Source organism: Elaeis guineensis, chromosome 5 (assembly GCF_000442705.2).
Source record: "Elaeis guineensis isolate ETL-2024a chromosome 5, EG11, whole genome shotgun sequence".
Lineage (NCBI taxonomy): Eukaryota > Viridiplantae > Streptophyta > Magnoliopsida > Arecales > Arecaceae > Elaeis > Elaeis guineensis.
Window position 1 is genome coordinate 118,116,110 of NC_025997.2, and position 72,089 is coordinate 118,188,198.

The 72,089-nt window shown below is 38.0% G+C and overlaps 2 protein-coding genes and 1 long non-coding RNA gene across 3 annotated transcripts; 2 read left to right on the forward strand and 1 right to left on the reverse strand.

Annotated features, from left to right (window-relative positions):
- Nucleotides 1–17,250: 17,250 nt before the first annotated feature.
- LOC105045469 (uncharacterized) lies at nucleotides 17,251–21,364 on the forward strand. Its single transcript, XR_832057.4, has 3 exons — nucleotides 17,251–17,430; nucleotides 17,687–20,145; nucleotides 21,066–21,364. It is a non-coding gene; the product is annotated as an uncharacterized lncRNA (long non-coding RNA).
- Nucleotides 21,365–22,011: 647 nt separating this feature from the next.
- LOC105045471 (Holliday junction resolvase MOC1, chloroplastic) lies at nucleotides 22,012–31,910 on the reverse strand. The gene is made up of 6 exons (XM_010923768.4): nucleotides 31,440–31,910; nucleotides 30,641–30,746; nucleotides 27,311–27,363; nucleotides 23,989–24,120; nucleotides 22,817–22,889; nucleotides 22,012–22,484 (listed from the first exon to the last, which is right to left on the reverse strand). Exons 1-6 carry the CDS (start codon nucleotides 31,812–31,814, stop codon nucleotides 22,414–22,416), a joined length of 810 nt encoding a protein of 269 aa, XP_010922070.1. The 5' UTR covers nucleotides 31,815–31,910; the 3' UTR covers nucleotides 22,012–22,413.
- A 5,078-nt stretch (nucleotides 31,911–36,988) lies between these two features.
- On the forward strand, nucleotides 36,989–46,614 carry LOC105045472 (CDPK-related kinase 1). The gene is made up of 11 exons (XM_010923770.4): nucleotides 36,989–37,827; nucleotides 40,177–40,307; nucleotides 43,910–43,951; nucleotides 44,065–44,173; nucleotides 44,456–44,534; nucleotides 44,639–44,935; nucleotides 45,018–45,130; nucleotides 45,514–45,621; nucleotides 45,690–45,752; nucleotides 45,844–46,011; nucleotides 46,166–46,614. Exons 1-11 carry the CDS (start codon nucleotides 37,345–37,347, stop codon nucleotides 46,301–46,303), a joined length of 1,731 nt encoding a protein of 576 aa, XP_010922072.1. The 5' UTR covers nucleotides 36,989–37,344; the 3' UTR covers nucleotides 46,304–46,614.
- Nucleotides 46,615–72,089: the final 25,475 nt, after the last annotated feature.

The following is a 72,089-nucleotide window of genomic DNA, read 5'->3' on the forward strand; positions in this document are numbered from 1 at the left end:
AAATCATGCTTTTGATATGTTTCTTGTAGGCTCCTGGCACATCTGGCACCCGTCGAGACAGCGGCACGTCATGTGGAGACAGCGACGACCATCCGCCTGCAGATTGATATTATTTTATTTTTATTATATTCTTATATTTATTTATATTACTCTTGATTGTAATGGACGATTAGTACTTTATTTTTATTTATATAAAATAATATCTTTTGGTTTGGTTAAATTTGCTATTGAAGTTTACTTTTGGTGTGAATGGTGGTGACTGTACAGGTTTATGTTTGAATAATTGATATAATTTTATACAGGAATGTATGTATTTTTTTTTTGTATATAAAATCTGTATATTTTTTTTTCTGTTACAAAACTTAACGACGCTTATAAGCAATGTTAATACACTGTTTAACGACGCTTATAAGCGTCGCTAATGACTTAATTGCCGACGCTTTGAAAAGCGTCTTGGTAGAGTAGAGGATGCGTTGTTGTTAACGACGCTAAAAAGCACTGTTAGAAGATAATTTTACGATGCTTTAAAGCATCGTGAAAAATTATTGTGATGCTTTTAAAAAGCGTCGGTGCTTTTTGTCTCCACTCTTACATAGACGACGCTTTTGCGATGCTTTTTGAAGCGTCGTAAAGCTTGTTAACGATGCTTATTAGCATCGTAAAATGTCTTTTATAGCATCGCCTTTCACCATTTTCACTGTAGTGTTATACGATTGCTCTTCAAACTCAAACTCGTTTCATTTCTAATGAAATGAATGATGGGCCATCAAACACCATGAGAGCCTTTGTGAATAGAATTGGAATGTCCACTAGGGTGTCGGCATGTGATGAACAACTTGCTGTCGGGGCCACCGGATGACATGGACTCCAGCAAGCTATCAGCACCAGGATGGTGGTTGTCTACCTTGAATTTGACTCTACACATGCAGAGTTGCATTGCATTTCTCATTAGATATGCATGTCTAAATGTCTGGCAATAGAACATGTGATGACCTACCCGGAATAGAATTAGGCTTAAACTATCCGACCGGCCTCCAAACTTAATTCAGGCCCAAAATGAAAAAAAAGGGTTGAAAAAGACTTCTGATGAGAGTTTTTTCTCTCCCGATTTTGTTAAAGGGAAGCCGGTATCGAAAGAAATTTGACCTGCCCTCCATTCTATTTAAGCACCTTCAACTCTCCTTTCGAATCCTGCATGGCAATAAGCCACCGTTTGCCGAGCTTCATCATGGGAATTTTTCACCATCAACATGGCCCAATCACTGATGAAAAGTCAAGGAAGAGATTGGAATTCTTTAACTTGCCCTACTATCCTTCTTTCTCGGCCTTTGCAGTCTTGATTTCGGTTCACTATCGTTGGATTTCATCATGCCATAGGACCCATGTTGGCTTTCAATTTTTCTTGTTTTTCACTTTTTTTTTTGATTTTTCTATAGTATCAACCGTCATTGCCGACTATTGATTTCAGGCTTATTGCACTGTCTAGCCATAGCCATGGTTGACAAGATCCCCTATGTTGTTCTAGGGGAAAAATGGGAAGCAAGAGCCTCTTATTTTGCCAAGAAAGAAAGAAAAGAAGAAGAAAAAAGAAAAAAGAAAAAAAAAAGAAAGAAAGAAAGGAAATGATTGTTTTTAGTTTCTTTCTCTATATTGTTTCTCTCTCTCTCTTCACTGTCTCTTTAGGATTGTTTGATCCAGCAAAGATCTTCCTTCATTAACCTTGGCGAACTCTACTAAAAGATTCTGACCGATAATTATCCAACAGCCTATGGCCCCCACTCTAGTTGGGCCAAGCACTATTATATTTCACCATCCCATCATTTTAGCATGACTCTTGATTTGTGTTTTGATCCATTGGATAAGCTAGGTCAACTAATCGAGATATTGGATGCTGCTGCTTGGCCAACCCTATAACGATTTTGAAACTAAAGATTTTTTATTCTTAAATACTCATGATGAAAATTTGATAAAATTCAATTTTTGAATATTAGGCATTAAGAGAGATTATTAGAATTAATTGGATCAGTCGGTTGGTTTTGATCATAAGGCAAGTAATGTATCTCTTTTTCTAGATGCAGTAGTAAGTTATATAGTAATTATATCATTAAATTTTGAGTCATATTATTTATGATTTATGAATATAAAGCATGATATTTATTTATTAAATTTATCTTATTGTAGAATATTAGTCGATGCATTATCAAAGATATTATTTCTATTATGGATTATGATCAATTGATTTCAATTCCGGATGGTTTGAATGTTGCTTGATTTAAAATATAAAACTAATTTTATGAAAAAAGAGCTTTGATTCGAGATATATTTTGACTCACAGTCTGATTATATATTGGATCCCGCTAGTGAGGGTTTTGTACTAGTACATCAATACCCCGTTAGTAGGAGTTGTGCTTTGGTACATCAATACCCCCTTAGTGAGAGTTATGCACTGGTATATTGATATCATGCCAGTGGAGCTTATGTGCTAGTACATTGATGCTTTGTCAGTGAAGGTTATATATTGGTATATCAATATTCTACTAATGAGGGTTATATATTGGGATATCGACACATTGCCAGCGGAAGTTATACACTGGCATATTAACATCCTACAAGTGGGATTATAAGTTGGCATATCCACACTCAGCTAGTAGAGGTTATATGTTGGCATATTGATATCTTACCAATACGGATTATATATTGATACTTTGACTATTTTAAGCTCATTATTTAACCTAATTATAGGGTATAAGGTGATCATAGTTCATAACTGTCGAGATAAAGTGGATGTTTTGAAAGAAATTAATTTATGAACAAAATTTGAATTTTGAAAAGGCTATATTGGCATGAATATTATTTTGATAGTACTTCATTTTTTGATTTAACTTTGAATTGATGTATTTTGTATACTTATTTTTAATATATTATTATTATTTAATTTATCTAGCTAAATTGTTTAATACTTACTAAGTTGTCGAGCTTATTATCTTTTATTTCAAATTCAGAGACTTAATTCTGAACATAGAGCTTTGGGAGTGAGTTTAAAGTCGAGATTCGACAATATCAATATAATTTAAATTTAAATTTATCACTGTATTTTATATAATTATTATTTAAGATTTAATTGATGTAAGACTCATAAATTCTACTTATCAATTAGAGTTAATTAAATTTTGGATTTTAGTTACTTAAAATTATCTCCGTTGTGATATGTTTGATACGATATGGAATGTCTTACATAGTTGTGGAGAGGGTTCTCCATGAGTATCTAATGATTGTTGTAGCTCCAGATTTGCAATCTTAGATTGTGTGCACATAACATAATAGATGGAGCTAAATGAAGTTCATGTATTGGAATTGTGGGGAGTGGGTGGGTTCAGAGGTATTTGGACTTTTACCACACCCTGTGTGGTTTATTGCCTATAATCCTCTTCCATCCTGGAAAAGGCATAGAGGTCTTGACAAGCACAAGCGTGTATTCGTTGAGTGTTGCATAATTTTGACAATTGGCCAAGTTCTCTAACACTCCACGCTACTCATCTCACAATTTTGCATGCAATGTCAGTTGGCTACTTGAATACTTAATTTTTTGCAAAGTTGCCCCATATGTTTTTAGTGTAGCGTATGCTATTAGCTATTACAAAAAGCAACACACACACAAAAAAAAAAAGCAGCAGTATTCTAAATAAAATATTTTTAACTAACATTAAAATCTTTAACTACATTAAAGGGAGAACTATTATGAATAATATTTTGTGTGCTAATCAAATTGTACAACACTCTAAGAGACATATGGATGATGGGGTAATTTGTAAATTTGATTTCTCTATAACCTTTGACAGAATTAGGCTGTGTTTGGCATGCAACTTTTGGGATAGCTTTAGCTTATTTAAGCTACAGCATAACAATATTAATATTTAGTGAGAATAGCTTACGGTCCATAAGCTAGCTTTTGTTGACGGCTCCTTCACCCATGGGTTCAAAATCAATAGCTAGCTGTGTACTTTTTTAGCTTGCTCCCCTCTCCTCTATTCTTCTCGCATTCACCTCTCCCCTATCCTCTATTCTTAATTCAAACCTAAAAAATATCACAAGATTTTTATTTTTATTATTTTATAATTTATTTATTTTATAATTTAATAAAATTAATTTTTATTATATCTATTATATTTAATTGAACTGAATATTTGAAGAGATGCTAAAAATAAATAAAATGAGGTTATGTCCTTTTGTGTCATATTATATATGACAGCTTACTGATACAGTTAATTTTTATCAAACACTTAGGCTAATATAGCTACAGCTATAGCTCACAGTTCAGACTACAACTATAGCTCAACATAGCTACAGCTGCATACCAAACACAGCCTTAACCTTACGTATCTGCTATACTTGCTCTCTCATAGGTATTTTCCTCAAAGATGGTGTTGGACTGCATTTTGTCTACCTGATGATGTAGTGATGCCCCGATGATGTGGCAATATATGGCAACATGACTTGATCGTCGAGACCGTGTGGCCCGAGCAACATTGCATGGCCCCTTTGGCAGCTCTAAAGACTTCAACTCCAATCTGACCACCCGGATGGGATCGACAGCTCGGTGATATCTATATCATCGAGCAACCGCCGACCCCACTCGATCTCCATCCTAATCCTCTACTAGGTTCGTTGAAGCTCTGAAAGATCCCTAGTGCGTGGGGTATCCCAACCTGACAGCCGACGGTGCCAGTAGCCTTTTCTCACTAGTGAAAGATTGATCCTGTCAGAACCGGTTGACATCCACTATCTCTGATCCTCTGATGGCCACTTCTCCGACGAGCGGCGACCTGCCACCTGACTGGCCTCTCCTCATAAAAGGAGGCCAAAACCAATATCATAGGGGATTTTAGCTCTCTCTCAGGCTCTCGTCACTCACCTCCTACTGTTCTTCCTTTCCGATTATGATTGACTTAAGCATCGAAAAATCTCCCTCGAAAAACCACCCATCGGTCTCTCCGACATATGAACTTTCCTTACAAGTATCCAGAGGCCGCCCCTGGTGTCCCTTGCTTCAGCCTGGCAGCTGCCTCATCGAGCCGCCCATGCCACCTCGCCCCGATCGGAGAGTAGTAGCAGACTGGTGCTAGAGGAACGGCTCACCCTATTTTCTAAAAGGAGATGATGAGAGTCTAGTGGCGGAACCACCTCACCATGTCTTGCCGATAGTTCTCGCCTCATAGTAGTCCCATTGAACAAACCATCGGCGGGCATACTCCCCGATAGATCACCATCATCCACCCAGACCCGGTTGCTACTCTAATGGAGCAAGTTCAAGCGCTTATGGTAGCTACACCCTCGAGACGTGGAAGGGATGCAATCACCATCGGTGACTTTATCCCGATGAAGCCACTGAACCCACGCAGAGCGGTCCAGACGAGGGCAAAGGCTACCGAATGCAGCCCAAGCTTCGTGCCAACGATCTTTGTCGGCTGAGCCGGCCTCGCATCGTGTACCCCGATGCCCTCGAAGCTCCAGGGGAGATGATCGATGAGATCGATCGTTGGAGTCCTCAAAGGGGGATCCCACTCCAATCCTCTCCCCATGACGATGTCACTCCTGACGCAAGAGCAGACCTAAGATGAAGATTCGAGAATTGGAGCATCGAATCAGCGAGTTTCAGGGGACCAACTGTCAATAGAAAGATGGCTTTGGCTTCACGACCCAACCTTTACTCTTCCAAGAAACTTTGAGTGAGCCAAACCACTCAATACATCCATCAACCTCTTGGGCAACCAGGAGGACCAGAGAAGGTAGAGTGGAATGTCGGTGGAAATAAGATAGGACTCTCAAGTGAGCAAGGGTGCACATAGAAGCAGGTGTGCACTACCCCCACCAAGGCGAAGTCCTCATGACTGCCACAGGCACCCAAGATCCAAAGCCTGCATCAGCACTCCAATGGCTGTGTCATGCTGACCACACCTCAAGTTTGATGTCCCTACTCATCCATAGACGAGTAAAGTGAGAGCATCATCGACTACAAGAATCATCTCTGACTTTAGTCTGATGCTTGTACTCACCCGTAGGTGAGTGAAGCAAGAGCATTATCGACTGTAAGGATCGTCTCTGATTTCGATCCGATGCCCCTACTTGCCCGCAGACGAGTGAAGCGAGAGCATTGTCAATCGTAAAGATCATCTCTGACTTTGGCCCGATACCCCTTCTTGCCCACAGGCGAGTAAAATGAGAACATCATCAACCACAAGGATCATCTCCGACTTTAGTCTGATGCCTTTGCTCGTCCAGAGGTGAGTTGAGAGAGAGCATCATCGACGACAAAGGTCATCTTCGATCTAAGTCCAATGCACCCCCCTCGTCAGTAGGCGAGCTAAGGGAGGGCATCACCGAAATGAAATAATGTCATCCTAGGCCTACACATGAGTAAGCTACCTATGGAAAAGCAAGTTGAGGACCTCCTAAACGTCGGGTAAGGCACAACGACGACAACTGCACGAGAATCAAAGGGAAGACATAGGACAAAGGAAAGAAGAGAAAAAAAATCTTCATTCCTTGCAAGCCAGTTACAAAAATAGCAATAAAAGGAAAACCATAAAGAGAAGCAACACCAACAACTTCACCGACAAGTCACATTGACTGGTCCGAGCCATGCCAATAGGCCACTGAGGGTCCCCATACGAGATGAAGGTCACAACCTCCTTGGAGGGCGTTTCAGCAGCCGGGTGGCCATCCTTCCTAGGAGCACGTATCTCCCGATTATGCTTCGGGAGAAGCTCGAAGAGATATGTCCAACCATCAGATGCCCCATAAGAGAATGTGAAAGAAGCCATCTCTATGAGGAGGGAGGAGTAGCCCCATAGAAAGGCTGAAGACCTCTGTTTCGAGTGCTGCATAAGTGTGGCCTCCAATGGCCATGGGTCCAAGTCCTCCAGTGCACTAGAGAATTTCCAATCCTTTCGAGCCAAGCTGCAGTCTGCATAATGACGCCCTTCTTTCAAATGACTGGCGGCAGTCTGACCAGAAGAACTGTCTCTCCCGACCAAGAAGGAGACATCGGCTACTCATCAACAGCAGGAGGAACTGCTCCATTGCACCATCGAGGACCACAAACAAATCTCAATCCCAGGACAGTGAAGTGTCCCCTATATGAAGGGTGCTAGCATCGAGCGCTCCCCAATGACTCTTGTGGACCAGCAATAAGTGTCAAGAAGACAGTGGTCACAGAGATTGCCTTGATCGTCGATTAAGAATTTGAATGGTACTCCCTTGCGGGACTATTATTTCTAAGGTGTGTGGCAATGAACGCCAGATGTTCTTGGGACTCTGCGAAAATAGCTTTTTAGAGATGATTTTTCGAGACTCTCAGGACACACCCAGGAAACTGGATAGATCGAGTCATCGATCACGACATGATCGATCTATACAGCACGACAGAATTCATAAAGCCTTAGCGGCACCATAGTCACGACACGTCCGACGGTCAGAGATCGAAGCCAAAGACTAGTGACAGCCCCCTTCTCTACATAATAGAGAGAAAGTAAGCCGTCAAGAGACCACGTGGTGCATCTTAACACCGCCACGTCTGAAATCCCAAACCTTGGCAAGTTCGTCACCATGGCGACAAAGCGACAAGGACTTGGAGATGAGTGCCTAGTTTCCTCCTCCAATAAGAACTTTTTGGAAGATCAAACCAACCTCTTAGCCCAAGCTCAAACGCACGCTTGGGTCGAAAAAGGTCAAACACATTGCAGGGAAGAGGAAGGGAGGAAGAACAGTGACAAAATTGGCTCCATGATCGTGATCGTGATGCTCTGGAAGAAGAAGGAGAAGATCGCCTCCAAACAAAGGAGGGGGAAGAATCCTCCATGTAGTTTCGACAAGCAAATTTCTTCTAGCTTCATGTGCCCGAACCCTCAAGAGATTCGAAGGCAAGGTTTCACATATCGAAGATGAGGGCATTCTCAAGTTGGGAGGACCAAAAAGTCCTATCATTTTCACTGTGATCATGGCCACAACATCAAAGGGTGTCACCTGTCGAAGGATGAAACAAAAGACTCCACCCGTCGAGAATGCCCCAAAAATATCGGACAACTATTGATGTGGAGTATGATAATCTTGGCAAAAATCCAATGCCTAAAGCCCAAGATGCAACCTCAGAACCTATCAGCAGCAGGAGAGTAGAAAGCGAGAACGCAAAGGATTTCATTCGGCAAGAGCAAGCATCCTCAACAGCATCGGCTTAGATGGGGCAGCCGATCTCGGTGACCAACCACACTGACAAACGGGTCGAAGCCGAACACCCATTATAAGTCATTGGAGTGCAAGCTCAGGATCGGATGGCAACGTGCAAATGGTGAGCAATTAAATGCTGCTGCGTGAGCACTGAAGCCGATGCCTCTGACTAGAAGAACCTGCTCCCGAATGTGCATGAACATCCGAATTCGAGCCGAAGGTAGGTCATCAAGATGAAGTCGAAGACCACCAGAAGTCCTATGCGGCTGTCCATCAAAGCGAATCAGGCGAGGAGCAGGGACAACATCAGATGAGTTTAGAAGACTTCCTAGAGTAAAAGTTCGCAAAAATATCAGAACATATGTGGGAGGCATATGTAGCAAAATGAGTATTTCATTAAAAGAAAAAGGTCTCATTACAAGATGACTCCGACCAAATGAAACCAATTACAATGGAAAAAAGATGAGTACAAGCCCAACTATCGAAGAGGCCCTCCATCAGGCCGACACCACGAAGATTGTAAGACTTGACGATGTTGACCTTATGGCCTGTCGCAGCATGCTTGCCTTCACGACATGCTTCCCCGGAGGGACAGAAAGCATGGCTGTTGAGGAAGGCTAGATGGCTTCTGGGGATGACCAGGAACCTCCGTAGAGTGACATCCTAGACTAGCCCTAGCGGTCACCACCACGGACCAATAAACACAACGGCGAGGAGAAAAATTGCAGAATCACTCGGGAGTCCTCCAAAAAAGAACCAGAGCCCTCTCAGGGAACAACACTAAGAGCGGCTCTAGCAGCCACCTCCATAGGTTCGCAAAAATTTTCAATACCTCCAAAGCCAAAGCAAGACACCACCTGGCGCATTCCCCTCCAGCATGCTCCTTCGAGGCGAACTCTGGTCATATGGAGGTACAAGAGACCTATGCTCAGAACAAGCAAGGGGTGGTGACATCCCGACACCCAAAAAGATGATATCCTATGAAAATACTAAACAGCCTCGACTACGAGTAGCAGAAGGCTCCATTTATGGAGAGGTCACCTCCTAGCGCCTTCAACTATCCCCTTTAACTCATGACACATGTTATCATGGGAGAGATCTCGAGAGTCGTGCCTTCAGGAGCTGGAGCATCAGTCGTCCCTTTCAACACATCACCATCATCAAGGAGACACCCGGCATCAAATGCCATGGGAGTACAACTCACCAACAAGTGGTCCTTGGGAGAAGGCCTAGTTCCAACATGAATCCCCAGGAAGAATCGGGAAAATTTCTCGAGACTACACCAAATATCGATGATTGGACCAGCATACAACCTTCAGATGCATCCTAATCCGGAATGCAAGTTGGCAAGGTGCCAAAGGCATGAGACTATTCGATCTTCTAGATGAAACTTCCCACAGGCAAAAGTCTCAGTGGCAACTTGAAGATAAGTGATGATTTCCTAGGGAGACCTAACTAGCCCATAGGTCTACCCGATGACAAAGATCAGGTGTATCTCGAAGACAGTGATCCAACGATTTTGTAATGGTGTTGTTTTGAAAACTTCTAAGAAGACTATGACTATAAAGGAGAACTCATCCACACGAGAGGTACATATAAAAGCCTTTTTTCCATTCATTCAATATTTATAAAAACGGCATCAGAAAGGTACTATGTAAAAAAAAAAAGAAAGAAGAAGAGAAAAGTGGGTAGAAACGAAGGATACGAGGAGGATGTCCTTGTCCTCATCCGAGGAAAATGCCCCGACCTCCTCACACTGCTCTCGGGGTGGAGATGGCACAGGTCCAGCTTCAACACCATATATTTCAGTCAGGCCTTACAATTCTCGAACCTCTAGCTAAAGCCGATGGTAAAGGCATCTAGAAGCTCCCTCTTGAAGGCCTCAGAGACCTTGTACTCCACAACACAATGGAGTCCGGCCTCATCGAAGGCCTCGATGGAGGATCCCCTGAAGGCCATCCCCTCCGAAGGTAGAGGACCCCTCACCAGGGGCCCTCAGAGGAAATGGCATCCTGTCGAAGTCGAGAGGCTCGGATGAGGCGATCTTTGGCTTCTTAGGCGGAGGCTTTTCTCTCACCACCTTCTTCTTCACAGCATCCTTTACAGATCTCGGCAACGGCTCCATCACTTCAAGTTATCAAAGAAGGACCAATGAAAGCTCTTTGACTGATGCATCTGCTGCAAAGAGGACAATCTATTTATACAAAATTCGAGCGGCTTGTGCTCGGCCAACCAGCAATTGGGTCGCACTGTGCATCCAGCCTCGAAACATCGATCATCACACCCATTGACTGCACATTTCCATCACCAAAAGAGTAGCTTTGAGACCCACTCTGATTCACCGCGTGGCAATCCGGGATTAACCTGGAATAAATCTCCAACTAATTCTCTCAGAAAATCTTGTTTGCCATTATGACGGATGAAGTTTTAAGGTGGCTTGCGAACTGACGCTTGGATCCCCGATGGGCAAACCCATGAGCCGACCTTGATCGAGATGACGCCGACTATCGGGACTCTTCAAACTTATCCTAAGGAGACCTCGGATTCGCCCACCGAAAGTCTTCAGATCAGATGGACCCTGTTAGGATTTGATGCCTTGAGATTCAGTCTATATTGAGCCCACAATGAGGTCCACGATAAAAAATAGAGTCCAACGAGATCAAGATCACCTCAAACGGAGCTCGGACGAAAGAGATACGCACGTTTGAAGTTGGCACGAAACTTGAGGTGGCGGAGGACCGCCGGTGGAGCGGTGGAGCGGCGGTGGTGCGGCCGCGCGCGGCAAGGCGTGGCCCAATGCACATGGGGCGCAGCCAGCGGGCGGGCCCGACCCAGGCCTGAGTGCATGGGGTGCGGCCCAAGCCCAGGCATGCGGGCGCAGGCCGGCCTAGGCCCACAAGCTCGCACGGTGGGCTCAGCAGCCCGTGTACCTCGGTCCACAGTGGATCGGGTGGTCCACGGTCGGGCGTGTGGACCGCGTGGATGTTTTCCACACATTTCATGTGGTCCACAATATTATTCCATAGACCGACCATGATCGGATGGCTCTGGGACATTGTGGTCTTGATCCAACGACTTGTGGAGGTTTCTGGGCTTTGTTTGGGCTTGATTAGGATTCCTAATCCTAATCAAAGTCCTGTTTAAGGCCTTTAAAAGGTCCTGATGCTCAACAGAAGGTGTGGTTCACCTGGTGGTCTCCTGGGTGCAGATGGCTTCATGCGAACCAGAGAAGAAGCCATGAGGAAGAGAGAGAGACACGTGACGTTGTGAGAGAAGGAGTAGGGAGGCTTCTGGACAGCGGTCACTTCAGGGGTTCAAAGGGGTCTTCCTAGAGAGAGAGCTTTTGTGAGCGAGAATTTTTTGTGAGGAAAAAATTGAGTGTACGAGGGTTGAGGGTGAGATCTCTTCTTGTACTATTTTTTTTCTCATAGTGAAGTTTGCATACCCCATGGAGGCGAGTCTTTTTTTGGCTAATCCACGTATTTTGATTATTTTCTGTTTTATTTTTTCTTTCTTCCTGCTACATCCTGCAGTACCGAAAAGGTCTTGAGAGGTGGTGTCCTGGTCAGACATTCACCCAACAAGTGATATCAGAGCGAGATGGTACAAAGATGCAGATTGCAGCGGTGTTGAGCAAGACTGAAGATGGAGAAGACAAGATCAATCAAGATGGAGATCAATAAGTTTGATGGAAAGAGTAATTTCTCCTTATGGCAGACAAGGGTGAAGGATGTGCTCATCCAACAAGGATTGATCGATGCTCTCTTATGCGAGCAGAAGCCGAGCACCATGGAGGTACAGAAATGATGATGGCTATAGATGCAGGTGGTGAGTACCATCTGCATGTACGTAGCGGATGAGTTGGTGATCCATGTGCTTAGCGAGACTTCTCCGACGGTGCTGTGGTCGAAGCTCGAGGAGTTGTACTTGGCGAAGTCCCTCACCAATACTCTTTTCCTCTGGAGGCGTTTTACCAGCTGCGGATGACTGAGGGACAGAACGTGCAGGAGCATCTCAGTCACTTCCAGAAGATCCTCACCGACCTCCTCAATATTGATGAGAATGTTGAGAAGAAGATCAGGATGCTGGTTTTGCTAGCGTCGCTTCTCCCTTCGTATGAGTCCTTGGTGACTGCACTTCTAGTGGAGAAGAGCACCATCAAGATGGACGAGGTCACCACGGCAATACTCCAAAATAAGGTTCTTAGGAGGGAGAATCCGGTTTCAAGCTCAGGTGGCAGTAGCTCAGCCTTGGTAGCTTTTGGAGGAGCAAGAGGCGATAGACGGAGCGACAGGAGATTGCAACGATGGCGATCTAAGTCCAAGAGGGACTTGAGCAAAACCAAATGTTACTAGTGTGACGAGTTGGGGCATCTAGCTAAGATTACTCTCAACTCAAAAATCAGACGATGGCTGCTATTGCGACGGTCAGTAGCATTTCAAAGGGAGATATCCTAGAGATATCTGACGAGATATCTACTTCTTCCCAACAGTGAATATTAGATTCTGCATGCACCCATCATGTATGTTGCAGAGAGGAGCAGTTTGACTTCTTGGAGAACAGTGAGGGTATTGTTTATCTGTCGGATGGATCGAGCTTTGCGATCAGAGGCATCGAGATGGTCAGCTGGAGGACACATGATAGTGCAGTGAGGAGATTGAGGAAGGTCCAATACATATCTGATTTCAGATGGAATCTTATCTCACTGAGCAGACTGGATTTGAGAGGCTACAGGATGATAGCTGGTGGAGGAATCCTGAAGGTGCTACGTGGTGATAGGATTGCTCTGGAGGGAAAGAAGGGGAGGAGAGGATATTATCACCTGGCAGGGAGTCCAGTGCGAGGTGGAGCTTCAAGAGCCAGTGGATTCCAGAGCGAGGTGGATCTTCAGGTGGAGGTGGATCGGGCATGAGATAGGAGACTTGGGAGGATGAGAGGCAAAATCACAAGGTGACATTCTTATTGCCGCAGGATGATACCCTGAGCAGGTCTCAAGTTAGGAGGAGGCCGAATATCAAGCCGAGGTGGAGATTGTTAGGATTTGATATCTTGAGATTCGATCCATATTGAGCCCACAGTGAGGCCTGCGATGAAAAATAGAGTTCAACGAGATCGAGATCACCACAAACGGAGCTCGAACGGAGGAGATACGCGCGTTTGAAGTTGGCACGAAATTCGAGATGGCGGAGGACCGTCGGCGGTCGGCGGTGGGGTGGCAGAGCGACTGCGGGGCATGGCCCAATGCACGGGCGCAGGCCGGCCCAGGCCCATGCGCACGCGCTGCGGGCTCAGCAGCCCATGTACCTAGTCCACAGTGGACCGGGTGGTCCATGGCCGGACCTGTGGACCACGTGGGTGTTTTCCATGCGTTTTGCACCATCCATGACACTATTCCATGAACTGATTGCGATCGGATGACTCTAGAATATTGCGGTCTTGATCCAACGGCTTAGAGAGGTTTCTGGACTTTGTTTGGGCTTGATTAGGATTCCTAATCATAATCAAAGTCCTGTTTAAGGCCTTTAAAAGGGCCTGATGCTCAACAGAAAGTGTGGTTCAGCTGGTGGTCTTCTGGGCACGGACGGCTTCATGCGAACTAGAGAACCCGTGAGGAAGAGAGAGAGATGTGTGACGTTGTGAGAGAAGGAGCAGGGAGGCTCCTGAACAGCGAACAACGGTCACTTCAAGGGTTCAAGGGAGTCTTCCTAGAGATGAGCTTTTATAAGGGAGAACTTCCTGTGAGGGAGAAATTGGGTGTACGAGGGTTGAGAGTGAGATCTCCTCTTGTAATATTTCTTTTCTCATAGTGAAGTTTGCATGCCCCATGGAGGCGAGCCCTTTTTTGGCTGATCTACGTATTTTGATTGTTTTCTGTTTTATTTCTTCTTTCTTCCTGCTGCATCGTGCAGTACCGAAAAAATCTTGGAAGGTGGTGTCCTGACCAGACATCCACCCAATATACCCCAATCAAGACAACAGCGATCCACATCGGAGGATCTTTGAAAGCTGACATCTCAAGGTTCGGGGAGTCATCCGACGACCAGATGTCACCCAAAAATCCTCGATGTGATCTGAGGTTGCTTCAACAAGATCTGGGGTGGAAGAAGCTAGCTTGGCACTGATGAAGATCTAGTCGTGATGAATTCCGTAGCCGCCCTCAAGATCACGATCAAACAGACAATCCAACCTTAATTCCACCTTGAGGGCACCACTGTAAGCAGCAAATGGTTGTTGGACCCAAGAGAGCCCGGCGACTGCAAGACTGACCAAAAGGCCATCCCAACGACTGCCCAGAGCTGATCGACAACTCTTTGATGCACCAGACGGGTTTAGCTATCCCAGCCATGTTGGTGAAGCTTCAGACGATAGGGAGATATGCTTTGGCATGCTACCTCAAGGTCCGACCAATGAACTACCTTCCAAAATGAATCCTTCGAACTAAAAAGTGAGGGGCAAGTGTTGGACCGTATTTTATCCACCTGATGATGTGGCTACCCCTCGATGATGTGGCAAGTACATGGAGATATGACCTGACTGCCAAGACCGTGCGGCCTGAGCGACATCATGTGGCCCCTTCTACAGCTCCACAAACTTCGGATTCGATCTAACCATCCAGATGAGTTCGGCAAATCGGCAATATCTACATCATCGGGCAACCACCAACCCTACTCGATCTCCGCCTCAATCCTATGCTAGGTTTGTTGAAGGCCCAAAGGATCCCTGGTGCGCGGGGCATCCCGACCTTATAGCCAATAGTGCTAGCAGTCTTTTCTCACTGGTCAAAGATCGATCCTGTTAGGATCGGTTGACATCCACTATCTCTGGCCCTCTGACGATCACTTCTCTAGCGAGTGGTGATCTGCCACCTGACAGACCTCCCCTCATGAAAGGGAGCCAAAGCCAACATTACAGGGAGGTTTCCACTCTCTCTTCATCTCTCACCACTCGCCTTCTACTATTATCCCTTTCCGATTGTGATTGATTTAAGCATAGGAAAGTCCCTTGTCGGAAAAATCTTCATTGGTCTCTCCGGCATGTGGACTTTCCTTGTAGGTATCCGAAGGCCGCCCCCAGCATCCTTCGCTTCATTCTGGCGGCCATCTCGTCACGCCACCTGCGCCACCTCATCTTGGCCGGAGAGGAGCAGCAACAGATGGATTGGATAGTTGAAAAATATTCTTGTGTCAAGCAACATTCCAGTCAATGTGAATGGAGAAATAAAAAATTTGATCTTACACAGAAGAGGTCTATGCAAGGGGACCCTCTCTGTATTCCTTTTCATTCTTGTAGTGCACCCACTCTGTAGAATATTAAATGTCGCAGCTCCGACAAATTTTTTGGAGTCCTTGGAAACCAGTGGATTTATGGTGGCACGAAGATGCCATAATATGCTGATTGCACCATGATCATCTTTGCCTGAGCATAAAAGGAGTATCGTGTAGTTTTGAAAATCAGCACATGCAGTTTTGAATTGATCTCAGGGCTGTCCATCAATTATCAAAAGAGCTCATTGTCATCCATTGGTGAAGTTCCTGTGGTTGGAGTGGAACATGCAAACTGCCTCAATTCATGTGCCTCTCCCAATTAAATATCTTAGCCTTCTACTACGTGGTGGCAAACCTACGAGAGCGGATTGGATGATAACGGTACAGAGGATTGAAAGCAAGTTGGCATCATGGAAGAGTAATTATCTTTCTTTCGGAGGCGGTTCATCCTAATCAACTCAATCCTCTTATCCATTCCCTGTCTACTTGCATATCCCTATGCAAGGTTCCAGCTTAGGTTATTAGGCAGATCGATGGCTACGGAAGGTCTTTTTTTTCTGTGGCAGTGTTTCCAAAGGGAGAAGGGGGACTTGGTGTGAAAGATCTCAGCCGGCTTAACCTTTCCCTATTGGTAGTGGGGGTGGAGGTCTGTCGAATGATCAGAGCTTGTGGTGGAAAAAGATATCGTTGAAGTTTATGGCATGATATCGTTGAAGTTCTACAGAGTTCATTATGAGATTAGTAATGGTCAAAGTATCCTCTTTTGGAAAGGCAGTTGGATTTATGATGTCCCTTTCCCAATCCATCTTCCCCTTACTTTTTATATCTAATAGAAGGAAAAATGGACCAGTAGTCGATACTCTTTTAACTCTAGATCTCATACTTGATCGATTAGATTGCCGGCTAGGCCCACATTGGGACTTCAGACCTAGTTTGATCGATTGCCAGCCCCACTGAATTCGGTGTCTCTAAATCAAGAGAGGGATAGCTATGCTAGAAATGAAGTGATATTGGCCATCTCTCACTCTGTTATTTGCCCCTGGAGTATGAAAAATTTTGGAGATGGTCAGAGATGGCTCAATTCTGAGCAGAGACAACTTGTCAGTGATGCTGTGGATGAGCAGCAATTCAACATTTGTGATGTATGGTTCCTGTTTTGGCATCTTTTTGGCAGCAACAGCTTCTGCTGCCTTGTGTACTCAGTGCTCTCTATCATGTTTCCTCTTGACAGCAATGCTTTGGTTGACACTTTCTGTGTACCTTGCGTTGTCTTTTTTGTCCCTCTTCCTAGTGTTGTTTTCTGATTCTCTCTTGATCTTTTGTAGATAGTCTATTCACATTATTAATAAACCAGGTGGTTCTGTGAAACATTATTTTACTCAAATGTGAAATAATGGTAACAATTTTACGAACACAGTAACAGCTGAGTAGAATACGTTGGCCTTTGGATGCGTCCAAAAAGTAGCCGAAAGCTTTGAAGACTATAACAAAAGCAGCCATCCATTTTAGACCTTATGCCGACAGCAAACACACACACAGAGAGAGAGAGAGAGAGAGAGAGAGAGAGAGACGTTAACTCCAAGATGCATGTCTTTATCCGTGGAGGAGTGGAACGTGGATGATTATCGTAAAGACAACAAAGTTCATGGAATCCTTATCAAATCCATCAAACGTTGAATTATTGTGCAACTTAGAACACATGCGACGAAAGTTTCTAAGATCTCATGACCAGGAAATCCCTGGTTTCATTGCTATAAATACCTCCACTACGAGCAAGTATGGAGGTCTCATCCACCACACTCCACCAAGCTAAGCCCAAAAATGGCTCCAAAGCCTCTACTCCTCTTCCTTGCCATCCACCTGCTTGCTACTGCCATGTTCTTCACTCCGGCAGCAGCCGTAGAGACCCAAGCAGAGGAGGCTAAAGAACAACTCACTGCGAGTCAGTAGCATATATTTCTCTACTTATTACTCTCTTTTCACTTCAGATAACTAGCTAACTAGAATTTAACACTTCTTCTTCTTGTTAGTTATTATCAAGGCTGAGTTTGTTGTTTCCAGAACAATAAGTTATAGATAAATAATTATGTGTCATGTATTTAAATGCTTTATTTATACTAAAATGGCATAGGAATCATTTTTAAGTTTATCATGTTTCCATCTGTTCTTATTAGTCATGTTTGACTCTTGCCTATCAGAGCAAATGGGCGAAACAGAGGGTGTTGGAGAGGAGAAAAAAGTGTGCTACTACATCAGAGGTCACAGAGTCTGCCACCCACCTACGGCTCAGGCAGAGACACACAGTGTTGAAGAAGATAAAAGAGTTTGCTATTATGTCAGGGGTCACAGAGTCTGCCACCCACCGGCTCCCTAAATGGCAGAGTGCATCACGTTGCTGTACATGGCCTCCCCCATGAGTATTGCTTGATGTAGTGAGGAGAAGTTTGGAAATAAAACCAAACCCTGAGTGTGTTTCTGTGCTACATGTAAGTAGCCTACCATATGTGCCTTATATCTATGTTAAATAATTGGGGAGGTGCCATAAAGTTGTTCTCAAAAAAGAACATGGAGAAAAAAGAGTTCCCTACATAAGATTGTGTCTTCTTCTTCCTTTTTCTTCACTGAGAACTGAGAGTAGGTAGTTTCCTTCTTTTATCATCTTCTTTGATGGTCTGGAACATGGAACTTGTGGTGCTGATGGCCAGAACTATCTAGCTCCAAAATTAAAACCTATGGATCCATTGCGCTGGCCTACTCTTGTGTAATTTAATATAAGAGAGTTTTTCTTATAAATCTGATAGTATTTTGTCTGACACAACTTTTGTGCTTCAGGAATTGGACAACAAATATCGTTATCTTATATTTGAACTAGTCCCGGCAGGTTGCTTGCCGAGACCAGAACTAATATAAAATCGTGCAGACTTCGGACCGACATAACATTTTGGGCTTGAAAATTCCAACCAAAAGCTGGAAGTCGCATGACCCATATCCAATTTGCCTTTGGGACTGCCATGGCCTCGTGTTAGACTAAATCGACATACTTCTTATCTACGGATGCATACTGTAGTTAGGAAATGTTTCCATTTACTGACAATTGCAGGCTGTAGCATGCAATAGAGGTGTCTGGGGTATGGCATGCGTTTCACACACACACACACACGCAAAAAAAATAAATAAATAAATAAATAAAATAAAATAAAATAAAATGATCATATGGTGAACTCCGTGTGTCTTGAAGGTGATCTATCTAAAAACAAGTTTGTCCTATCACCTTCTTCTCTTTGATGTCTTTGATTCAGTAGATTTTCTCCCGCACTTCCACGCATTTCATATCTAGATCAATGGGAAGGTAGTGGATTGGTTAGCCAATTCGTTTAATATTCTTGCACATATTTGGTTACCTATTTTCCCAAATGAAAAAAAAATATATATATATATATATATAGTATCTTGATCAATGAGTCCATTCTTGGTGACATGGTTATCCAAATATTTTCATAAAAAAAATAAAATAATAAAAATGGATATTCATTATCTTATTATGTCATGTCATTGAATTATTCAACTGGTTGAATGTGTAATACACGTATCGAGGCCCTTCTGCTCTGGTTTGACCATGCAAGCCACAATCCGTTCCATCTGAAGGTGAGTCCAAAATTTTGCACACCACTTGTCATAAAATTTTACTATCCAATAATTTCTAGCGGCCTTAATTTCTACTTCTTCATGGAGTTGTGCCACATTTTTCTCTTGACGAAAGTTTGCTAGTAGGTCCCATAACATTCAACAACAATAAAATAACAATATTTACTCTGAAAAAAACAGCTAAGATTAAATTTGAAACCTAGATATTTTAATAATTGACTAATATTGAGTTTGATATATATATACATATAGTGGTAGTTATTTATGATAGTTATATTACAATAGTAGATGATTAATAATAACATTTTTATATTATGATAGTAGCTAAATAGCAGTGCTTGCACACTTATTGTTTTTCATTTCCTCCTGCATATGGTTAGACTCAAAGGTGAAGCTAGGAATTTTCAACAAGAAGAGCCAAATATAGTATGTTATTGAAACAAAAAAATATTTAATCAAAAAGATGTAGAAATTTTTGTTGAGAAATAAATTTAAAAATATATAATGAATATTTTGAGCACGTGTTGACACTTCAAAAGAAATTATAAGTTAATCATTTTGACTCTAAAAGCTTTAACATTGATTTCAGATGCCAAATTATATATAATGAAGAAAAAAGAATCACCAATAATTAGGAAGAGATTTGAAGAAAAAATAATCAAACAAAAAAAAAAAAAAATGGAACCAAGAGCCCCTCTTTACCACAAAACCCAAGCTCCTTGTAGCTAATTATAGAAGTCTAAAATCCTTATGAGATGAAATTTATGAAGAGAAAAAAAGAGAGCATGCGAATTGTTTTGGAAGATGAACTTAGGGCTTGTTTAGGAAATCCATCAGGATTGTGAGATGGATCTTTTTTTTCCACAGGCTAAAATAGAGGCTAAGATTTAGGCAGATCCTTGAAAGACTGCAGACTATATGGACCAACAGCGAATAGACTATTCTTATGGGATATTGCTGCGGTATTCTGCCACGTCTATTTCATATGGCTCCTCCTGAGGCCCTCCCCGTGGTACGTTACGTGGTGGAATGCTTCTCATAACTATATCTGTTCTCACAGGCATTTATGTCTCTCTCTGCCTATGATTTTATTTGTCCACATATTTTAGTTTAAGCTGTCTTTTGTCCGCAAAGTCCATCAAAGTACAAGAGTGATGGTAAAATTTTCCATCAATAAGACCAGCTCACATACATGCATCCATCAACCAGTCTTCCATAACCATTACAAGGGCCGAAATTGTAGACCTTGATCATTAGAAGGAGAGGATAACCTTAATTGGACTCTGTGATTAACCAGGATTTGGAGATTTTCCAAGCTTTAGACATCTTGCAAGACTTCAAACCCCGGCCTGGCACAGCGTTCTTACGAAATCCTTCCAACCTTCATTTGCCGTGCAAGTTTCTCAAACCTCAAATGCCCGAGTCCTACTGCCCTATAAATTCACCAAGGGGAACCAGAGGTGGTCTCATCCCATCGAGCTCACCATGGCCCCAAAGAGTTTCTTCCTCCTCTTCCTTACCATCCACTTGCTTGCTACGGCCCTGCTCTTCCCTCCAGCGGTGGCCAGAGAGCTCCCACCAGGGGAGCTAAAAGAACAGCTGACTACTGGTCAGTGGCAAATAAATCTCTATTTTAACCTTTTTCTTTCCACTGTAGATAACTAGTTGATTTAGATTTTCAACTTTGTTTTCGCATAAGTTATTGCCTAATTTGATGTTGTTGTTTGCAGAATAATAGATTACTAATGGACTGTTATACCTTCTACTAACACTTTTGAATGTTTTATTGCATTGAAAGTTGTAACAATTCATTAGTGGTTTATTGTTTTGGAGACGAGAAGATCAGCTCTACCAATATCGCCAACTTTTCTTTATATATAGTTGAATTACACTAAGCGATTCTAGTTATTCATGTTGATCCTTTTTTCGCAGAGCAATCTAGAGACACATCAAGTGTTGAAGAAGAGAAAACAATCTGCTACTATATCCTGGGTGAAAGAATCTGCATCCCACCTGCAGCATCTCCCTGACTACCAGAGTGCATCACAGTGTTGTCTATGGGCTCTCCAAGTGGGTTCTCCTGATTATAAATTGCTTGGAGTATCAGGGAGAGTTAAAAAACCCGAACATGTATTTATATGGCAAACAAGGGCTGAGAGTAGTTTGTTTGTTCTTGTCATCTTTCTAATAAAGTTTGTCATCTTTCTAATAAAGTTGGAACTTGACGTGGATATGGTTTATGCTGTAGTAGGGTGGACAAGAGGCTTAAAATTATTAATTAAAATCTTGGTAGCAAAATATGATCTTCTTAATTACCCTAATCTAGGTACATGGAATGAAATATTGCAAGCAAAGGGCCTCTAAACTTGTACGAAAATATAAACTTGAATTGGCTGGGATTGCTCTGCTTGTGCCTAAATTGAGAACATGACCAACTGAAGTCAGGAAAGGAGTCCGATTATCCTACCTTAAACCCAATTGATTTTGATTCAAAACTTGGCCACGGTAGCTTGATCAATGGCAGTTGCTTGATTAGTTTAGCTCATGCATCCTGTCAGATGACAAAAGTACAAAACCAAAACTAAGCTATTTAAAATCCACGTAAGAAAATCGATGTAATGTCTGAGTTCACAAAAACTTTAGATAATTCTACAAGTAGAAAAATTTTGAATTTTAAGAATCTAAAATGATTAGCATGGAAGAAACAACAATAATAAAATAACAGCACCATCACCAAAAACAAGAGATGGCATCGTTCATTTGTGATTAGTAGGCCTGCTCATAGCCCCGAATGTTCTGCTAATTCAGGAAAAAAGGATATCCAAAGATAGTTAATATGAATAAATATTATGAAAGCAGACAGGTTTTCTACCGCACATAGGAAATTTGAATAAATATGACATTAATTTGCCAAAATAAATATTCAAGAATACATGGGTAGATATGACAATGAAGAATGTAATGTTTTCTTAATAAAAATGAAATCAATGCACATAAATGCAACGAGGCTCCAAACCGGAACGACATGAAGAAGCCACGTATATTCTACTATTAGAATCAAATTTCCAAGCAATGTGTGAAGCTCCACTCAGGGGTCTTCCACCTCCACCCAGCGTGCATTGCACATGTTAAGCTCCAGTATTACAAATGGATAAGAGTTAAAGATCTCAAATAAACCTGAGAGCATGTCAAACTTCTTTTAAACCACTGTCCAAAACCAAGTTGTTAGCCTCTTGGTCATAGAAGCTGCTTTGGAAAATGGGGCACTTCTGAGAATGCTTTATGTTCTTTTTTCAGGCTGATTTCCAAGGCCCTTACCATATGCAGCAATTAGAAGGGCCTCAGCTCGGCCTGCAGAAGTCACCAAAAAAAAGAAAAGAAAAGAAGCAAAAATTAAACTACAGAGATCTTAGGTCTTGATTAAGCATTGTGATAAAACTATTCAGCTTATGTGCTGTCTACACAGCTATCCAAAGGGTCAAAAGATTAAAAACAATTTTAAAAAAAAAAAAAAAGAGGTTAGAAGATGGATGGTTGGAAATAGCTAAATGATTGCAATGCCAAACCCAAAATTATTAAATATATATTCAAAGATAGGTCGGTCTATATTTCTGATGTAAATTTATCTAGTCAACACATCATGTAAATTCAAGACATCTGTACAAGTACTTTCAGAGAATTACCATGATCCTTCTTCCTCTTTAGAAGAGAACTCAAAGACGGAAATAAGGTGGATGCAGCTTCTCTGCTATCATCCTGTTATAAAGAAAAACAAAATGACATGTTTCAATGCTGTTTGGAAGGGAAATGGAAAGAAATAGAAATAAAACAAGCATGTTTAGATATTCAACAAAGTTCCATGGTGCAATTAATAGTGCAAGTGATCACCCAGCAAAATCTACGGAAACAAGATGGGAATTGACTTTCCAGGCAAGAGGATACTCTAAGTATCTCTAAATTAGACTAGTTCAAGATTCATCACTGAGTGACTGAGAAATATGTAGGTTCATCCGGCCACCACTTCACTGTAGAGCCAACACACATTTCCCGAACTGATGCAAGCAGGGTGTGATGCAAATGTTCCCAGTTAGAGGAGACCAAGTTGATGAGTTAATTGAACATCCTGAAGAAATGGTGGAGGAGTTGATATGATTATAGTAATTAGCTCACAGAAATATCTACAGCACAAATAGTGGTGTATGACAATAGATGTTTTCAGAATAAGGGTTAAGCACCATTCAGTCCCCATATCGTGGCAAATGTTGCATCACTTCAATAACAATCTGAATAAAAATGAAAGGAATTGTTGAACATAAACAATTGACCCAATGGGGCCAGCTTTGCCTTTATGTATCCTCATTTGCCAAGAAATTTAGGGCTACCATTGATGTGAATCATCAAAAAAGTAATTAAAACAATAGATTGAAAAATAATAGTTCTAGCAACTTAGAAAATATTAACTAATTTCCGTGATGGTTTCCATATCTCCATCCATCAACGGAATGCCCATTGAAGGGCAAACACTAAAAAGTTATACATAGAAATACCAAAACCTGAAAACAAAAATAATCCAAGAAGTTAAAACTCCTTGGTCATTGATCAGAAAAGAAAGATGATTTCAGCCAGAGGTCAGGACCTACATGGGAAATCAATAACTTAGATATATCAAAAATTGTAGTCAAATAACCATGAAATGAAAATAAATGTTATTTATCACACTCGAGAATCTAATAAAGATGGACAAGTTTTCTTAAAAAAATATTTGGATATATCAAAATGGAAAACCTCACTTACATTAAAGCAAATACAAGCATATGGATTCACCAAATGAAACTGCACATTAAGCCAGACTAACCTTATTAGAGGTAGACCCAGAGAGGTTAAACTGATCCTTCCAGAGACGAGATGACACAGGCACAACAGAAAATCCTGATGCCACTAAGACCCCAATCCACAAGCCATATGTAAATCCTCCACTCCACCAGCCCTTCATTACAAAAGAAACAGGTTTTGCACTCAGAACTGTGTCCAATGTCAAGCTTTTGACTGTCACCAGAAAAACAAATAGAATTGGTTTAACAAACTGCATTTCCTGGCTTGCAATGTACTCCCACTTGCAACGAGAGGAGCAAATGTACAAAAGAAGCTTCGACTCATGGATGATGGGTGCATGGGTTCTTCATATAGGAATAAATATGGTGTTATTTCTGGAGATCCAATGACTAGGTGGAACAATGGGTTTATCTTTCCTCCAGTGAAGGACCATCACTATAAGCTCCAGCATATGTTGTTTGTTCCAAAGTAAAGATAATTAATTGTTGTACTCAGACATCTTAATGTCCATACTGACCAGTTGTTTCCCTCCAGGCCCTTCCAAAAGAACTAAAGGTTTCAAGTCATGGAACCCCTTTTCCCCAGCCATATCACCATTGCATACGAGGTGACAAAACATCTGACACTGAGTAAAACGATTCAATTGGCTTAGGGGTGGTTGTGTAGAAAGTAGTACCTCGGATCTTGCATATTGAATCTTCTGATAAAACTTGACATATTTCAGTGCTCATAAACCAATTTACCAATGAAATCCTACTTGTGCTTTGCTTTTAATGATGGCCTCAGAGTATCCAAGATAACTATGCAATGAGCTTATTGATTGTAGGTCATGTAATATTATAGAAAAGTGGGGTTTCAGCCAAGTTCTTGAGCTGTTTTATTAGATCCATTTAGATAACTGGTACCTCAGAAAGGAGTTTCTTCCTTTTTCATTTAGCAAAGCTTCTTTCCAGAGAATAAAGGAATAACACTTGGTGACTCTGAAGGATGATGTTGTTTACCGGTTAGACAGAGATATTTGTTTTTTGGAAACCAGCCCATTAGCAAGGTAAATATCAATTGGAAGGTAGAAATATTAGGTGGATGAATTAATAACCTGCCTCTAATCTTGTATCTATGGAACATAAGCAGAATACAATTTATAATCCTACTAGACTCATAAGCCATATTCTTAGACACTTACATGACAGGATAACACATTAAATGAATGACAGTTTGATAATGATGCACTGGTGGATGTGGTGATAGTGGTGTTACACAAATACAATCCAAGCAAGACTAAAGGCATCTATTAAGAATGGATACAAATGCTGACTTGGGGTGTTCAGGGTGCTGCTCAGGCAGGAGCATAATTTCTACTTCTTCCAACTACCAGGGTTCAAAGGCAAGTTAGCTGATGGAGAATCTCTGGACTGGTAAAGCACCGTTCTTGCTACTGTAGACCCTTATATTAAAAGAGGCCAATTTGTTATAGTCTGAACTTCTTGCACTGAATTGCATGATTTTTCCTTTTTGGAATTCCACTTTATTTTATAAACATCATATTGCAGATCTTGAATATGACCACGTATGAGACTGGCTTTAAAGTTCTTGTACTTAGCCTATCTTTTCTCCCTACTTTTATTATTGTTTTCTAGTTGCTAGCTGATAACTGATAAAAGAGAAGGCGGTGACCAAACCAGTGCAAAATGTTTAAGTAATGGAATAGTTAGTTAAGATGCCTAGTTTTGTTTGGCTTCATACATTCTCTAATATTTTCAAAGGGAGACCATTCATTATCTTCTCTCCTTCACAACCACTTTGCTAGAGTACCAACCAAACATGCTGAATTGGCAAGAGATTATACAAATAAGCCTTCTGATAACTGCAATAATATCCTATATCTTCTTTAGCAGCTCTTATTTCCCTGAACAAGCTATATATCTCATATGTAAGCTAAAGGCAGGAGTTAGGTGATGTCTCATGTTGGCTACACAGCTTTTACTTTACACTGGGAAACTGCAGGACTTTTTGTATCGTACCAAGTCAGTGGTGCACAAGCGAGTGCAGTTCTTGCTTCTTAGCCTGTGCCTGGTTGCAAAGGCATGGAGACAAATGCAATGAAATTAAGAGGGGACTCAGTACCCATAGTTTGTGTGAGAAGATAAAAATGGAACAAAATAAGGAGAAAACATTCAGTCTTATATTCTGACAGGGGCCAAAGGATACTGTTTTTCAGAAAGACCACACAAAAGGAAAAGTGGAAAACTTTTCATGCTCCAAGTTTCACAACCTAACAAGACATCGGACTCATGGAAGGCCACAAACACCAACTCACTGTCATGAAAACCAACAGCAACACCACCATCACCAACCAACCACAATCATTATCATAGGCAACACCACTTCTACCACTATTGCATCATAATTGCAGCCACCAGGACAACTTTCACTGCCACCACTACCTTTGCCAGGCTCATCTCCCCTACCATGCCTGCCCCTCCTATTACTGTCAGTAATACTACGCGAACCATTGAAGCAAAGTCATCACCATTATCATTCCTTCACTGTAGCTTTCACCGCCATCATCACCATTACAAATATCACTCTCTTTATGTTTTTCCCAATGCAACCAAACAATTAAATTTCATAATTTTCCTTTCTTTGTTATTTTCTCTTCAAGTAATGTTCTCAACTTGCCATTTTCTTTGTTGTCACACTATAATCCCTTATAATTAGCCTACAAAGTAACTAGTGAATTTCACTAAGATAGCTTTTTGCACTTTAAGTATCTAGAAGAGGAAGCATTTGTTGATAAATCAATTCAGACAGGGCTTTTAGGATCCATATTAATGAATAAATATATAGAAACAGTTTATTCATGAGGTTTATGTATGTAAAAGTGGTTAAGGGCTAAGTATTAGTACATGTTAGGCACTATTAGGATTTAGCTTTGATTAGCATTAATTTAAATGGAGTTATCAGAATATCATTATCTTGGTAATAGCAAAATTGTTCTTGGAGACCCAGTTGTCTCTTTAAAGAAGTGGCAATTATGGCTTCACTAAAGAGAACAGATTTCAGCATGCTCCTAGGCTAGGCAATAGTCTTGCCACAACCATTCTAGAAGCAGGACTCAGAAGGTTATCTTCACAGACAGCAGCGTGCATCACCTTCCTAGTTTCCTATGTACTTGATCTTTCTTGTACTCTTCATTAAGCTAAATCTACTAATTTTAAATGAAAAATAATCAATTAGGTATCATATCCTTTATAGTTGACCTAACAAAAAAATGTCATTAAGTCCCTTTCATAAGAACTTGAGGGTGCAATTAGCATATGATAATAGATGAATTTAGTTCTAACCTGTTTTCCATCCTGCGGGAAAGGATTTGACCGTTCTATAAATGCAATAGTCCCTGGAATAAAGAGGTTTATTAGGAAAAAAAAAATTGAGAAAATGTATGACAAAAGTCTTAAAAATTTTCAACAAGAAACATCACCAGTAAATTACATCGCCACCACTAACTGGAGCAAGAGAAAGACTGAGATTCACTATATACCACATGAACCACCAACAACCCCTTATGTGGGACCTCCATCAACTACATGTAGGGGATGCAGATTAAGAAGGGTGTTCTATGGTTCACACTGCATGCAGGTGCTTATTGCATATACTTGCTTGCAGGTTTAGGAGATGGTCAAAACTTTCGACTCTTAACTTTGCATTTATAATAAATACTCGTAGTCAATAAATAGTGAATTGCTTCTATTGAAGGAATTCCATAATAGACAACCAAACTATATTCAAAATATTATAAACAGAGCACTCATTATTTGAAACCATAGAAAGGCAGGAACAATAGTCGTATACTGGTAAACCTTTTCTTAACACTAACATATTGTATCTAACATCTTAAGAACTAGGAAATTCAAAGCCATGCACTAAAACTGTGCCCCTATAACAATAGATGTAAAAAATTGAAGCTAAAAGCATAGGCCTCAATAACATGTGCTATTTACACGGGAATAATTTGTACATTATAAAGTGCATATATTAATTCTGAGCATGGGAGAAGTAGCTTCTCTAGTTTCCAACAAGAATCTTGCAAGCCAAAAATATTTGCTCGTGTAGCACTAAACTTTTCAACTTCAAATGGATAAATACCTTCATGTTCGTGCTTATTAATAGCCTTAGAAAGCAGAATAAGATGTCAGGTGTATCACAAATTTAATGTTTTAACAGATTAAGAAAATTCATATTCATAAAGCCTACAAAAAAGGTGCTCTGATGTCATATAGCAAGCTAGACACAAGAAGATGAATCTGAATATGCATGGACATCCCTAAAAAGGTCCCCAAGTTCCAATACAGCCCCAAGGTGTGAATTGAGCTTGAGACATAAAACCTACGGAGAAAAGCCAAGCGGAATGTATACTCTGCTGATACAAGCCTCATGTTGTCCAAGGCACTCCAAGCACTCTCCCAGGAACTCAAGTGAGGTGACTCAATTCTGAAGCACCTCAACAGTAACCAGGCGAGGCGAGTTTATTGATGCGATGCCAAGTGCCTAGGACAAAGCAAGAGGTGTTCGGTGAAGCATCTCTCCAATGTCCAGACTATATCGCATTCCTTTTACACCCATTTCTTGCGAGTCGTATGAGTTCTATTTTGATGTGCATTTTGGTCCATTGAATCTTGTATCAGTGAAGGATTAAATGAATAAAAAAGCTCCACTTTCTTTATTCTGCTGAAACCTAGGATCTTTAGTAAGCGTGGAGGTGGCTGCCGCCACTGCAGGAGCAATGGAGCACCAGCTGGAGAAGAAGGTGACAAGAACAAACTACAATCAAACAGATTTTGAAGAGCATGCTAATTTGAAGGAATAAGCAAGAAGAATAACCATTATTAATCAACAGAAGATGGAAGTGATTGGAATTAAGTGATAACTATGACTATAATACTTGAAGACTTGAAGCTACTCTAGGATGTCTAGTTATATACCTTTTTCTTTGTTTTGCTTAAAAATACATTTTAGGAAGTGATTTTGATGTCAAGTTTGAAATTGAAGCTACTTCAAGATGTCTAGTGGATTAATTTTGTTTCCTTTTGTTTAAAAAAATGTTATGGAAGGTGATATTTTAATCTAGGTTTTCAAAGAATGTGGAACATTATATCTAATGTTCGAGATCCTTATGATTTACAGTATGGAAACTTGATGATAAAATTTATGATGTTTGTCTTGTCCTCAGATGCAAATGACATTTATCTTTAGTGAATTTATTAATTTTTTTATAAACTAGAACTTTGCTTTCTTTAGGCAAGTGACTTTTTAGCACATACCACCTGAAGCAATATGGCGGTACTGATGCCTTAAGGCTGTCCTTTTCTTTTGACAAACCACAAAGTTATGACACATGAGAAAAATACATAAAGCTAAACTATGCATCCTTATAACTGCCACAAGTGTACGCTTGGCCTGAGGTGCTCAACTATAACCATGTACAAGCAACACTTCTACTCAAGACTTGTTCCACTCTAAACAAGGAAAATGATCCTCATTCAAGAAAATGTTGATATTTTGAAGTTCTCAATGATTATATCATATCGAAGACAACTTACAAAGAGCAAAACGTCCATTGATGAAATATCTTCATGTGATCCCTTCCTGTTTTATTATATCAACAGATATGGCATGGTATTGACATTTATTTGTTGAATTTCACATGAGATCACCAAGTTGATGATCAAAGTGAATAAAAATCAGCCAATAATACATGCTTGCCACAGGCATTTTCAATTAGCTGGCACTTTTGCGTTGGAAGAAAGGCTGAATCTAATGAATTACATATATATCATCCTCAAATTAGCTGATTAGTGATTAGAAATATCAAAAGAATTCCAAAAGCAGAACACACTTCTTATTTTGCTTGGGTTGTGGGGTTTTCAAAAAGCAAACATATTAGGTGTACTTCCATTAAATTAATGGTGTAACATACTCTACCACAACCCCAACATTGGGGGGGGGGGGGCGATACTCAAATCATTTTCTCTTCTCTTCTCTGTCACAGCAACTTCCATTTACATCATGCTATCTAACTAATGTTTCATAATGGATTTCAGGAAAGCTCATAAAACAAATACCTGTTCAAGGTATACATTCTAAACCCTTGGATGCATAACATCATGCACTGTGGTCAATTATAAGATAACTCTAGATACACATCCAACATTCCATCATCTTTCATTCTGAAAATGCTCAAGAACTTATACATCTTCAATCTTCAGCCAATATTATGACTTGTTGGAAGATATTCTTGTTGATTCTTAAAATATAAACAGCTAAATACTTTTGCAGATGTCAAAGGAGTCATCATTGTAAACAAAGCAAAGATTATCTCAACATGCATGTAACAGCAGCAGTGTTTGCTGAATGAATCTGACAGCTAACCATCTTGTTTATTTTGTATTTTCTATTTTTTCTAAAAAAGAATTGTATTGGCTATATTATTAGCAAAACTCTTTGCAGATTTCATAAGCATAAAGCATCTTCAACTAGTGAGATATGGAGTTGTCACTACCAAAAAAAACATGGGAACACTACAAGATTTAAACATTATAATGTACAATGCTGTTGCCTAAATGTAAGCGTATCACATAGTGCACAACAAAAGGAACCATAAAAGTAGCTCATACCAGGTGGTGCATCAAAACTGCGAAGCAACTGAATGATAGATCTTGCATCTAAACGTTTTCTAACTCTTTTACCAACCAAAACTTTCAAGCAGGGGGTATCAAACACCTACAATATCATAAGATACATTATGCTCTGAAATAATCAGATAATGACTATTCATTGGAGACAATAGTAATACGACTAAGCAAACAATGGCCTACAAAACCAATGCACAATTACCCAGTGATTTCACCTCACTAAGAAAAAGTTGATTCTTTTTCCATCAGAATGAATATTATTTTTTGTATTCCTGATTACAGCCATCCATGTTAACTTCTTTGAATAAAACATTTTACAAGGGTGGAGCTTGAGAAACAAATAGGTGCACACTCAGACTGCATGATAATTATACTAAACTAAGCCTTCATTCCCAACTAGTTCGGGATGGCTGCAAGAATCCTTTTCCTCCATTCCGTTCAGTTTAAGGTCACATTTTCTGAAAGATATCAAGATATGAAGTCCTTCCTTACTACTTCATCCCATGTGATTTTTGGCCTACCTCTACCCCTTTCGTTCTATATATCCTTCATACTATAAGATAATTATAAAGGCACTACATCATGTATGGTTACATGGTTACAACCATTCAATTCAAAAGCTATTTAAAGGTTATATCAACACAACTATAGCATGTAACAATTACAACAAACAAGATTCACGTCACAACCGAGTTAAAAAAAAAGAGTACAAAATTAAATCCAAAAAAAAAAAAGAGTACAAAATTAAATCCAAAAAAAAAAAAAAAATCCTACTCATTACCTGAGCGGCGCCGTCGGGTTTTAAAAGAGCCAGAGCTCCATGAACATCAGGATCGATCCCAACAACCCATTCCGAACCCGAATCTCTCCTCGACTCCTCTTCGGGGAAAGGGAAAGAGAGAGAGCTCAGCCAGTCCTCCTTAAGCTGGGAATCGGCGGCGGCAACTCTAGGCCTAACCCTAGAAGAGCCATCACAAGTAGACCTATTTGCGGTGGGAGCCAAACGATGGATATCTTTGGAATCGAGAGAAGGGGAGAAGCGACTGGTGAAAATGGCGGGAGAGAAGTGGAGTTTGGATCGGAAATTGGAAGAGATTGCGTGCATGGATAGGGCTGGGCGGGAGAGGCTTCGTGGTTGGGTTTGGAGGGATGCCATAAATTTGATTTCCCGGGGGGGAGATGTAAATGAGGACTCATAAGGATCTGGGCGGCACTCCAAGAGCCCATCTAACACGCTATAATGTGGCCCCCTTTTTTTTCGGTTAGGGGAGGGGGGCCGCGCAGGGATTGTCGGGGTAAGCATCATGATCTATTAATCAATAACCTCCGTTGTGTCCTTCCCAACAAATTATATTGTTCTGCCTATAGGATCACACCCCGCACAAATCTCCAAGCACTCTAAACACTTGTTGTGCTGATCGCAAAGGGATCATTGTGCAATCTAAGATGGATTTGTGAGAAGGGATGTGAATCCTTCTTTTGCATGAAAGATATCACCTCCCCATGAGAATATCATGCCCTTTGAACACCTACTCCATTTTCTAGAATAGCACGTGGTTCTCTTGATCTTTCCATGGTTATTAGGGTTGGAATTGGGCTCCAGTCGGACCGGACTTCGGGTTAGGCCTGAAATAGTTCAGATCGGACTTGGACTTAATTATAGAGCCTGTTTGTATTTTGGATTGAGTTCAAATATACGTTTGGCCTAGCTCGGGCTTAAGCCTGAATTCCTGCCTGATTATGAGTCGGGCTTAGGCCTGAAGTCTAATCTGATTATAAGCCAAATCCTATGGTGAATAACACGACATGTTACCTCTTGAATTTCACAAATTCTCGATTGCAAATTATCCATCGTGCATGTGCTCCGAGATTTGCTTTTGTTTACATGGACCTGGCTCCTTTTCTCACTGGTCACGATCTTTTAAGAGATTTCTTCTTCGAACTGTCTTCTCCTCCTCTTCCGCGGCCTTCCACATGGCAGCAGCGGTCTCCAACCAAGATTCCTTCTACTCCTCTAGCTCCAGACGCGCCTCCTCTTCCTCGTGCTTCTGGATCGCCTTCCCCTCCTTCGATGGTGCCACTACTTCCAACCAGGCTCCCTTGGATCATCTTCCCTTCCTCCAACAGTGCCGTTGTTTCAACCAGGCTCCTTTTTGCTCCTCTGATCCTCGTCATGCTATAGCCACTGTTGGCTTCCCCCACTGGCTCCAACAGTGCTCAATTGGCAGTCAAGTTTGCCATTGGGGATGGAACAATCAAAGACCCAGTAAGCCTGAACGAAGACTTGGTGTGGCCAGTGGTAGTTGTCGTCATCGTCTGAGACCCAATAGACTTGAGCGACCTCGTCGATCAGAAAGGAGCATCGGAGCAAGTGCTGGGGATTGGGTTTTTGGGCTTAGAAGTTTTTTTTGAAAAAAAATTAAGAGAGGGAAGAAGCTGATGTAGGCCATGTGGTTGAAAATCAGACTGGCCCAATTGGATTTGGATCGAGCTCAGGCTCGGACATAGATCGGGCTTGGGCCTAAGTTTTTTAAAAACTTTTGAGTCTAAGCCTGACCTACTTCCAGCCCCATCGATTATTGGTTATTTGTGTTTGCATTTATTAGTCACAAGATGAGAAAAAACTCTTATAAACCAAATTGGACAAAATAAATTATTTTCTCTATATTTTGATCCTGTGAGATTGCTCTCCAAGTCACGGTGTTCAAAATCAACAAGAGAATTCTACTTATATATCTATGAGTATAACTTTGTTCATGCTTACATTGCGAGATGTGCATGTATCAAACCCTATATCCAAATTGTTAGTCATGGAATGGTGTTTTGCAACTTCGTTTTCAAGTTGGCAGTTTGCAAAATGTGCAATAAAACATGCGGGAATAAATTAGGTGTTTTTATGGCCTCAAATAGATAGCAAATATTTAGACATAATGTTTGCTTGTGTCTAGCAGCTCTCACCCAAGCTTGACCTGTTAAACCAAGTTGATCTCAAGAACAAGACACATATATTATGGCTATGTCCCATATAGAATTTTTAAGATAGTTTTCCGAATTAGTGATTACAAAGCTTTAGTTACATGCCATATTGCTTTATAATCATACTTATCATATGAATAGCTTTTTAATGGTTCCATTCCATGAGCATGACCTGAACATGGCTTGATAAGAAATTGGACCTATATTATAAATATGATCTTGAACTTGTTGGGCTCAATTTAATTGCCAAAACTAATTATCCAACCCAAGATAGGGTAGCTGATCAACCTTCCCCTTAGACAAGTGACATGTAGTACAAGGATAGGCACACCTACACCTAGAACTGGAATTGGTAGGAATATATCAAAATGCTTCCTTGCCACATTACTCCACGTTTCTTCACTATTCTTATCCTTTCCACCAACCATGAGATGGATGCCGATATGGTCGTCTCTTCCGCGCTACACCCGTACTTCATGGGCTTCATTTCTTAGAAAAATGCCTCGTGCTACAGTTGCCTCCATTATTTGCCTTTCCCCAGCATCATACCTTTTAGTTAGGTGAACAATGACTCTTCTTTATTGTACCCAAAAAAAAAAGGACTCTTGTTGCCTTTTGTTTAATCCACCAAAGATCCACATTAAACTTTTTTAATCCACAGGAGGCTGTCACATATTCCATTCGTGAAACTGTCGTGGCTCCCAAGAACAAGAGAGGTTTGCTTTTGTCTCCAAGTAATTGGTGGTATATGCACTGTTTCCTCATTTCCTGAGTTATCCAACAAGTAACTTATTAGGGGTTCGGGTTATATCTTTTGCTCGAACCCATGATTGATCTTCTTTCACGATGTTGACCATCAGAACACACCCCACACAAATCTCAAAGCACTCCAGACTTTCATCCATCCACTTGCATAGATCTTGAAGCGACCATTACACATCGGATGGTGGATAGGTGTGAAGGAAGGTAAATCCATTCTTTCGTGTGAAAGACACAATCCCTGTCCTTCTCTCAGGGAGGGTGTTCGGTTCTAGCTCGAATTCCATTTACAATATTTAGGTAGATAGCTCCTATGGTGATGCTTGTCATGGCTTCACATACATGTCTATATTGTGCTGGAGGCTGGGGGCGAGTACCATGCCAGACTGCAAGTCCTACCAGGACCATTAAAAAACTTAGCTGTTTGTTTCTTCACTACTAGTTGCTAAGCCAGCTATGCATGGGAACTGTGTTTGGACCGAAATGGGGGATGTGGGGCTGCATCTATGGCCATGGAGTGTGGTTGGTCATTGGTTGCACGCTTTGGAAGGAAAAAAGCCTGAGTAAGTTGTCGTTGACGGGAAAGAGTGGAGCGAGAAAATTTTTATGTCATAACCTTGGGTGACATACATGTTACTAGGAGCAAGTTATCCATTTCCAAAGGAGATGATGTGTTAACACCGGTAATAGAAAAAATTGTCTAGGAGCAAGTTATCATCTCCTCTCAAACAAGAAGAAAGGAGATGATGTGCTAACACCGGTAATAGAAAAAATTGTGGGATTTGGAGGTCATGTCAACTTTGATTATGATATGAAACTTATATAGAGCTTAGAATGAACCAACGGGAATAGAAGCTAGCTAAGATTCTTGCAAATAAGGCTAAGGCATTGAGCTTAACCTTCCTTATGTAGAGCTTTCAATGGTTTAGATCGACCGAAAAGCTATGTCTGATCGAGTTCCCAATCGGATGAGGTGACATGCATCATGTTGTTACTGGCTGCAGCAATCGGGTGGATTGGCTATTATTCGATCCTTTCGAACCAAAAAGGCTATTTTCAGATAACAAGAGAAGGGGTGCCCACTACTTTGGCTAGGACTAGTTGTTGTTGCAATAATAATTAGGACATAGAGTTAAGATTTATAAGAATGTGAGCACTTTGAAGACCAATTTCTATTTTAGATAACAAGTTGCAACTTGCTTGTCACCTCTCCTCCATACTTGGTTTATTTGCTCCCAATGATCAAAAATGCAATGGCGTGATGGCTTGCAACATAGGCTTTGCAGATATCAAAGGAACGATAATTTACTGATAAATATGATGGACTCCATACCGATCGTGTACCACTTTTGGTATATACTTGTTGATGCAAGCTGCAAGTTGGTCCTGAATAAGATCATGCATGCAACCAAGATTTTAGTTCACATCATTTTGACACCATACATTCCAAATATGCATGGTTCCTTCCGATCTTCTGCACCTGTGGTGTTTTGATCAAATGGCATCTCCTGTAGAGCACAACAACTGGTGGCTATAACACCCTCCTTTCGATAAATAAAAAAAAAGAAATCCAGCTTGAATGATAAAATCCATATGTACTTGAATGTGAATAGAGGGGTCAGGTTCAAAACACCATCAAAGAGGATGATGCACAAAGAAAGGTGGATTGAAAGGGAGCTTGCAAGTTCACATCAAGAGCATGGCCATGGTTTGGTAAACCAGTGGCAATCAAGAACAAGAGGTGGTAACATGAGATGATGAGATTACAATTAGACGAGCACTTGGGCCACACTTGGGGTAAGACGAATCAATATTTTTGATATGATTGGCCTGAAGATTCTCTTCAGATAATATAAAATTTGGCATGTGAACTAGCTCTTGCACATCCCTAGTTATGACTCACAAGTTCAATGATCAATCAGCAGCAAAATTGACACCTGACTTAGAGCATAATTTGCCACCCATCTGACTGGCCAAAGAATGAAATATTGAAATATCATGAATCTCTTGTTGTCATAAACTTACAAGGGCTAAACTCAAACTCTAAAACCTAAGGTTTCCTCTAGATACCACATGGATTCATAACCTGGAGAGTAGACCATTCTTTGCAAGAAAATAACCCACATGAGTCCAGACCCACAGGGTCATGGTCCCTAGGCGAGGAAGATTGGATGGAGGGCAAATGGCATCTCACCCTCCTCCTAGAAGTAAAATTGATGGGCCAAAGCTCCAGCACTCACAGGCCCAGTCAACATCCATGCATGGGGAAAGCATGAGGGGGAGGGAATTTACAAGCAAGGAACAAGGCTTTTTTGTTTTATCTTCTGGGGCAATCAATAGCAGTGCCTCTCTCTCCTGTCTTGGGAGAGCAAGGACAGCCTGTGAGTTGAAGAGATCATCCAAAAGCTCACCCTCCATATCAAATGAGTTTTCTTTATAGTGATAGACAGAACAAATTCCCCCTCAACAATCCCCAAAGAAAAGCTGGAAAAGCTGGGCTAAAGTGTGTCTTTTCTTCCTTTCCTGCTTTCTTTCTCATCCAGCATCTTTCACCTTTGTAGCAGAATCCTCTTTTCCCTTTCCTATCCCCAATCCCTTAATTCATCCCTTTTCTTTTCAATTTGTTCATGGTATCAAACTTTTGTTGAAAAATTTCCAACCTTTCTTTGTCTAAGCTCTCAAAGTTGTGTTTTTGATTCCTTTTTGGTGCATTATGTAACTCAATGGCGCTTCCTCATTGAAGACTAGATGTTGATTCTTTTCTGACCACTTTGTTTTGCATGTTGTTTTCTTGCTTTTTTGGGATTATTAAGTCCATTTGGAGGTGTTTTTCTCTCTTATGTGTCCTTCTTCCGTCCTTTCTTTACTCTTGTCTCAAATTTTCTGAGCCCTTTCTTCTTGAGTTCTGAATTTTTCTTTGAATCCTTCTTCCAATTTGGGAGTTGGTTTCCATGGGACTCTGCCACGGAAAACCAATCCAAGACCCCCCAGTTCAAGAAGAAGGCCCTGAGATTCCCAGCGATGAGGGTCCCCTGACGAATGCCGCCACCCCGAAAGCCCCAAAGCTCCCGTTCCTGAGCCCAAGCCCTTTGCCGAGCTCTTACAAGAGCTCACCGGCCAATTCCAGCGTGAGCTCCACCCCTCTGCGGTTGTTCAAGCGAGCATTCCCTCCTCCGTCTCCGGCGAAGCACATCAAGGCTTTGCTTGCTCGCCGCCATGGTTCGGCGAAGCCGAACGAGGCAACGATCCCTGAGGGAAATGAAGCTGAATTGGGACTGGATAAGAGCTTTGGGTTTTCAAAGCAGTTCTGTTTGAAGTATGAGCTTGGTGAGGAGGTCGGGCGCGGGCATTTTGGGTATACTTGCTCGGCTGGGGTGAAGAAGGGGGAGTTGAAGGGCCAAGAGGTGGCAGTTAAGGTTATCCCAAAAGCAAAGGTCGTTTTTATTTATTTACCATATGATCTTTCTGCTCCATATGTGAATTTCTGTTGAAATCTATGCTGCCTGATTTGGTGCCAAAATTCTACAACTTGAGTTCAGACAAACCCCCTGGATCTGTGGCTTAATTAATCTCCAATTGTACAAATATATATGGAAGGAAATTTGATGAATATCGATAATTTTGTTTTTCCAAGTTTAAAGTAATCTATTTTGTAGATCTTATGTTTGTTAAAGTTGCATCAATGCAAACCAATCTTGTTCCATGTTTGAACCTGAAACTGATAATAATTGTCGAACTTCATGCGTGATTTAGATTTGTTCCTGACATAATGTGTGAATTTTGAAAATTTGCAATATTTTTCTTAGATGTGTTTCACTATCATCAATTTTATTTTCTTCTTTTCTACAAATTTGGATCTCCATCTTTTTTGCTTTTGTGTTATTGTTTAAGGGCTTGATCTGTTTCTGGTCTTGGTGTGCATAATGAAAATTTCTGCAATTCAACCAGTCCATATTGCTTACTAATATTGTGCTGGCAGTCGTTGGCAATTGGATCAGGGCAAATAATGAACCTTGCTCCTATTCTTCCTAATCTAAATTCTTTCCACTTTTTATGATGTACCTCCACAATTTTTGTTCATTTTTTTTTATCATCTTCTCATTTGTAATTTCTCTGAGGATGAATTTTCTAGTATTGTATTGGGGGGGCCATTTAGAATCTGACAGTTGGTATTAGATTTATTGCAGCATACATCCTTGCTAGAACTTAAATTTTGACCGCTGGCATCTATTTAAGCTGTCTGTTTGGTAATGGCATTATGTCCCACATATTTGTCTACTTTGTATATATTTTCTCTAACAGTACTTGGTGAAGTTTTTTATCCTACCATTTTTGGTTGATCCAGCAATGCACGATGGTTTAAGAAACAAGAATTAGAACTCAATATCTATTTTTCTTTTCTCATGATTACCAATCAAAAGTTATATTTTCCTGTTGCACTCATTTATAACTGAAATTAGCGATCTGTTTATCGAATTTGTCTACTCAAATTGAAACTGCCAGAAGGCTGTTGTACAATTGAAAGAAGCATATGGAAGAATGCAACTGTAGATTAGCTTTAAATATATCTTAAAGCTATTGCTTAGAAGCAAACATTTGTGCTTATTGGTTTTATTTCTTTTTTGCTTTTTTAATTCACATACTCTCTTTTTTTGTTGTGCCTTTTTTGAATCTCTAATAAGGAGTTACATGATGTAAAGAACAAAAAATGGCAAATCATACATGGTATCAGTCTATCAGCATTTGAAATCACATTCACATGCTTCTTGAGTAATTAGATTTTGCTTTATGTTAGTTTTTCATTTTTTTAAAAAATATTAGAATTGGGAGTGCCGCCTGCCATTTAATGAAATAACGCAACAATTACATGTCAACTAATTGTGGAAACACCTCCTGATGTTCAAACAGAACCTCCTCAATTTGGATGAAGGGTGCAACCACTTGGTCAGAGCCCAGTATTACCATTCTTATTATTCTCACAAGACCCCCTTTATTGGCATAGGCTTTTATCTATCTGTTTGTGGATTTTTAAATTTTTTTTTTTTTATAGCAATACCCAAGATTCGATCCCTGGACTATCGGTTTGGAGGCATACATGTTGCTTGTTGCAAACATATGCATCAATTCTTCTTCCTGCTTTTACATAATGTATGTTTCTTAAAGACTAATAATGAGCATATATGCTTATTATGATGCAATTCTTATTTACCGATGCTAAGTGGTTGAATGTTTCAGACCAAATCTCTAGGATGAAGTCCATATAGGAAATTAAGGATTAAGAGTACATCATAAAAATTAAGAAACAAACGTAAGGAGAGAAGTAAGGAGAATGAACTTTGATTTATTACCATAGTAATTTTATACAAAGCTCCAACTAATCAAGTCATCAATTCTCATTGCCTGCTTGAAATGTTACCAAGCTGACTTCTGATGCAGTTTGGTTTGGACTGAAGAACATATAGATTTGCCATTTTATGAGTCACTTAGATATCTAGTTTGTGATCTTGTCTTAGTTTTGTCATAGCATGGTAGGATGTGATGTGCTTTTTGTGGTCGCCTAAGTTCTTAAATTCCCTTAATAGATGGGAGACTTGGTCTTTGTCTAATTTGACTGTAGGTTGTACGATTTTCTGATTCGCAGTTGTTTCTTGGATGACTTTTGGCTTTTGAAATTCTAAAATCCTGATTTTACATGTTACATACCAAGGAGTTTGCTAATGTATGTTGGTTAGTAGAACAATCTGAAAACATACCGTTTAATCTCACAGACTTTATTATGGCAGATGACAACAGATATTGCCATTGAAGATGTAAGAAGAGAAGTGAGAATATTGAGATCTCTCACAGGACATCAGAATCTTGTGCAATTTTATGATGCTTATGAGGATGAGGACAACGTGTACGTAGTGATGGAGTAAGTGCTGATTATATATTTATGACTCATTTAGTCGTTCTTAGAATCCACACACCATTGCTACTTGGGAACTGAAAGAAAAATGCGAACATTCTGGGAGGAAAAAAGCTACATCTATGCACCAGATGAATGCAAGGTTGTGTGGTGCTTCTGAAAGTTCCGGTGCTGGATATATGGAGTTACAGATGTTGTAATTTTTCTGCATGTCCCTTCTTCAGTTCAGTTCATCTCTGCATAGTGTCTGATGCAGCATTCTATAATTAGTTATTACTAGACATTAAAACTGTGAGACAGTTGTATTTGATGCGTGCATATATATGCACAGACATAAATATAAAAACACATAACAAAAAGCAGGCGGAGCGGTTCGTCTGCTAATCACTCTTGATTATTAGGACAAGACCATAGTTTTTTCTTTTTCTTACTGGGTATGATATACATCCCATTTGAATATCTCAATAAAATTCCACCCTTTTGCTTTCAGAGGAGCCTGATTTCAGGATTGGTAAGAAACAGCAGCACAATCCTATTTTCAATTTTTTTAAGCATATGTTTCTTTCTTTAGTTCAATCATATGAGATCCATCATTATGTAATCAATTAACTTTTCATCTCAAAACTATCCTTTCCTAGAATTTGTCAGTGACATTTTCGATTGAAAAAGATTTTAGGCCATTTGGAAAGAAAATTAGTTGAGCATTGAAGATAGATTCCATACTTTTGTTAGTGAAAGATGGTGACAGGCTTGCATAAAATTTCAAACAAGTATATAGAAAAATGGAAAGTGGTTGCTTGTAAATGATAACAGTTTGAGGGCATTAGATGACTATTCTAGAGGGCAGTTTTTGCTGCTTTGAACCTGTGGAGCCAGCATCATTATGTTTTAACAAAGAAAATCTTTTAGTAACAGACTGAACTGTTGTGGACATCTTGATTGGTGTGGGTGTTTGAATTCTATCTGGATGACTGCTAGATTTGGCATGTTGAAATTGAATTGCTTCTTTTCCTTCTCCCTTTTACTGAAACCACTGTATTAATTTGAGCTCTATATGTGATGATAGGGAAGGAAAGGAATTCAAGAGTTTTCCTAAGAAAGAAAGCTAAGTACATACCTTTCACAAATACTACTTTAACTCTCTTGGATGACTGGTCCTTCTCCTCAGTAGCAAAGACAGACTGCACTTTCTTTCTACCTGGAAGAAGTGGTCATCTGTCTCCTCTTCACCTTGCTGGATCCTAGAATCCTTCATTTTCTCCTTTTCGCTCTCCTTTTCAATGGATTACTTCTCCCTCTTTATTTTCCTTCATTGCTTTCCTCTTTTTTCCCTTTCTCATGTTTGTTAACTCTTCTTTGAATTTTATTAAATAAATGGGTGGCTTCGCTCTCCCTTTCGCTCAGAAAAAAAAAGATAAGAAAAAGGAACTCCCCTGCTATTTGTTCTTCCTTATACTTTGCTTGGTTAAATCTCCTTGGATAAATTTTACTTGTGGTCTAGCAAATCTTGTTCCATAGATTTGGGATTGGGAAGAAGTTTCTCACATTCCTTTTATGCTATCATGTAGAACACTGTTGTTGTCTTGTTGGATTGTGGCCTGTATTTAGTGGAGAGGCTCCACATGCGCTGTGCCTAAGGTCTTATCATGGGCCAAAGACCCGAGTCTATCTAGGGGTTCAAGGGCAGAGTTTGTGACATGAATCTTGGAGGCCAGGTCCGCAAAATCAGAACCAGCACCCATGCCGGTAGGCTTGTGGTACAATACCATATGTACCGTTCTATGCCGTTCCGGCGTGAATCGATAGAGAAACCGGCAAGGGAGGAGTAAGAACGAGTGAGAGGAAGAGAGGGAGAGAGGGAGGAAAGGAGAAGGAGAGGGAGGAAGGGAAGGAGAGAGCGGGAGAGGGCGGTAGAGAGAGAGGGAGAGAGAGCGGGAGTGGCCGGTAGAGAGAGAGAGAGAGCCGGAGGGAGGGGAAGAGGGAGAAGGAAAGAGAGGAAAAGAGAGAGAGAGAGAGAGAGGGAGCGGGGAAGGAGGGAGAGGCCGGTGGAGTGCGAGAGAGGTAGAGGAGGGGGAAGAGGGGGCTTCGGAGTTATAGTATTTTAGAATATTTGTGAAGCATCAAGTGCAATTTAAACATGCAGCCAATATACTAAAATAATGATTTAAAACATCTGATGTTTTTCTATATTGGTCAATTAATGCTGGTTTTGAAGTTACAGTATGTTGACATGCACTGTTTTTTTCTTTTTTTTAGGTGGGGGAGGGGGTGGGTTCATATATGTAGAGCCTCATATCTATGTCTATCCTCATAATTTTGTATATTACTGTCTATTATGGTTCATTGACCCATAAAGTTAGGGCTGCAAATGGGTCAGGTCAAACCTATGAGCTGACTTGGTCCTGAACGAGTTACACCAGGTCTAACCTGGTACTTCAGACCCTTTGAGACTGCATCAGAAAAATGACCTGTTCGAAAAATTTGGTTGGGTAGGGGTCATCTGTTTTCTAGCTGATCCATACCCAGCTGGACCTACCGATGTACTAACTGGGAATAAAATGGGTTAAAGTCAAACATTATATGACCTGATTCAACTCGGCCCTGTTTGATCCAGCTTTACCTAAAACTGTAACTTCAAAGTTCATAAATCCTCTATCATTCACCTTGTTGTCATTTTTAGGTTGGTAGGTTGGGTATTAATGCAATTTTTTTGTAGCTTAAAGGCTTAACTAAGGCTGAATTGCACTCTTGCAAGTGGCATTAGTAGTAACAAACTACATACACCTTTTTTAATTATTTTACTTGTTACACATGCAATTATTAATTTCGTTCTAGATATATATTGTTTTTTTTTTTTTCCAAAAAATGCCTTGGAGGCATACCTAGACCATATCTGAATAGGATCTGAATGTATTGGGTTGGGCTTGGGTCACAACTCATGATTTTCCTGACTCTGCCCTAATGACCTGCTGCACTAAAATATTTTTTCATGGAGCTGACCTAACCTGACCTGATTAGTTAATAATTTGGGTTTGGATCCAAAATCATGACTTGAAAGAACTAGGTTGATTCATGGTCATGCTTAACTCCATCCCAACTTGGCATAGTTATGATATATCATGATAAGTGATTTATAATGCAATTGATCCAGCTGTTTTTTATGTGCACTTGACATATATTCATTCTCTACAAATGTTATATTAAATGCTAGCTTGTATTTTCTACTTGTCAATATGTTGTAATATTCTCGCTAAGAAAATGCTTGTAAATTACCTCTAATCCAATTCCATGAGACTTTGTTTTGCATAATATGAGAAAACCATATATGCTCTGAAAGTTTGAAAAATGCATATTCATCATTTCCCAAAGAAAAACAAGACTGTAAATAAGAAAATTTGAAAAAGAAAAAAAAAATATCCAAGACTCTGATGACATAGTTGGATGCATTCTAGCTGATATTTTCTGATCAGTACAGTCTGGTATGATTTTGGTACACCTCATTTGGAGCTGCCCTGGACAGATACAAAACCTGTAACTGAATTCCTGTCTAAACGAACAGCTGTTCTCTTGAATTTTATGAGCTTATAGTCATGTTTCATATTGATCAGGTTATGCAGAGGAGGTGAACTATTAGATAGGATACTTTCAAGGTACCCTTTGCATGAACTATTCCATTTCAAATTTCTGGCGAAAATGTTGATTTTTGATCTCTTAAAAGTTGCTAGCAAAAAGATCTTCTATCATTATCTTAATTTATTTATAGGGATGGCAAATACTCAGAACAAGATGCTAAGGTTGTCATGGTCCAGATTTTAAGTGCTGTTGCTTTCTGTCATCTCCAAGGTGTTGTACACCGTGATCTCAAGCCAGAGGTGATTGTTTAGTAGATTTAATGCACAAGCATACACATATGCCCATGCATGAGGGAACATGCATGGACAGGCACTGGCATGCAAATGTACTCATGCACTTGTACAGACATGCAGACACAACATGCATGCACAAACCACACACTTGTGTGCATGCACACACGCAAAGGTCATACACACGAATGCATATGCATAGGCATGTGCATGCAGAGACATTCCTATATCTAGACAATCCTCTATTTCTCTTGCACACAATTCAATCATTTTGCTTGCTTTATGGTACAGAACTTTCTTTTTGCTTCCAAGGATGAGAATTCTCCCCTGAAGGCTATAGACTTTGGTTTGTCAGACTTTGTGAAGCCAGGTTGGTTTTAAGTATAACATGATGTATCAGTGGATTTTAGCTTGTTAGGCTTTGTTTCCTCTTTTACTTGAAGCATAACATGTTACATCACTGGAAGCATGCAGATGAAAGGCTTAATGACATTGTTGGAAGTGCGTATTATGTTGCTCCTGAAGTTCTTCATAGATCTTATGGTACTGAGGCCGATATGTGGAGCATTGGTGTTATTGCCTATATTCTTCTATGTGGAAGTCGCCCATTCTGGGCCAGAACTGAATCAGGTATCTTTCGAGCTGTCCTGAAGGCCGAGCCAAATTTTGAGGAGGCTCCTTGGCCTTCGCTGTCTGCTGAGGCTAGAGACTTTGTCAAAATGTTGCTGAATAAAGATTATCGTAAGAGAATTACTGCTTCACAAGCTCTTGGTAAGTTCTTTTCCCCATTAATATTTTCAGTTTTTCATATTAAGTTATCAACCACTAAAATCTGGTTTCTGTGCATGCACAGGTCATCCTTGGCTTCGAGATTCACAGGTTATTAAACTTCCTATGGATATTATAGTTTATAGGCTTACAAAAGCTTATATATGTTCATCATCTTTGAGGAAATCCGCTTTGAGGGTATGTTGTCTCTTTTACATACAGAGTCTATTATTGTTTTACATTGTATATGTTGTAACTAACTATAAGCTTCTTAATCATTCTAGCACTAGTGCTAATCAATTTGTAGTTATGTGTTGCATCTTTGATTAAAAGGGCAGCCTAGTGCATGAGGCACCCACTATTGTGGGGTTTGGAGTGGGTTACATATATGTAGCCTTATCCCTGCGTGCAAAGAGGTTGTTTTCATATTTCGAACCCATGTCATAATGGAGCAACCTTATTGTTGTGCCAAGGCTCATCCTCTTGTTTCATCCTTGAAGTGATCTAAAAAACTTTGAGACATATATATACTGAATTAGCTTTTTTTTTTTTTTTGTGATGATATTTGGCATATACTGCAGGCCCTTGCCAAGACCTTGACAGTGGATCAGCTCTATTATCTGCATGAGCAATTCCAATGGTTAGGGCCAAACAAGAATGGCTATATCTCCTTACAAAACTTCAAGATGGTTAGTTTTCTGTATCAAATGCCTACATCCTTAATGGTATACTTCTAATTAATGCTGGGAACTGATAGGCCTTGGTGAAGAACTCGACTGATGCAATGAAGGACTCAAGGGTTCTTGATTTCGTGAACACGGTACTTTTTGTGTGAGCACTTCTTTTGTCTTAAGGATTTCTTTTTTACAGTTCCAAGTATTTACCTTTGTTGTGTCCTTTTCATGATATAGGTAAGTTCTCTTCAGTACCGAAAACTAGATTTTGAAGAATTCGTGGCTGCTGCCATAAGTGTGCATCAGCTGGAAGGACTAGAAAGTTGGGAGCAAGTTGCACGCCGAGCATATGAGTTCTTTGAGAAGGATGGGAACCGCTCCATAGTGATTGAGGAACTTGCATCGGTATGGTTGATTATATGTGAAAAAATAGTTCACGCAATTCATTAGCATATGTTTTTTCAATCATGGAATCTTATGCTCTTTCATTAGCTCGGAATTTCCCAGCTTATTTCCATTTTCCAACTGAAAGAGAAACTTAATGATCATGCTTGTACAGGAACTTGGGCTCAGCCCCTCAGTCCCGGTCCATGTTGTTCTCCAAGGCTGGATAAGGCATTCTGACGGGAAGCTTAGTTTAATGGGATTCATCAAACTTCTACATGGGGCATCCTCACGCTCAACTCCAAAGGCTTAGACAATGACTCAATCAAAGAATTCTACTTCTTATGGAGCAAGACTTCGAGAAGCATCTAGTTGAATTGTGAGTCAAGGAAGGCCAATCATACCAAACCATGCAGGTCCAGGACCAAGGCATGTAATGAAAAGGGTGAGTTCTTGCCAGGATCTTGAAGGCTGTCCTGGTCTTTGCGCCACATCATTTTTTTTTTGTTTCTCAGTACACATGGTTTGTGCAGTAAAGCCATGCAGAGGCATGTACAGATGCAAAAAACAGGGAGTCTAAAAGGCTCAAGGAAATTAAATCTACGTTTCTGGCTTTTCCACTCATATCAGTAGGATTCTAAATGTTTTGACGTAGCATGAGATTGCTCGGCCTAGACCTCTCTGTCAATCAACTAGGTTAATGTCAATCAAATCCAGATTGAGTAATTACACAGAGAAAAGAAAGGTTTTTTTTTTTTTTTTTGAGAGTGTGGGGGAGAGGGGGACGCATTCATTTCAATTATCTAGGTCCAAAATATTTAGATATGCAAGTCGAGGATCTTTAGGGTTGTTAAATTACCTTGTTGGAAATGCCCTGCCAGAAGAAACTCAACCTATCAAGGAATCCTAGCTGATTTATGCGTTTTCATTGTGGACTTCTTATTAGTCTTGTCTTTTCAATGAGAAGGATTATATATATGATCTATCTGTTCTGTTTTCTCAAAGATTTTCATGAAGTCACTCAGGGAAATAGTATATTCAGCATAGGTGCAGGGTTTTTCTTTTTAATACCCGAGGGAGTAAGGCTGAAAATAGGTTGGATTAAAATACCAGCTAATTCAGAACCTTCGTCTGAATCTGGTTAGACCTTGACAATCTTTGATCCTTACCGTATTCAGAAAATACTTTAAAAACTCTAGAATTTGAATCCATATTCAGGTTCTACTAGCGTTTAGGCATCACCCGGAGCAATGAAAACCAGAATATCAAATTGGAATAGGAGCCAAGGGTTAAAAAAGTTACTAAGCAAAAATAATTTAAGGAAATCTATGTTTCAGAAATATTCAAGAATCTTCAGACATCCCTTTACATTCTGACCAAGCTTCACATCTGGTCTCATCCATTGTCTCAGCAGCATCACGTCACTAAGCTGTTCACCAACACCAAACTAACAAAATGCTTCTCAACATCACTCCAAAGGCATATAAACCTGGAAAGAAGGCACTCAAATTTGGTTTACTTTATCGTCAGAGACTTAAATTATATTACTGTATTTAGAGGCAGGGAGGGTATCATTCTGCCGCCAGGGAGCCATTGGTGGTGGTCGCAACAAGACTTTAAAGCAATTATTTCAAACAATTCCACTCTGACACTTTTCATCATTATATTTCAAACTAAATAATTGCTAATTCTGATGCCATGAGATTGAGCTGATTATGATGCTGCTTTCATCTCCAGAACCTAATAGTGACAATCATGAATACCTCATTCTGCTCCATTTTCCTTGCCCAAACTCTCTCTCTAGTGTATTTGTTCCTCTTATTTTGCCTGCTATAGCTCAGAAACCTTCTTCATCAAGAAGACCATTCTACGTCAGTTTTAGTATCATAGCATTCGTCCATCTTCTTCAAGCCACATCTCCCTCCCTTGTCCCCTTTCCATTTCGTATAAACCAATCAATAGCCTTTGCCTTAAGCCATGCTGTTTGGCTGCAGATGCCACTCCATTATGCACTGCTAAAACTGGGGCCACGAGAGCATGCCATCCTCCAAGTAGGTCATCAGAGGTGCACCTTGGCATGCCTAAAAGATGTTCTTCATGTTAGCAATGTGTGACAAAGCCTCGTTTAACACTGGAGAGGAGGACACCTACTGCATCATCGCACCCATGGTCCACCAAAGCTGCCTCAAGGGTCTCCTTGGCTTCATTAACTCAGAGTGCACCACCTTATGGCCAGCCATTTTGCCTTGCCTCCGTTCCCACCTCAACCTCCTTGTTCACCCATACAGCTTTTTTTGTACATAAAATATGGGAGGTATGCTTCTTCCACAACCAACTTCGCAACTTCGAAAAGGATCTATTGCCAAGAAACCTTTCGAGCAGTATCTCCAGGTGGAATTCAAATTTGATCCCATATCACCTATCGAGAGATGAAAATGTAAAAAAAAAAAAAAAAAAAAAGGAAAAAAGAATGATAACTGAGTTTTGGCAAGCCTTACCAAAGGGTGATAAGAACTTAACTTTGCCATAAGAATATCTAGAGCTTGCATGCAGCATTACCTTTATGTTTGGTTAGGGTCATGAGAAGAAGGATGGATAAGATTGGAATGATGGATGGCCTTCATCTATCATTTGGTTTAAAAGATTTTAGAGAGTATGGATGAAAGGAGGAATTGCTCATCTACACTCAAAAAAAAATGGATAGAGTGAAAATTCTTTAGAAAACTTGAAGACCTCACTCATGGTGATGTAGGTCTATCTCTATTTATATACAATCATAGATACAATAAAGTATCTACATACAATGAATATCATAGATACAATTAAGTGTCTACATACAATGAATGTAAGATGCATATATCTCCATTATAGTTAAGTAGGTAAAGATTTGCTAGGATTATTATTATCTTTATCATGCCCCCTCAAATTCATGGGCCGGTCATGGATTTTCAGTTTGTCTTTCATGAGCAAAAATCAGAAAAAAGATAGACCTTTGATAAAAATATTAGCAACCTGATCCGTTGTATGCACATAACAAACATCTAGGTTTTTGCACGTGACTTTCTCCCAAATGAAGTGATAATCGACTTCAATATGTTTACTTCAGGCATGAAAAATAAGATTGCAGGCTAAAGAAATAGCACTAATATTATCCCACCAAATGATGGGTATGCGACAAAAAAAATGTGCAAGTTCTTTAACAAATGATGAATCCAATATAACTCGACAGCAGTAGTTGCAAGGGCATAATATTCAGCTTTAGTAGAAGAGTGTAAAATAGTAGGTTGTTTCTTGGCACTCCAAGATATAGGATTTCATCCAATTAAAATATAAAAATCACTAGTAGATCGACAATCATCAGGATTACCTGCCCAATCAGTGTCAAAAAAAGTATGTAGCTCAAGAGGGACTCGATCAATATGGATGCCATGAGTTATAGTACTTTTAAGATATCAGAGAAGTCGTTTGACAACAATCATGTGCCCAAAAGTTGGAGCATGCATAAACTAACATATTTGATTGACAGCGAAGACAATATCAGATCATGTGAAAGTAAGATATTGCAAGATACCAACTATATTTTGATAGAATGTCGGATGAGATAAAGGATCTCTCACAAGAGCAAAGAGCTTATGTGTAGTAAGAGTTGGTGAGGTACAAGGTTCAGCACCATCCATCAAAGCTCGCTTAAGAAGATCCACGGTATATTTTGTTTGAGAAAGTAAAAGATCAATAGTAGTCCGTTGAACTTCAACCCCAAGAAAATAATGAAAAGGGTCCAGATCTTTCATAGCAAATTGAAAACGAAGTTCAGTGATGAAACAAAATGAATATCAGGTTCTATTGCCAATTATCACAATATTGTCAACATAAATCAAAATAATAGTAAGAGAAGCATCTTGATAGCGAGAGGAATCTGCATGCGAACAGCGGAAGTTAAATTCTAAAATATAAATTGTCAAGCGATCATACTAAGCACGAGGGGCTTGTTTGAGATCATAGAGAGCTTTATGAAGATGACATATATGGAGAGGATATTGGGGATCAATAAATCCTGACGGTTGATGTATATAAACTTCCTCCAATAGAATACCATGTAAGAAGGCATTCTAGACATCAAGCTGTCGAATATACCAACCATAGTGAATTGCTAAGGATAAGACAAGATGAATCATCGAAGGTTTGACAACAGGACTGAAGGTCTTCGTATAGTCGATGTCCCATTGATAATGATAGCCTTTAGCAACAAGATAGACTTTATATCGTTCCAAAGATCCATCAGATCGCCATTTAAGATGGTAGACCCACTTGAAGCCTACCAAGTTTATATGAGAAGAGTATGGAACTAAGGACCAAGTTTCATTACGTTGAAGCACACTGAATTCATCAGCTATAGTAGCCCTCCAATCCAAATTTTTAAAGGTGGCAGTAGAGGAAGTAGGCTCAACAAGATCAGTGGTATTGATAAGTGCAGTAAATAGTGGATGTTTGGTAGTGAACTGACTACTTTTGATTTGCAGATCTTAGATTTGAAGTGAGTGACCATAGGATAGAAATTGGTAATTGATGTAGGTGAGGTAGGGGGATGAGACACAAGATGTGGTAGAGAGTGATGACTTGGAAGCTGAGTGGGTGGGGAACAAGTAGGCTAAGAGCATGTGGAAGGTTTTGTAAGAGGTGCACTAGGTGGCCGTAGTTTAGATATAGGCATATGTGGTGCAGGTCCAAGTATGGATGGTGATTGGCTAGTGCTGGGTGGCGATATAGAAGAGGATATAGGGATCCATGCAATTATCGGATCAAAAATCAAGGCATCCGTCATTCCACAAGTAATAGTGGTAGCGGGTTGTCAAAAATGGGACTGAAAAGGAAAGCAAGATTTATCAAAAACAATATGATGAGATACATAAATGCGACTAGTAGATAGATATAGACATCGATAATAAAAATTTATTGTTATTATTGTTGGAGACTATAGCAAATAAAAATGCAAAGATGAGATCGAAGCTCCAATTTATTGTTATTATATGGATGAAGCCATGGAAAATATGCACAACCAAAAACTCGTAAAAAGAAATAATTTGGAGCACAATGAAAAAGCAACTCTCGTAGAGATTTATATTGTAGAGTTTTGGAAGGTAGGTGATTAATAAGAAAAGTAGCAGTAGCGAAGGATTCTACCTAGAGGATGGCGGCATAGAGGAGTGCACTAAGAGAGCAAGCCCTGTCTCAACGATATGGCGATGCTTTTTCTTGATTGTACCATTTTGCTCAGGAGTATGTAGATATGAGAGTTGATGAGAAATTTCGGCATGAGCTAAAAAGGATGGAAACTGATGACTCATAAATTTATCCGCTACCATCAGAGCGTAGAATTTTAATTTTTTTTCCAACAAATTTTTTACTTTATTTTTAAACACGACAAAGGTTTGAAAAATGTCAGAATAATTATATAGTTGACAAAGCTATGAATACTTAAAAAAGTCATCAACAAAAATAAAATAATATGTATAACCATTTGAAGAAATAGGACTAGAACCCCACACATCAGTGTGAATTATTTATAAAGATTCATGTGAAACACTAGAAGACAAGAAAAATGGTAAACATTTACTTTTGGCTACTTGACATAAATGACACAAAGAAATGCTATTACTAGAGCCATAGAGCGGAAGATGTGACTGAGCTAACATGGACTTCAAAGTAGTAGCAAAGGGATGACCAAGCTGGAGATGCCAAAGTGAAGTAGAGACTTGTTCGCCAACAAAAGCTGTCGGACAAATTTTATTTGAAGACTAACAGGAGACTCTGAAAAGATAAAGTCCATTTTCACTTTGCCTGCGGAAAAGCATCTTCCCTAATATTTTATCTTGTATGATGAATCCAAAAGAATCAAATATAAAAGCACAATTATTATCTTTTGTAAATTGATGAACAGAAAGTAGGTTAGTGGAAATCTTTGGGACATGCAAAATATTATGGGGATTAAAGGTGTGATTGTTATGACGAAAGAAAGAAAAATCTGTATTTAGGATAGGCAAACCTTGTTCATTACCCCAGTGTTAGTATATCAAGCATTGTCAGCATCAACATTGGAGGTAGCCACCATAGTTTGTAACTTTTGTGGAAGAATTCATCCTTGATAAGAAAAATCCATTCTATGATAACAATCAAGTGCAATAAGATCCACCCGATTGCAAATTTGGCACGTTGGTCGAGAAGATGAATTAGAAGATGGTGGAGATGAAGATGTTTCACTTCTATGACCAAAACTGCTACGGCCACATCCCTTGCCGCGGCCATTGTTGGTACCATTAGATCGACCACCATCACATCCTTGCGGTGACTGGTTATGAGTATGGGAGGCAGCAAAAGTAGTGGTGCTATGTTATGTAATAGGATCTTTGGAAGAAGCATTTATTTCTAACTCTTCAACAATACAAAGAACATGCAATTCTTCAAGAGAGATTGGAGGATTATGAGTATGAATGAAAGTTTTGAATGAGTTATATTCATACGGTAAATCATTCAAAACATGCAAGATCATATCAATATCATCAACAGATTTGCCGACTACAACTAAACTATCAGATAAAATTTTAATTTTCTGAAGATAATCAGACATGCTAAATCATCCTTTCTTAATATTCTATAGTTGAGATTTTAACTGAAAAATGTGAGAGCTCGAGAGAGAGGAGTACCTTTTCTCAAGTGCAAGATAAACTACACGAGAAGTTGGAAGGTCGACAACAAAGGCCAAGATGCCCTCTGTAAGTATAGCATTAATCCATGATAAAAGATGTTGATCTTGCTCATGCCATTCATTGTACTTTAGATTGACCAAAGTGGTGAGTTTTCCATCAATATCCCGAAGAAACATTTTTGGGCATTCATGAGTCCCATCAACAAAGCTCAACAGCTTATGAGAATGAAGAATAGATAAAAATTGAGATCTTCATAATAGATAATTATGATAATCTAGTTTTACAGAAATAAGATGAGAGATATTAGAGATAACAAATGTGGGGGTAGTGGGAGAGGTTAAGGAGGAAGCCATGTATTGGAGGAGATTGGAAGAAAGGAAGAGAATGTTGGTCCTTATAGCTCTGGTACCATGAAAAATCTTTAGAAAGCTTGAAGACCTCACTAATGGTGATGTGGGTCTATCTCTATTTATACACAATCATAGGTACAATAAAATGTTTACATATAATGAATATCATAGGTGCAATAAAGTGGCTACATATAATAAATGTAAGATGCATATATCTCCATTATAGTTAGGTGAGTGAAGATTTGCTAGGATTGTTGTTATCCTTATCATAGAGCATGTTTATGTATTGACAATATTATCCCTCACTAATTTTTTGATAAAACTATAACATTTCTTTACTTTTTTATTCATTTTATTTATATACATATATATTTTTTATTAAATTTTATTATCAATTACTTTAATTTTAGTACGTAATTTTCATTAGTATAAGTAAATAATTAGAATTATCTTCTATTTTTTTATTTATATTTACTACTTTCAGTTAACTATTTGTATAAAGTTAATTAACTATTTAAATTAAATTATAAATTAAATATTATTTATATAATTAATATATAAGTAAATTAATTCATATATAATTAATTTATAAAATTATTTATTATAAATTAAATTAAAATTAAATATTTATATAAATCTTTTTATATAATTACAATTATAAAGATTATAAGTTTATATATTGCTACTTCTTTAGTACAAAAAAATTTTATAAAATAATAATAATAATAATAATAATATTTTTATCAAAAAATAGTTAGTAAAAATATCATTCAAATATGATCTATTATCTCTTTTATTCCTCCTATACCAAATAGAGGAGAGAATCATTTTCATTTATCCTTTCATATTTTTTTTTGACGTATTAGAGAGTAGTGGGAACAATTGACTACTCACCAAAAAATTTATTAAGAAAAAGTCAAATATTTACATAGAGATGGGACAAAGAAAAATATCTTAGAAAATTACACAGCTTACTTTAGAGGATTACAGAGAGTAAACAATGATAGCAGGAATGATCCAAAATATAGGATAGTAGGTAAAAGAGACTCAGAGAGTAGTATCCGAACTTCAATAAAGCAGTAGTGGATTATTCAAAAATCATCAACTACAAGAACTCCATCATCATCTCCAAAATAAAAAGTAATAACCGCACAAAAAAGCAAAGTAGTGTGAATCAACGAGGAGCTGGTCCCATAGCATCAATCATAGAAAACGAAGGCACAAAAATTTTAATTGCATCCCACAAAGAGCAAAAATCAGAAAGATTTTTGTGCCGACAAAGCAGACCAATCATTAAGAGTCCGCACAATTTTAAGGGCAACTGACTCCACTTCAAAAGAAGTGCGAAGAAAAACTCTTCTATTCCTTTCGAGCCAGCAGCATCAAGTGATTGCTGATCAATATAAAACCAGTCTGCCTTTGATTCTTAGCAAAAGAGTTTTGCCTCCAAGATGTACGGAGATTCCAATAGATACCATCTGGAGGTTGAATCGAAAAAAGATTACAAAATAGAGTCCAGATGGATGCTGTGTAAGAGTAAGAGACAAAAAGATGATCAAAATACTCAACTGAATGATCGCATAAGGCACAGCCACCCAAATGACAGCTAGTTTTCCTTTGCAACAACTCTCTGGTGTTAAGTCTATTGTGAAGACTCAACCAAATGCAGCATTTAACTTTTGATGAGACATAGCTTTTCCAGAGAGTATTCACCACCTTCCATTTGATTCCCCTAGAATTGATGAAGCCATAAATCTATCCATCATGTTTCACCAAATAAATGAGATGTAGAAGATCTATCCATCATTTCCTTCATCCTTCTCTCCTCCATCCTTCATCCTCTGTCATTCCTCTAATTCATCCTTCATACCAAACAGAGGGTAAGGTTGCAACCTTTGATAGGAGACACAGATGAAAGAGTATGATATAAGACTAACCCTAGAAACTTGCAAACTTTATTCTGAGCAAATAGGAGGCTACATGGTTCTAAAGGTGAGCAGCAATTTAATACGCATGAACCAAAAAAAAATCTCAGTTGATTACACTAGATGATTTCACACTTGGAAATATCTAGGGATCTGTATCCATCAACATTTTGGAACTTTTAATCACTGTAGACTGCTCAAGGTGCATGAACATGTAGAATGTTGGATGTAGTTGATGATAATTATTCATGAATTATTCTGCCGTGAATCTCCAATGCTTGGATGTATTAGTGAGAAACTGTAAATATGCATCAGCATTGGCTATAAATGGTACTAGACATTCATGAGCAAACTTCTTGTGAACCGATGAATGCATAAAACTTTACAGAATTCCATTGATCCCCTGATTTTAAAACTTTGATCCTTGTAGACAGCTCCAATTATGTGAACCTGTAGAAGTTTGGGCAGATGAATGGAATTCAAGGTTGGATCCATCCTGTGTCTCAAATAAGTATGTGAGAGAAAAACTATTGATACTTATCATTCTTGCCACAATAGAAATGAACATTTGGTAAGCGTAACTCAGGCGAGCTACAAGTGTGTGATCTTTACAAAATTTAGTAGTGGCTAGGATACACTGTGAAATCTCTGAAACAGAATGTTGAATAGCATACATTCCCATAATGCTCTCTTCTTCTGTCAATCCTTTCTTAAAGTAGTGTAATTGCTAGAACTAAGTCCATGTTAGAAAGACAGCCACAAAGCCATGGTAAACAAGAGCCTCCATTAACAAGAACTTCAGCTGATCTGTGGCTCAAACAAAAGACACAACTGCCAGTAGCTGCCTAACCTTATCACCAAAATTCTCCCAAACTCAGACAAGAGCTTGTCATTGAACAAGGAAGCCAATCATGGAAGAAAATGACCTTGGTAAGCAATAACAACGATGGAGGATTGCTTATTGAGGAATATCCTTGCATTCATATCTTTCCACAATACCCAAGCCATATGGCCACAAGCAATATAAGGATGATTGGTCGTGCAGCTTTGGTAAAGTTTCTTCTCCTCCAATCAATAGAAAGGTTCTCAAAAGTAGCCTGCAGATGGAGTACTCTTAACAAAGCACATATCGTCTTCCAGATTATAGAGAAAAAACAATAGGTTGAAAACCAATGATCAACCGTCTTTGATTTTTTATTACAAAAAATACTTCTACGAAGATTTTTTTCGAAGTTTTCTTACAAGGATGTCTCTTGTATTTATTTATTTTTTCTTCTAACATAACCACCAAAAAAAAGGAAAAAAAAAAAAAGAGAAAAGTGGGGGGCGGGGTGCAATCATACTAGCACTAATGCACCCATATCCTATTAGAACTCCATAGTCAAGCATATCCGGGCAATAGTACCAGGGTCGCTGACCCCTTGGGAAGTCCTCATGTTGCACTTTTTTTCAATTTAGTACTATATATATAAAATGCTCCAGAATTGAGCTAATAACGGAGGGTATACGTTTCGACTGTTGGATTTTAAATTCTGCATTTTATTATGACCTGAGATTTGTCATGGTGATGTGAAATGTTGAATAGTCCAAGTTTTCTTTTTTGGATTTGGTGACAGCATGGCCGAGTAAAACTCTTTAAAACGAGATTAATTTAAAAGGCATAAAAATGAACAAGTTTTCATTAGTTGTCTTATGTTTTAATATAGATAAACAAGTTTTTGATTCAGAAAGATCTTGCTTCTCCAGTATATGAGCAAAAACCAGCTATTACCACTGCCTATCATTGGAAAAAAATGAAATAAAAGAATTCACACACCTTGCAAGCAAAATCTACATTGTTCATGTAACTGATTGATTTTTGAACAACTTGGTAAAACATCAGATACAACTTGATTTTTTTCTTGGTTTCTAACAAACATCTTAACATCATTTTGTTAAAATATGATATACATCTTGATTTTTTTTTAACATCCAAACTTCCTAGGTTTTTTCTCATTAAATATTCTTTAATTTGGTAAAATAAAATTATAGAGATATCTATTCTTTAGCTTTTAAGAAAAATAAAATTATACATACCAACAACTATGAGCAGTTTTTTCTTTGTGAAATAAGCAAGCTTCTATATTAGAAGTAGAACCAGCTTGAATCAAGTTGAATAGAAGTAATATTACTCTGTGTCAACAAAGGGTTTGGCTGGTGGCAGGTGTACCTACTCTGAAAAGTATGAAAGTTTACTTTGAAGTGCATTATGCTTTCTTTGTAGGCAGAATGAATATGTTGAGTTAAAAAAAGGTGCAGTATGTGGATATAGAGCAAAGGCCAAGCAATTGTTGTATAGCAAGCCATTAGCCAGACATGGTAGGAAAGTGCAACCATCCATCATGTAGCTCACTTTTAGTCCAAATAGAGCCATTAGTTGGTGGGCAGACACTTCCTCAAAGAGCAAAATTTAAATGAAACATTCTCTTTTATGATATCTATGTTTCTTGCCTTTAACTTTCTTCCTTTATTTATTTTTAATGACTATGGTATATTTTTTTTGTTTTTGTTTTTTTAAAGATTTCTTGGAAAGAGTTATGACTAATGGTTTCATTTAACTAGGTCGTTCGTTAGAAATCTATCAGGAACTTCGTTCGCTTCATTTTTTCAATGTAGGAGATGTCTACAAATCCATTGATCAAAACCCACAAGAACTGTGATTGTTTTTTCCCATGAACTTCTTTAATTTGTGTTTTTTTCCAAAAAAATCATATCTGACCATATTTATGCATGTTGTGCTTTAGTAATCAAACAGCAAATGATCAGGTCCAACCACATCTTTTATTTATCTGGGCGTGCCCTATAATCCGATCGAAACCACGATCAAAACCCACAAGAACTGTGATTGTTTTTTCCCATGAACTTCTTTAATTTGTGTTTTTTTTCCAAAAAAATCATATCTGATCATATTTATTTTGTGCTTTAGTAATCAAACAGCAAATGATCAGGTCAAACCACATCTTTTATTTATCTAGACGTGCCCTATAATTCGATCAAAAGCAAAATCCTCCAGTATCCTTCATTTTTATGCCTTTTAAATCTTGTTTTAAACAATTCTAGTCAGCCATGCCGTCACCAAATCCAAAGAAGAAAACTTGGACTATTCAACATTTCACTTAACAATGACAATTCTCTGGTCATAATAAGCAGAATTTAAAATCCCACAGGCAAAACGTATACCCTCAGTTGTTAATTCAATCCTTTAAAGAGCCACGAAACACCCAAGTATCCCCCACCAAAACCTCATATATATAGATCATTCCCTTGGTTACGGTGGAAGCAGAAAAGAATATAAAGTCCACAGTTCTATCAGACATCTTTTCAAGCTACTCCTCTCTATCAATGGAAGCTTTCTCATTTCGAAGCCCAAGGCGTTCCAAGCCTAATTCTAATGCTCTTTCGAGCCCCATAAGCCATATCTATAGTTCATCTTTAGATTCCTTCTACAGTGCACCAACCAGCCCTTGCACTACACCAGTAGCTAGCTCAGAGACAAATTCAGATACTGATGAATTTGAGTTCAAGAGTACCCCATATTCCATGAATTCTTCGCATTACTCCAAACACCAACCCCCAGTCATGGCCTTCGCCGACGAGCTCTTTCACGACAACCAGCTTCTCCCTCTTAAGCTGCCACCCCGCCTTCAATGTCCCTCTCCTCCTCCTCCTCCTCCACAAAAGCCACGAGGTACTCCAATATGGAAGATAACTCTATCAGCACTTGGCTTCAATAACAAAGAGTTTGATCCTTTCATGGCAGCAATGAAGCGCATTCGAAAGGAGGGTAAGCGAGGTCATTCAAGAACCCATGAAGGAAGTAAGAAGAAGGTAAGGAAGGATAATATCATCCCATTCCTTGGTGCACTAAAAGGTAAGGGAGGAGTCAAGTATAAGGTGAATGATCACACGGGTGGGGTGAGAGGGCTGAAGGATGGGTCGGAACAGCATGGAGATGATTTCAATGCAAGGATGGTTGATATTAAGGAGATGAGGAACAGATCGTTAACACGTTACAAACGAAGTCATGCGACGTTCTTGTCTTGTTTCGGGTTTGGTCCGAGATAATAAGCCAACGCAAAGAATTAAGTTATTAGATAGCCCAAGGTGAGTTATAATATTTGTTTGAATACGTGGTTGTAAAAATAAGTATGTGCTTGTCCTCGCAGTCATTCGGACAAAAAAAATATATATGTGGTTGTCGACCTCCTTGTTTATTGCAAAAGAAGAAGAAGGAAAGAAAGAACGGAGCCAGGTTTTGGCTGGACTCTAGTTCATCTTCTTGTATGATCAAAATGAACTCTTAATTTATTAATACATGCAATCTCTTTTGTGACTGCCAGAAAGTGTCCAAACTGCCCTTGGCTAACAACTGTTGAACTCTCCTCTCTCTGTCCTTATTGACAAATGGTGATGGGATCATCACCACCATCCCATTTTCTATGAAATGACAGGAGAGTAGAGACAATAAAAGAGCCAGGGAGCGCACCGCTTTCCATCCCTTGTCCTAACCAATAGGATCACGAAAGAACAAGTTTTTGGTTAGGAAAACGACTATCATTTTGGTTTTAGTTTTGATCCGAAGGGATATTTTAGAAAAAAATAAAATAATATTATTTTTTATTCCATAAAAAATATTAAAATCAATCTCTTTCGTACATGAATTTTTACTTCTTATAAAATATGAGAAGTGACTTCTCATGAGAAGAACTTTTTCTACTTTCTCTTCTCTTAAACTCCAACCAAATGAGAGATCCTCTGTCCACTTTTCAGGAAGTGCCTTATTATGATATTTCAAATTTTAAATTTTAAATATTAAATCTTGTCTATTTATGATATTTTATATATATGACTGTAACTTATTAAGATTGATTGAGTCAATAATTTGTTTATGAAAATTAGATTAGTTTTCTTATTCAATTACTTGATTTTAGGATTGATGTGGCTTGTATCCTATGCATATATATTAAATACCTTATGCATATTTTTCAATATGAATGAACAAGTTCTTATATGGTATCAGAGCTATTATGAAACTTGAATCTAATTCATCATCTCACCCAAAATATGGATTTAGCCTCTCCCTATTACCTCACCAATTCCAAAAACCCAGGTACTATTTTGGTTTTTTGTTTACTCATTGGAGAGAATTATCCCACTTGAGTTCGTGCCATGACTAATGCACTTCGTGCAAAGAATAAACTATGTTTTGTTGATGAGAGTTTGCCGAAGTCGAAGGCATTTTCATCAGATACTTCGATGTGGGTAAAGTGCAACTCTATGGTTATATCTTTGCTATTCAATTTTTTAGCCAAAGAATTACATGACACTAGTGTTGCATATGCAGACACTACCATGGATATGTGGACCAATTTTGCTGATTAATTTTCTTAAGAGAATGCTCTCAAGATTCATCATCTCCATCGGGTACTCAATTTATTATGTTAGGAAGGTCTCCTTTGTTTCTTCTTATTTTACAAAGTTGAAATCTTTGTGGGATGAATTGACTACATATGTCTTTGTCCTAAAGTGTTCATGTGGTCCAGCAAAGGAGTTTATGCATGAACGTGAAAAAGAAAATATATACCAATTTTTGATGGGACCTAGTAACTTCTTTAGTTCCATTCGATCACAAATCCTCAGTCAGAAGCCTTTGCCTGATATGAGTCAAGTTTATGCCTTAATTTATCAGGATGAGAAACAGCAGGCCCTTCATGCTACTCATCCAACAAATATTGAAGCCGCTGCTCTATATGTGCAAGGCAACAAATCTTTAGCCTCTTCTAATGTGATTCCTTCTACACAAAGTAAGGATAAAAAGTGAATCATTTGTGAGCATTGTCAAAAGTTAGGGCATAATATATCTCATTGTTATAAACTTATTGGCTTCTCATCTCATTGGCAAGTTAACAAGTTCTAGCAGAAAAAAGTTAGCATGTCTTCATCGAACCGTAGTTCCGGAGCTTCTACTGCTCATCATGCCTAGGCCGTAAGGGGTTCTTCTCCACTTTTTGGCTTATCTGCAGATTAATACACTATAAGAAAAGAGAGTTTTTACAATAAAATTATTTGCGATGAAAATATTTTCATCGTAAATAATTAGTATTTACGACGTAAAGTAAAATTTACCACAAATAATAAAATATTTACGATGAAAATAATTTTTCATCACAAATATTTTTATATTAGCGATGAAAAAAAAATTTCATCATAAATAATTATTATTTATGATGATTATTTTCATCATAAATAATAAAATATTTATTTTAATTTTAAATTTTTAAATATTTATGATAAAAATATTTTCATCATAAATAATTTAATTATTTACGATAGAAAATATTTTTTCATCAAAAATAATATTATTCCCAATGAAAATATTTCGTTACTAATATTTGAAAAAAATAAAAAAATTTAAAAATTATAGATTATTTATGATAAAAATTTTTCATCATAAATAATCAAGTATTTATGATAAAAAATACTTTTCATCATAAATACATAATTATTTATGATGAAAAATATTTATCACTAATATTTTAAAAAATAAAAAATTTTAAAAATTCAAAAATTATAGATTATTTATGATAAAAATATTATATCATAAATAATTGAGTATTTACAATGAAAATATATTTTTATCATAAATACTCTATTAGTTATGATGAAAATTTTTGATCGCTAATATTTAAAAAAAAATAAAAAAATTTTAAAAATTTAAAAATTACAGATTATTTATGATGAAAATATTACATCGTAAGTATTTAAATATTTATAATAAAAATATATTTTCATCATAAATACTCTATTAGTTACGATAAAAACTTTTCATCGTTAATATTTAAAAAAAATTTAAAAATTTAAAAATTTAAAAATTATAGATTATTTATGATAAAAATATTACATCATAAATAATTTAATATTTATGATGAAAAAAAATTTTATAGCAAATATCAGTTATTTATGATAAAAAATTTTCATCACTAATATTTGAAAAAAAATTAAAAATTTAAAAAATATAGATTATTTATGATAAAAATAGATATTTACGATAAAAATCTATTTCTATCATAAATACTCAATTATTTATAATAAAAAATTTTCATCACTAATATTTAATAAAAAATAAAAAATTTAAAAAATTTAAAAATTATAGATTATTTGCGATGAAAAATTATTTTTCTATCATAAATATTTAATTAGTTACGATGAAAATATTTTCATCATGAATATTTTAAAAAAAAATTAAAAAAATAAAAAAAATTATAGATTATTTATGATAAAAATATTACATCAAAAATAACCTAGTGTTTACGATGCAAATTTATTTTTCATCATAAATAATTGACTATTTATGATGGAAAATAATTTTCATCGTAAATACTTCATTATTTATGATGAAATAATTTCATCGTTAATAATTAAAAATTTAAAAATTTTAAAAAAAACTTTCGATACTCAAAAAGAATTATTCTCTCAGTATCCAAATTTTGTTGGATGATCCAACAAAATTTTTCACCCACAATCGAATTAATCGTCTTTAAGATCTAAGAGCAAACCACCTCAAAAAATTAAATGCATGAAATTTGATTCAAGAAAAATATCAACTTTCAACTGTATAAAGAATAAAACTTTATCAACTGTTCGATGGACTAAATTATGTCATTTACTTCTAAATCATTCCAAAAAAATTTGACCAATAATCTCTTATGACAACAAAATCCTATAACATCTTTAAGAGAAAAACATAACTTTTTGAATGCTGTTCTTAATCTGTAGTAAATGATGCACCATAGCAGTTTGATCTCTGAAACTACCAATTAATGTCGATCTTTCATCAAAAAGACCAGATTCTATATAGAAACTAAGACCAACAGATCACCTAAAGATTCTCCTTTTGTGTCGGATCTCAAGGATCTTAGCTGCTCGCAGATTAAATTTAAGTTTGGGTGTCCATTCAAATCTTTCGATCAACTCATGACAGTGTTGCCACCAAAAAAGTAAATATAATTAGTTAATTTTTTTAATTATAAATTATATTTGATTGGAGCAAAATATCAGAGAATTTACTTTATTTTTGTAATCAGGGAGAATCAAATTGATCTGTATCATGATTGCATCAAATCCATCTCATTCTTCTACGTAGATCTACAATCTTCATAAATCTTGATTGGCATGAACATATCCCAAGGCTGCTACAATTCGTGAATATACCTGAGAAGGTACTTTTAGTGGAGAAATATTTTTTTACAAAAATTATTTACAATAAAATTTAAATTTACGTTGCTAATAAGATTATTAACGATAAAATTATTTAATTATTTATGATAAAAAATATTTTTTATCAAAAATAGCATTATTTTCAATGAAAAATTTTTTTCACTAATATTTGAAAAAAATTAAAAAATTTAAAAATTATAGATTATTTATGATAAAAATTTTACATCGTAAATAATTTAGTATTTGCTATGTAAAATCATTTCCATTATAAATACTTATTTTTTTATGATGAAAAATTTTTGATGCTAATATTTGAAAAAAATTTAAAAATTATAAATTATTTATGATGAAAATATTATGTTAAAAATAATTAGATATTTACGATAAAAATATTTTTTCATCGTAAATACTCAACTATTTATGATAAAAAAAATTTATCACTAATATTTAAAAAAATAAAAAACTTTAAAAATTTTAAAATTATAGATTATTTGTGATGCAAAATTATTTTTCTGTCATAAATAGTCAATCATTTATGATAAAAATATTTGTATCATCAATATTTAATAAAAATAAAAAATATAAAAATTATAGATTATTTACAATAAAAATATTTCATCATAAATAATTTAGTATTTACGATGAAAATACTTTTTCATCACAAATACTGGTTATTTATAATAAAAATTTATGTCACTAACATTTAAAAAAAAATTTAAAAATTATAGATTATTTATGATAAAAATATTATGTCATAAATAATTAGGTATTTACGATGAAAACTATCTTCCATCATAAATACTCAATTATTTATGATAAAAAAAATTTATCGCTAATATTTGAATAAAATAAAAAAACTTTAAAAATTTAAAAATTATAGATTATTAGTGATAAAAGTTTTTTTCATCATAAATATCAATTATTTATGATGAAAATATTTTCATCGCTAATAGTTTCAAAAAAATTAAAAAATATAAAAATTATAGATTATTTATGATAAAAATTTGCATCGTAAATAACTTAGTGTTTGTAATGAAAATTAATTTTACATCATAAACAATTAACTATTTACGATAGAAAATAATTTTCATCATAAATACTTCATTATTTACAATGAAACAATTTTATCGCTAATAATTAAAAAAATCAGAACTTAAAAAAATGACTTTTGATACTGAAAAAGAATTATTCTCTCAGTATCCAAATTTTTTTGGATGATGCAATAAAATTCTTCACCTACAATCGAATCAACCGTCTTTAAGATCCAAGAGCAAACTCCTCAGAAAATTAAACATATAGAATTTGATTCAGAAAAAATATCAACTTCCAACTGTATAAAAAATAAAACTTTATCAACTGTTCGATGGATTAAATTGTGTTATTTATTTCTAAACCATCCCAAAAAAGTTTGGTTAATAATCTTTTGTGATAACAAAATCCCATAACATCTTTAAGAAAAAAATATAACTTCTTGAATGCTGTCCTTAATCTGCGGTAGATGATGTACTACAGCAGTCCGATCCCTAGAACCACCAGTTGATGTCGATCCTCCATCAAAAGGATCAGATTCTATATAAAAGCTAACACCAATAGATCACCTAAAGATCCTCTTTTTGCGTCGGATCTCAAGGGTCTTAACTGCTCGCAGATTAAATTTGAGTTTGAATACCCATTCAAATCTTTTCATCAACTCATGGCAGTATTGCCACCAAAAAAATAAATCTAACTAGTTAAATTTTTTAATTATAAATTATATTTGATTGGAGCAGAATATCAGAGAATTTGCCTTATTTTTGTGATCAAAGAAAATCAAATTGATCTATATCATAGCTGTCTCATATTCATCTCATTCTTCTGCACAGATCTGCAATCATCATAAATCTTGATTGGCATGAACATATCCCAAGGCTGCTAAAATTCGTGAATATACCTGAGGAAATACTTTTAGTAGAAAAATATTTTTTTATAGAAATTATTTGCGATGAAATTTAAATTTATGTTGGTAATAAAATTATTAATGATTAAATCTTTCATCATCAATAAATTTTTTTGAAAAATTTTTTTAGAGAAAAATTATTTTAGTGAGAAACTTTTTTTTTGAATTATTAGGAATGAAAATAAAATTTTCATTGCTACTAAACTTATTAACGATGAAAATACTTTTCATCGCCAATAATTTTTTTAAATTTTTATTATGAATATTTTTTTGGTGAAAAATATTAGTGACGAATATAATTTTTTCATTGCTAATAAAGTTATCAACGACAAAAATTGCATCGCTAATAATTTTTAGAGAAAAAAATTTTAGTGAGGATTTTATTTTTTAGCGAGAATTATTAGTGACAAAAATCATATTTTCATCACAAATAATTTTTTTTGGAGAAAAAATTTTTTTGCGAATTTTTTTTTGACGAAAATTATTGGTGATGAAAAAAATTCCATCACTAACAATTATATTAGCAATAAAAATTTTCGTTGCTAATAGTTCCTATCAACTCAGCATCTCATCGCGCCAAACCCACTTCCCCCCTCCCCTCTACCCTCTCTCCTTTTTTCTTTCCCTCTCCCCTCTCCCTCTTTGTGCTCTCCCTGAACTCTCCCATCTCCCCTCTCCTGTCTCCCTCTCCCCCTCCCTCTCCGTGGTCTCCCCACTCTCTTCCCGCTGGTGAGCCCGTCACCGTCGCCGTCCGTCGTTCGCACCACCATTGCCATTGCCGTCGCCGTCTGTCGGAGGTAAGGTTCTTCAAATCCCTTTTTTTTTGTGTTGATCGGACCACCGGAGGGCGGAGGGGGTTGCAGGGGGTGGGAGGGCTGGCGATGCCATGAGGTCGGGGAGGGGGTCAACCGATGGAGAGGTGGTCGAGGGGCGGTCGGGGGTGAGATGGGGGTAGGGATGGGAGGGGGTGGCCGGCGGCGCCAGAGGGCCAAGGAGGGGGTCGGGGGGTGGAGACCCGACCGACGGTGCCACAGGGTCGGGGAGGGGGCGGCCGGCAATCAGGGGCGAAATGAGGGTGGGATGGGGTCCATGGGCGGTCGGAGGCGAGACGGGGGCGGGGAGGGGCCCGTCGGTGGCCATCTGCGCTATTGGGCTGGGGAGGGGGTCGGCTGGGGGAGACGGTGTCGGGGAGGTGGCGGTCGGTGGTGAAACAGGGAGGTGGTCGGCCAGGGAGGGGTGGGTGATGGTGGGGAGGGGGCGATCGACGGTGAAACAGTGAGGGGGTCGGCCAGGGAGGGGTAGGTGACGGCGGGGAGGGAGGAAGGAAAAAGAAAAAGGAGGGGGGAAAAGAAAAAAAAGAAAAAAATAAAAAAAATAAAAAATAAAATATTAATCAAATATTTTATTATTTAATTAATAAAAATAAAATTTGAATTACGATCTGAATTGGATCGAGATCTCGATTCGAATCTCGATTCGGATTGAGATCCAGATCGAGATCTCGATTCGGGCGGTGCAGGGTTTGTGACAGTGCTGGCACCATGAGAGCGAGGGTCGTGGGAGGCCGAGTTCGGGCGGCATGGGGTGTGTGACGGCACCAGCACCGACGCTGTGAGAGTGGGGGTCGTGGGGGCCGAGTCCGGGCGGCATGGGGTGTGTGACGGCACCAGCATTATAGGAGTAAGAGCCATGGGAGGCCAAGTCCGAAGCTCGTTTAGAAAAAAAATTATTTTAAAAAAAATATTTGTAGGTAAAAATATTTTTTTTAAAAAATAAATAATAAAATAAAATTTAGGTAAAAAATATTTTAGAAAAAAATAAAAAATCATCGAGTTCTCGGGATTAGATTTCGTGTTATTATTTTACGTTAATATTATTTTGTATGCTCAACTACTTATAGTTTATTTTATATTTGTTACATAAATTTATTTTATATTTATTGCATGCTCAACTATTTATAGCTTTCATTATTATTATTTAATATTATATTCATTTATGTGTCAAGAATTGTAGGTATGGCATCAGAAGACAAGTTTGTTATCTACCTCAGAGGTAGCCTTCACCGATTTCTACTGCCGCACCAGTTTCATCATCAGAGGATCCCGCACTGGCATGTCTTAGTGAGATGGGTTCGAGTGAGATGGATCCGAGTGGTATTATTATTTTTTTATATAATAAAATTTAATTTTTTTATTTGGATACCTATCATATTAGTAATTTATTTATTGTTGTTTCAGATCAGTCTCCATCGGTAGTGAGGTGAGGATGAGGTCTATCGAAGAACCTTGTTCTAGAGCATTAGAGATGCGAGCACTTGGGATAGCATCTCCATATCGAGATACCATCCAGCTACACCAAGTTCATTAGGAGATAGTGTGAGCCGTGGCAGACCAAGCTGGGTATCGTATGCTGCAGCTATACCCTCGTGACGGTTTTCGATTGGTATCACGTTGTATCGGCTTAGAAAAAAATTTTCTACACCTACTTACAGGTAAAATAAATTATACTGTGAATATTTAATTAGTATGATATTCTTCTAATATTTATTATTAACAGGATATTTTTGATATTATTGATTTTGAGGAGGATCGTGTGCGGCAAGCCATGGACGCTCATTTATCTTTGCGTTTCAAAGATTATTGCCACTACATCTATCAGCATTGGTACCATAGAATGCAGGATTATAAGAAGGAGACAGCACAGTAGCGGCCTTATAACAGCATCACTATGGATGATTAAATTGTCATATGCCAGCATTACGAGTGTCACGCCCCAAATCCGAGATATAACACGGCCATGCTACCGAGGGATGGAGCCCACGATAACACGAAGCCAATCCATCATAATCATCTAAAATATGTCAAATAAAAAAATTCAATTCTATTATTCATCAAATAATCGAACCAATATTGGTTCAGAGCATCTAAATCCAAAAGCAAGTACTAACCCGAATCTCAACATTCATAAATAACTACAAATTCATGATTATAAAATAAATTAAACTTCTGTTGTCAAATTTTTCAGCTTGCTATGCCGATCTTCAAGCTTGAATTCCTTTTGCCGATCCTAACCTTATTTCTCTGTTCAAACAAAAAAAAAATAAAAAGAATATGAGCTACACTAGCCCAGTAAGTAGAACTTGCGCTTCCTTATCGGATCAAGCATAAGTTTTTCATGATAATGCAATATTTAGAAAATAACAGATAATATAAAATAAAGCATTTCATAGAGTATATAACAAAACAAGTTATAAACTCATCATGCATGCATAAATCATGTATATTTCACAATCATGAATCGTAAATCATTTTCATCATGTATTCATGTCATGTTTTAAAATATTACTCACAGATATTCGTGCTAAGGTCACTATTATACCCGTGACAGGGCCATGTTTCTTAATCGACAGAGTTCTTAATTCATGTGCCAACTTTATACCCGTTGGCAGGGCCATGTTTCGTGTGGATGCTAGCTCCGGATGTCGACCTTTCCGAAGGAATTTATTCATAGCCATCTGAGAGCCTTTAAAATCATTATATCTTTTTCTTAAAGCATACATATACATAGATGGAAAAATAATGAAATTCATACTTCATAATCATACTATTTTCATAAGATATATTCATGAAATCAATGCTCATAATAAAATATGCTTTTTCATATCACATATGTCGATCCTTATTTTATGATTTCATCAATAGCAATTCTTTACATAAAAATATGATTATTTAAAAATAAATAAGAAGCATAAGATCTACTTACCTCGTTCATCTTAGATCTTCAGACTTCGTTAGAAGAATCAGCTAATCCTATTTAAAATATCAAATTATTATCAAATTCTATTCCATAAATATAATAAGATTAAATCATAAGGAAAGAGAACTGTTATCCGGATGTGTCGGACCATCCAGATACCAGAGCAATTCAGGGTCTCTGATTTGAAGGTCAGATTTAAGTGACTTGATCAAAAAATTGTGAAGCACAGATCGAATTAAGGTCAAGATCAATCAATAGGGTTCTTTAATAATGGGTTTGAAAAATACTTGAAATGGCCAAATGAAGTTGACATACAGCACGGATATCAAAGCAACTTCAGATCATCTTGTTAGAGTCAATATGAGCTTCTAAAAGATGAAGGCATGACTCGATACAGGATTCATAGACTTTTTTAGAGAGAAAAAGTCGGTCATGAGAGAGAAAGTAGAGAGAGAAAGTGGAGAGAGAATTTTCGTATCCTTTAAAAGTGGCAATCATGATTGAGATCATCAGAGGTCATATCAAGGTGACTTAATATAGATTAACCATGATTGATATTATCAATTTCGAAAAAGAATCGGATCGGGATCCGATCTACTGCACGAATTTCGGAGCAGTCCCAGATCATCATATTTTCATCTCAAGTTTATCCTAAGATCTGTGATGCAATCAGAGAGAGAGAATGACCCTAGAGAGACAAAATCCATAATGAGAGAAAAAGGTCTAGAGAGAGAAAATAAGAAAAAAATCTAGAGAGAGAAAATGTAGAGAGAATGTAGAGAGAGAAAGTCCAATTCTAGAGAGAGAAAGACTTAAGAGAGAGATGAGAGAAACTTTCTCTCACATATATTTTTTTATTATTATATTTTTCTTTTCTTTTTCTTTTTCTTTTTCTTTTTAGAGAGAGACAATAGAGAGAGAGAAAGAGAGAAAAGAGAGAGAAAGAGGGAGAAAGAGGGGAGAGAGGGAATTTTTCTCTTTTCTTTTTTTTTTATTTTTTTATTTTGCATTTTCTTTTCTTTTCTTTTTCTTTTTTCTTTTTCTTTTCTTTTTCTTTTTCTTTTTTTTTCTTTTCTTTTCTTTTTTTCTTCTTCTTTCTTTTTCTTTTCTTCTTCCCGGGCTTCCATTGAGCCGAAACAGGGGATCTCACAATCTCCTGTTGGCCGGCCGGCCGGCGGTGCAACCGGCATGGGCGACCGTCGGCAAGAGGAGGGGCGACCCTGCGGCAAGAGGAAGGCCAAGCCGGTGGCCGGCGGCGGCCACCGACGCCCACACATTCAAAAGGGACCGAATCTCTTTCTCCCAGAAATCCGACGACTCCGGTCGCCGGCGATCGTGCACACGGGCATGGGGAGAAAGGAGGAGAAGAGAGGAAGGGGAGGAGGCTCACCTTCGACGCCGGCGAGGCTTTTCCGACGAGCAAAAAGGATGGCACAGGGATGGTCTCCGCGGTGATTTTCCGACGATTGCCGCCGACTGGGTCTTGAATCTTCAGTGAGAGGAAGAGAGGAGGATTCTCCTCCTTAAATAGAGCCGGAGGGGGGGGCTCTCCGACTTCGATTGGGAGCCGATGAGAGGAGGAAGAAGACTCCCTTCGGGAGTCTTCTCCTCTGTTTCCCCTTTTTTTTTTTTTTCTGGGCTGTGGATTGATTCTAGGCCCAATTGGGCCGGGTGATCACATTCTACCCCCCTAAAAAAAAAAATTCATCCTCAAAATTTAACATACCTTTATTTTTAAATAAGTGTGGATATCTCATCTTTATATCATCTTCAAGCTCCCATGTGGCCTCTCTCTCTTCATGATTACTCCAGTGAATCTTCACATATGGAATGATGTGCCGTCTTAGAACTTGCTCTTTTCGATCAATAATTCGGAGGAAAATTTTTTTTTTTTATAGGTTAAGTCTTCATGAACTTGCAATGGCTCATACTTTATCACGTTATTTGAATCAGGTACAAATTTTCTTAGTGGTGAAATATGAAAGACATTGTGCACTTTAGATAATTCTGGTGGTAAAGCTAGTTCGTAAGCAACATCTCCTACTCGGCTCAAAATTTCAAAAAGTCTAATAAATCGCGGACTCAGCTTGCCATGTCTCCCAAACCTCATGACACTTTTTGTAGGTGATACTTTTAGAAAATTATGATCACCAAAGTGAAATTCCAATTCTCTTCTTTTTATATCTGTCCAACTCTTCTGTCTATCCTGTGCTGCTTTGAGTCTTTCCTTGATCAGATAGATTTTTTTTTCTCTAGCATCTATTTATTATCAGTAAAATCCTTCTTTATTTACAACTAACATATTTCATAATATCTTTTGATTTAAAAGATTAATATTTCTAATCAATTCAGACCACCATGCTTTTGCTGCGCACTCTGATCTCAATTTATCAAATTATCTAAATCTATAAAAAATAAAAATATCTTTGTATATTAAATCAATCAAAGATAGATCCAACTTTCATATTTCATATACAATTTAGAGTAAAATTTAAGATTTTCTTGTTATTACTATCTCTTAGGCATAGCACATCAAAATTAAATCTCCATCCACCTTCTATGTTTGAACTTATTACATAAGCTTCACCACCCCTTAAGAATCCAATATGTCTAGAATTAATTTGAGTTAACCTTCGATTTATCTTACAATCATTTAGACAACTTTCAAACTAATCTTTCTTTGCAAAAAAATTAATATCAAAATCAGTAAAATTATCATATCCTTTATCCATATAGGTTTAGCATTCCAATATCATCAAATATACCTAACATAATATATCAATACCTCTCACTTCATTCTAGGGTCAGCACTTCTCGTACTCAGATCAACCTTGCTAATTGAAATCTATGATATAACTCGTCAATTCTATTATAGACTTCATATGCCACTTATGCATAAATTTCATCATAATACATATTGATTCGAAATTAAATTATTGAATCCTTTCTTTTATATCTATCATGTTCCTCATGATCTTAGCCTCAAGTTCACATATCACTAAAGTCACAATCCCGAATAATGATAACCTTAAGCTCAAATGCCACTTAAGTCATATTCTCTAGTGATCATAATCTAAACTTTATATCATTCTATCACATCCTTAATGATCATAATCTTAAGCTCTGATGTTATCCATTATACTCCACTCGGTCACATCCTATTGATCATACA

Coding starts and splice junctions, on each gene's coding strand:
- LOC105045471 (XM_010923768.4), bottom strand. CDS start 31,814: ATGGCATCCCTCCAAACCCAACCACGAAGCCTCTCCCGCCCAGCCCTA. Junction 27,364..30,640: donor CAGTTTTGATGCACCACCTG/GTATGAGCTACT, acceptor TCTTTATTCCAG/GGACTATTGCATTTATAGAA. Junction 22,485..22,816: donor AAAGAGGAAGAAGGATCATG/GTAATTCTCTGA, acceptor TGACTTCTGCAG/GCCGAGCTGAGGCCCTTCTA.
- LOC105045472 (XM_010923770.4), top strand. CDS start 37,345: ATGGGACTCTGCCACGGAAAACCAATCCAAGACCCCCCAGTTCAAGAA. Junction 37,828..40,176: donor AGGTTATCCCAAAAGCAAAG/GTCGTTTTTATT, acceptor TTATTATGGCAG/ATGACAACAGATATTGCCAT. Junction 44,535..44,638: donor GTCAGACTTTGTGAAGCCAG/GTTGGTTTTAAG, acceptor GGAAGCATGCAG/ATGAAAGGCTTAATGACATT.